This window comes from Canis lupus, chromosome 1, assembly GCF_011100685.1.
Source record: "Canis lupus familiaris isolate Mischka breed German Shepherd chromosome 1, alternate assembly UU_Cfam_GSD_1.0, whole genome shotgun sequence".
NCBI classification, from domain to species: domain Eukaryota; kingdom Metazoa; phylum Chordata; class Mammalia; order Carnivora; family Canidae; genus Canis; species Canis lupus.
In genome coordinates this window covers 10388649-10460737 of record NC_049222.1, presented here as the reverse complement: position 1 = coordinate 10460737, position 72089 = coordinate 10388649, and the positions used below count along the sequence as shown (strand labels likewise).

The window sequence follows — 72089 nt, the reverse complement described above, 5'->3', positions numbered from 1 at the left end:
GCTTCCATAATTCAACTTTTTTTTTTAAAGTTTTCTCACCTAGAACACCCACCAGCATCTCTGTATCATGAATATTTCTCTTTAGTTAATATTAGATCCCTTATGAATACCTAAAGCTTTTCTTCAAGTGACCTCACTTAGTTTCTCAATAGATAAGTCAAATAAAACTACTTTTAATTTAAAATGCATAATTCTGATATAAAAGCAGTATGTGTTTGATTTAAGGGGAGAGAATTGCAGGTCAAGAAACAGAATGATAGAAAACTCCACACTTACAATTTCTACCCAAAGATAACAATGTTTATTATTTTAGTATATCTCACTTTACAAAAAAAATGTATAGTAATTTACATAATGCTGGCAAACTGATTCTTTTGCTCACATCTCATAAAGGTATGTTATAATAAAAATCACAATTAATAATGCTTCCCTTAACATTGTATCGTAACTTTTGGCATCTTCCATCTATTAATAAGTATTTAAGTTTACTCTACATCTTTTCATGGCTTGATAGCTCCTTTTTTTTTAGAACTCAATGCTATTTCATTGTCTGGACATAACACTATTCATTCACTGACTGTAGGACACTTTGGTTGCTTCCAAGTTTGAGCAACTATAAATAAAGCTGCTATAAACATCTGTGTACAGGTTTTTGTGTGGAAATAAGTTTTCAACTCCTTTGGATAAATACCAAGGAGTGACTGTCAGATTGTATGATGAGTATATTTAGTTTTGTAAGAAACCACCAAACTCTCTTTCAAAGTGGCTGTACCATCTTGCATTCATATTAGCAATAAATGAGAATTTCCACATGCATTTGACGTTGGTTTTTGGCCATTCTAATAGGTGTATAGTGGTATCATTTTTATTTAACATTTTTTGAAATTTTCTTATATTTTGCTCTTCTTTTACTTACCACTTTGAGATTAACCTATATATTATTATATTAAATTTTATTAACCAATAAAATATTTTCTCAATTTACTAAAGCCTCATGTTAGGTTTATTTTAGGGATTTCTATATCTGTTTCTAGTATGAATAAAATTTTTGTTTTAATTATTTTCCTATTGAGCTTTAAAGAACTTGGAGGACATTTTTGGTTATTTATTGATTTATTTACTATTTATATCTGACTACTAAACCCTCTCTAGTTCTAACAGTTTTACATCACTTTTCATTATTGTCCGGTAAACAGTTTTATCATCTGATAAAAATAATGCTGTATCTTCTACATTTCAACATTATCCTGGTTTATTGCACTGTCTACATTTACAGAATGATATTGACTCATGGTGGAAATAATGCTACTATCATATTTCTGTTAAGTATTATAAAGTAGTTTTCCTGAAAGCAGTATATAATTGCTTCCATTATTTTTATAAAATATTCTGTAACAGTCTAGGAAAAAAACTCAGTTTGTGTCTTTCCCTATTTATCCCATCAACTCCACTCCCTGTGGATGCCTTCCCTCTCTTGGTCTCTATCATAAGTGCTATGGTATAGCTATTCCAGTATTTTGGGAATATGTGTTGTTCCCTCTCCTACTGTCTCATTTATTCCCTTTATAGCGAACTCCACCTTCTCCTCTGCCCTAATCTGCCACCTAATTTCTAGCCTGGTGACTCTAAAACCAGTTTCAAGTTCCTAAATGCTGAGAATGTATACCCTTCTTGAAATCTAAATAAAACATTTTGTCATTCAATAAGTACTGTTGTCTTGATAAGAAACCATTTTTTAATATAACTATACTGAGAGATAGGTTGGAGATGATTTTTCCACATGCACAAAGACATTAGTTTTCAGAATTGTGCCCTACAGTGAGAGTCAAGGAGTCTGATTGGATTCCTTTCTGGCAATAACTAATTATAATGATCTTGGGCTCATACCTTAATTCTAGACTCTTTCAATTTCTTCACCTCTAAAGTGGGTGATTGAATGACATGACAGTTATAAGGCTATTTCTTGTCTGAAATTATGGTCCAGACACACTTATTTTCACCCAAACATTGGGTCCTGAACATCACCTTTTCCACTCCAGTTCACACTTCCATTGCTGCCTGAAATACATTCTCACTCAAACCTACTACTCCAGTGCCCAAAATGGATATTTCCACTCTGACATGGTGCTTAAAATGTATTTGGTAGATGTGAGTTCAGATTTTAGAATTATGTAATTTTCTTAAAGTGGAGAATTTATTAAGATTTTCTGTTTGATTTTCTAAATTAAAGAATAGTCTGTGAAGGAGACATTTATCAATTCCATTCTCAAGTAACATGCATGATAATAAGATCACATCTCCAGGAGATAAGCAATATTCAGGCTATGATTTTTCTGGCACTTGCCTCATGGCCAGTGGGGAAGTATATCCTCTGAGCATCATGGAGGCATTCAAATATCTGTCACATGTCCAAATATTGTTCAACCATGGAGGCAACATATCTTTTATTATCATAAGTAGAAAATAATATGATATCTGAAGTTTACTTGTAACAATTATTTTAGTAAGTTTTTAAAAATAATTTTCCATATTAAAACTATGAATCTATAGTAAATAATGATGGCATCGATGTATATTAACTGTATGAGCAAGACTGTTTCTGACGTAGGCTTCAATTTTGAGGGAATTATTCATTGTTTGAATTTTCTTTTAGGTAAATGGTAATTTTGCTCCCACGAGAAATGAATAATGACACCAAAGGAGGAAAAGCTGTTGTTACAATAACAGAGAATTCTAAGTTATCAACATTAATATAGAAATTGACAGTTGTGTAGTACTATTTTAGAACACATCTGATTTTAAAAATTTTCCTAACTCTGACCTTTAGCTGGTTAACTTTAATTAAATAAAACATCCAAAAATATTTTCTTTTCTTGATTCTATTAACTTTGAGAGAGTAAGAGGACAGTGTAGTGGGATTTTGTTTCTTTTTGTACTGAAAAAGTCTCTTCCCTCATCAAATGTTTCTCTCCCTTTTCCATCTTCAAAAAAAAGAACCGTTGGTTCTAGGAAACAGTGAGCAACTAAGGAACATGGGACTGTCTCTTTCTCTGTCTGGTAGTCCCACCCTAACAATCACCAAAGTATGCCAGAATGAGGAGTCACATCAGTGGTGCCATGTCGATGATTTCCCAATGTCACCATAACTCTGCTTGTTTTGACTGTCCAGGGTAAAAGAACTTAACTGTCCTCAGTCTTTGAAGAACAGGAAATGGTGAGAAGCTTATTTTTCTCCATGACTTTCATAATCCACTTATATTAAAAAGTATGGATTTTAAACCTCCATCCATAGGAGAGATTCTTCTGTAGCAAACAAGAACTGAAACGTGAATATGCTACACATGCAGTACTTCAATATCAAGATGGGTTGCCAAGCAACTAACGATGATACTTCGTTTTTACAAATCTCCAATGACTGAAGTGAACCTCTGCTTTCCTCCATGATGAACCAACAGGAATGTTTAATTTCATTCTTATTATTTCTTGTGGATTATATGTTTTAGGAAGCAACAGGAGCAGCAGATATTCCACATCAGGGAGTAGAATGTATGCTATTTGGAATGGAATAACAGGTCTTACAGTTGGAAATAAAAATTTAATTAGTAAAATAATTATTTCAAGGCTGAAATGAGCAACAAAAAGTGCGCTTATCTCTGCTTTCATGTGCATCTAGGACCCAAAACTGTCTAAACTCTGAATAAGAATTTAAATTAGCCATGAAATGGAACAAAACTTACAGAGGTGAAAATTATGAGTATGATTAGAATTCTAAAGTTACAAGTCTCTGGTTGAGCATGATAGTATTAGCAATTGTGACAGAGGTCCTCTTAGGAAAAAAAAAGTTTGCTGGGATGCACAAATTAATAATGGCTTTGGGTTGAATTTCAACATCACTCAGTCTTTTGTGGTTTGTGCCAATGAGAGGAGACAGTTTTCTAGATAATTGAAGTAGGAGAATGTAGGACACCAACCCGGAGGGAAGCCATTAAAAGTGGGGAGGTAGAGAATAGATATGGCGGGCAGGGGGATGGTCCCAGGGACATTGTCATGAAAAGTGAATCTTCTTCAAGACCATTAAAAAGTACTTTTTGTAAAGTCTACAAAAATCCCAAAATGCTTGGTGTGAATGACATTTGTAGTTCATACTGAAGTTGATTAAGGACTAAGATTTATGTTGTATCGCTGTAGATATTGACCAAAAAAACAGAACATCTTAGAAATCAAGAAGCAAAGGAAGCCAGAACATCACATAAGAGAGACTTAGTTCTAATAGAATAAACAGGACATGGTAGGGAAAGCTCTAGCTCTTGATGTGGGTTGTGGGAGCTATGGATATGCTTCACTCTGATCTCTTTCAAGGGAACCTGCTTCTGAGAGTAAACTGACTGATGGCCTCCAGCTAAGCCTGGGATTTTTTAGCCATTGATGGATCACAGCAAGAGTGTTATTACTGGCCACCCCATCCCAACAGGAGACTCTTCCAACAGGCAGCCTTCACTCCGATACTCCCCAGACACCTGCCAAAAACTTTCTAGGAAATGTGCTGTGGTCTGAAGCTTTCTAACCAATTCTTCCTTCTCTCTCTCTATCCAAGAATATGTGGTTAGAGGCTTCCCTTGACTTTCTGGCCCCCACACATTACCTTTCACAGGAGTTTCTCTAATAAATCTCTTATATATTTATTCCTACCTTAAGGTCCACTTCTCGGAGGACCAACAGTAATAGAGGTTACCCTTGAATCAAAAAGTTGGCAGCTATTTCTTTAAGGTTTTATTTATTTGAGAGGGAGAGAGAGAGGGCACAGGACCAAGTGGAGGGGCAGAGGGAGAAGCAGGCTCCCCACTGAGCAGGGAGCCCAGTGTGGGCTGGATCTCAGGAGGTAGAAATCATGACCTGAGCTGAAGGCAGACACTTAATTGACTGAGCCATCCAGAAGCCCCAAAAGTTGGCGGCTATTTTAAGTAACTTGCAGTGTTTTGGTTTTGTTTATTTGTTTTTTAACAAACTGTATTCCTCACTAGAACTAGGCAAGTAATAAAAAATTACCCCAGACACTAGTCTCTGTCCAAGAGAATATGCCTGCATGGATGGTTAAGATTTTTCTACAGTAGATTGTAAGGAAGGAGATTAGGGTTAAAGAGTAATGTTCCGGGATCCCTGGGTGGCGCAGCGGTTTGGTGCCTGCCTTTGGCCCAGGGCGCGATCCTGGAGACCCGGGATCGAATCCCACGTCGGGCTCCCGGTGCATGGAGCCTGCTTCTCCCTCTGCCTGTGTCTCTGCCTCTCTTTCTCTCTGTGTGACTATCATAAATAAATTAAAAAAAAAAAAAAGAGTAATGTTCTTTTCTCTTCCTTTCCATCCATTCACCCAAATCAAAGGGACTTTTTTCCTATCTTTTTCATGTCTGGTATTCATTTCTTAAGTCAATTGAAATACATAACTAGCTTAGATAATATTTAAATAAATAATTTTCTTTTGTAATCATTTTTTCCTACAAAGTATTCTGTAACATGGTAACACACATTTCTCTCAGGGGAGAAATCCCACCAGATTCTAGTTTCCTCTTACAGTTCAAATACATCTTTGTCAAATAGTCTCAACATCAATGTTTTTCCCAAGTTCCTCTATTCAGTTTTATTCATTTTTATCTTGTTATAAATGTATAGAACCGATGAGGGGATTTTTTTTTTTTTATTCTACTCAGTACATTGAGTTTACTCCTTTTGAAATACTCCTTGCAAATATTAAAATTTTATTTTTTATTAAAATATGCTAAAACATGAATACTATTTAATATAAACTATACAGTTTTAATTTTTATCAAAATATAAACCACATAAAATATAAACTATATTTAAATATTAACTATAAAATATCAACTATAGTGTTTATAAAAACATATTTATTAAAATATAAACTGATTTCATTAAAAGTTCAAAACTACATATATTTTTATGAATAATGACATAAAGAAAAATTCACCCTCAAAAATTCCTATTTGAGAAAAAACTGTATGGCTTTGGAAGAAATATTGTGACAATATGCTTTGGGTATGTACAACACCATATGACTGATGTAATACTAATGACCTCTCAACTGCCTTCCAAGAAGAATCTAGAAACACCTTTGGCTGAGTACCTAGAACAAATTATACTAAAGTATTGGGATTAATAACCGAGTAAGAACTGAGTATAAGTATCAAAGACAAGAACATGAACTATTAAAGTGAAGAATCTAGGACAGAGCTAAGAATATATATTAAAAAAAAAAAAAAAAAAAAAAAGGCTCCACACTGGAAATAAAACAGGAAGACAAAAAATCATAGATGGCTATGCAAGCATAAGAGACTTTGGAAAAAATAGTGTTTAATTGTTTTTTTTTTTTTTTTTTTTTTTTTACATGTAGCAAGTGTGTGATGTAAACAATTTCACCAATTCTCTTTCAATGCCCGCGGTAACAACTTTAGCTAGACTATCACAAAAAAACAAGGTAACTCCAGGCTGCCCATCATGTTAGGCTCTTTTTTTTTTTTTTTTTCTGTAAGAAATAGTGATTTATTAATTAATATCATATAATAAAAGGTCATTTAAAGAATTTATTATTCTTGTGCAGCCCCGGTGGCTCAGCGATTTAGTGCCACCTGCAGCCCGGGGTTTGATTCTGGGGACCCTGGATGGAGTCCCATGTCCGGCTCCCTGTGTGGAGCCTGCTTCTCCCTCTGCCTGTGCCTCTGCCCCCTCCCCCCCCGTGTCTCTATGAATAAATAAAATCTTAAAAAAAATAATCATTTAAAAAAATAAAGAATTTATTATTCTTAAATAATAAAAATAAACATCTGAGGGAATCCAAGCTCACACCAAATACCTAACTTTACAGAATCCAATATATCTGAAAATCAGGAACCAAAAGGCTCAACACAGTTCTGGATTTTGCTTTATGTGTCCTCCTTACATCAGCAGATTTGCAATCTTTGTCTCTCCTTTCCTCTTCTTTCTTCCCCTTCCCTTCTGTCGTCTTGTTCTCTCTAACACACACACAAACACACACACACACAACACTCACAAATTTTATTGTATGTGTTGTCAAAAACCCACCTCCATGCTTCTGGATCCAGAATGTAATCATGTAACATGAAGACAGAGTTTGGGAAAAAGAGGAACAATGACTTTATTGCTTTGTCAGGCATACAAAGCTGCAGCAGGCTAAGGCCTCCAAAAACTGCAAGCCCTCAGGGGGATGGGAGTGGGGGGGGGGGCTCTCACAGAAAATACAGCATCTAACTGGTTTTGACAGTAATTGAGCCTGTGCCACCAGACTCCTTTATTAGGTCTCTAGGGTGGTACTGGGTTCCTGAAACAAAAGGCTGAGAAAAGAAGAGGTGGGATTTGCAGAAGAGATGACAACAGTTATTTTAAAACCAAGCTTCGATGATGCATGAGTGCAGCCATTTTGATTTCTGTTCAATTTTATGCTTTTATGTGGTTTCACATGCATATTGTTTTGCATTTTCTTCCTTCTTTTTCTACTATTGATTCAAACTTACTCCACGTTCCTCATTTTTCTTTCTTTCTTTCTTTCTTTCTTTCTTTCTTTCTTCTTTCTTTCTTTCTTTCTTTCTTTCTTTCTTTCTTTCTTTCTTTCTTCTTTCTTTCTTTTCTTTCTTTCTTCTTTCTTTCTTTCTTTTTCTTTCTTTTCTTTCTTCTTTCTTTCTTTCTTCTTTTTTTAGAGGATGGAGATCTAATAGTATTTGCTAAAAGTTACCATCATATTGGACGGATATTTTGAAACCAGATCAACTTACAATTTGTTGTCTCAAGAGATGAGGGCCAGTGGTAAAAAATGTGGCCGACCAAAACTCTAATCTCTAAAGAGAATTTAAGGGGTGACAGTTTACCTTAGATGAGGAAAACAGGGATACAGGATACCATTGTTGAGGAGAAACTCAATGCCATGCTGAACTGATAGGAAAGAGTCAATCTTGAAAAGTAAAAGTGTCCTTCTGAAGCTCAGTGTAGGCGTGCTTACTGACCAGTATAATAAATATAACATCTCCTTCTGGAAGAGAAGACAGTCAGGCTGAATGACTGTTACCAAAGATTCAGGGTTCCTTCTCTGTAATACATCTACGGTGTGTGCAGGACTCACCTGGCCTTCTTTAGAACACCCTCTGGGACTGAGCGCACCAAGAACTGGCACAATGACGTGCTAGTACTTTGGATATGGCTGTTCGTCTGAGTAATAAAGTTCTTGGTCTTTGACAGGACTCTCCTGTTTTCTGCCATCATTCATGAAACTATAGCAGCCTGACGTGTCAGCTTATAAATCAAGCAGAATCCTGGTCCTCCACAGTTCTTAGCAATTTTGGTGGTGAGCATGGAATGTGGAAAGGAACACAAATTTCTAGAAGTGAAAGGATGAGGAATTCACGGGCTAGTTGACCTGGAGTGAGGAAAGTCCAAGAGAATTGGTAATAAACATGTTAACCCAAATGTCTGGTCAATCAGGTAATAAGGTATCTTCCTACCTGTGAGAAAGTAGTTTCTGAGACAGTTACCTGCCAGTTGTCCTACTTGTTGTTGGTTCCCTTTCGGGTGAATGAAAACTTCCTCACCAAACTTCCTGGTGGCATTGGGTCTATCTATTTTAATAACAGTAGTAAGATTCATCCTAGTGGGTAGGGACGGAAAGCTTCCAATTCAGGAACAAATGAAATGTTAAATAGATGAGCACTGAGAATGGAGGGAAACTCATAGCCACTCTGGGCAGTAACCAGGTTTGTTATTAGAATTTTGGGTGTTTCCATAGAGAAATGAGACAGTGCAGGGGATTGATGCTTGCTGTGTAGGAATGGCAACAGTGATGCCATCTTGGAGCTCAGCGTCTCCTGCCATCCTACCATGCCAACCTTGGATGTACTCGCCAGTTACAGTAAAATATCTCAGACTTTTTTTTTTTTTTGAAACGAGTCTCTCAGAAGATTTCCCAGAAACACACAGATTTCTTTCTTTCTTTCTTTCTTTCTTTCTTTCTTTCTTTCTTTCTTTCTTTCTTTCTTTCTTTCTTTCTTTCTTTCTTTATTTTTAACACACAGATTTCTATGTACAACCATCTGTGACTAGCCATTGACTGGCATTTGAGCTTCAGTGCGGTGGACTGTGTTTACAAGGCTGACAAAGGTGAGCCACTGGCAATTAAGAAACTAGATTCCAAAAATATAGATAAATTCTTGCTGTTGATTTGATGCCTCTGGGTAATTCCCTCAACTCTTAAATTGAATCCAGGCATATATTTAAGAGGTGTTATCATGCTGATGAGACAGCAGATGCTTCAGATTGTGTGCTAATGGAAGCTCCCCAAAGAACAAGCTGAGAGTCACTCTGAATATCTAGAGGGAAAGAACTCCAAGGTCCTAGAGGGGAAAGTGCTGTGTCTTTGTCTTGTTGAGTCAAGGGGCTCCTAAAGGTAAAAAACACAGGATGTCTGGAATGGCCACGTTACCAACCAACTACTCAATATATGGCTTTGGAAGAAACAAAAGCATTAGAAAGTTACTGGCTAAACTGCAAGCAACCACCATGCTGCTAAGGATTAGAAGTGAGTCAGGGCTGCTCACTGAGCAGACCTGCTCTCTCCTTCTGTCCAGTATACTGTCCTCCCTCTGCACTACCTCAGCTGCTTTCAGGGGGAAAGATAATTGAAGGTGATTCTAAGGTCCCCCGTGTTCCTGAGGGATTGAAGGCTATACACATCCATCCCCTAAACTAGGGTAATTAGATGTGGGGAAGAGCTGAATCTTTTGTGGATTTATTGGAAACAGGTATATGATTCATCATCCTCCCTGATCCTGTTTGAAGTGAGATGACTCACATTTAGTTTACTAGGGTTTGGCAGTTAACACAATGGGGAAGGGAAGCCAACATGACAGTATTGCTTCTACGTATAAAAGTAGAGCAGGAATTGATACATTCTGTGCTTATACTTCCTCATCCCATAAGTTAAATGTAAGACTATGTATTGTGATTTAGTTTATTTGAAAGAGGAATATATATACATATATATGTGTGTGTGCGCGCATATATATACACACAGACAATATCTTCTCCAATAAAACTAAAATTAAAAGGTCTAGTTTATTTGAAAAAAGGAAAAAAAATTGTATATATGCTCTCCAACCCAATAAAATTTCTGTTTTAATATGGAAATTGAATAAATAAAAGATTAACTTAAAGTGTCTTGTCAACTAGATGGCTGACCTTATTTTCTAAATATATTAAAAAACAACAACAACAACAACAACAACAATTCCTCAGATCATTGTAGGACAAAGTTCTTAATATGCTAGTTCATAATACAGACCATTAAATTGTCAAAATATAGCTGATCACTAAACATTCAATAATTACAAAATAATGAAAAAAAAAGGTCTAGGCTTATGGGGGATAATTTATTTAGGTAGCTGCTCTGCTGGCAAAGCTCATGATTACTCTCTAAATCTGGCATTACTGTGGGAAGCTTTCCCTCACACACCATGGAAGTAAATGTCCTTCCTCAGTGCTCACATATGTCCCTGTTTAAGTATTTATTACTCTGTCTTGTGATAACATTTTTCCTTAAGCAAACAGTGTCTTAATGACAGGGACTTCCTCTTATTACATTATTTTTTTTTGCCGCAGATCTGTGCAAAGCTTAGCACATACCAAGTGACTCTTCTCTCTCTCTTTTTTTTTTTTTTTTCTTTTTCTGGAGGAATAAGTGAAACAAAACAAAACAAATATGTTTAGGAAGAATGTGTTCTAAACCACCTTGAAAAAAATTATTTGTCAAAATAGCTGAACTATTGCTCCCTTACAGTCTATTAAATCAGTATTAGATGGGTTCCTCTATTGAGGCAAATATCTCATATATATGTTAATATAGAGTAACAGCTATATCCCAAAAAGATATTAACAGTAAACTTGACTTTTTGAAAATAAATGTAATAAAAATTCAATAGGTTTATTTGGATTTGGCTTTATGAAAACAAAACAAAAGTCTGTTATGCTGTCAGTAAAAATGATGTTCTGCAAATCTTTGTAGGCCACATGGCTGAGCCTTTTCTTGTTACATTTTGGAGTAGGAAGCTTGCTCCTCATCACTGTCAATTTGACATTTTACAGGAGCTAGAACCATAAGTCAGGTAGGGAAACATGTTACATACTGTTTTTTTTTCCCCTCTAGCTGAGGACCAGTAATCTTAAGTCAACAATGTCAAATTTCAATTTTGTTGTTTACTGAATTACCATGCTGTGGATTCAAACACCAACCTCTGCTGCTTTTATTCTTCTAAGTCTTTCCTATGTGATGATTAAAAGAAAAAAGAAAAAAAAAAACTTAACTTGCTTGACAGCTGGCTTTATTTTGCCTCTGTTTAAACGTAACATTTTAAATTCCTTATTGAATTAGGCAGATACAACAATCGCCTGCCTAATACAATATGTATAACCTAAGAAGGAAAGCTACTCTCTTGATTGACACTTATTCAGTGATTCTTTGTTTTTTGTTTTTTGTTTTTTTTTTTGTTGTTGTTGTTGTTTTAGGTGCCTATTAGGTAAAATGTATTGTATGGATTGTAAACTGGTTATAAAAAATGGAAGGCATAAATGTCTGTTCTGAAGAGTTTCAACAGACCCCCAAGTTTGGGAAAATATTAGCCATATTATTGTTCATGGTAAAATAATAAGAATTTCTTTCCCCAAACATGTTAATTTTTACTATGGGAAACTTATTTCTATAGGAAAAAATACAGAATGTCTTTTTTCATGCATTTAATTTGCAAGCATTAGCTTAATTATATGTTCAATTAAATCTTTACTAATACCAATAGCAATGATTTAGTAAATCTCTATAAATGTTCACACGTTATATCCAATTAGCTAAAATGCATAATTAAATCTGGATATGATGTAATGCCTTGTTGATTCATTGAAACAAAGATGGAAAGTTCTCTAGAAAGAGATTATATTATGGCCCAAGCCCCCCACCTCAACTTTTGCTTATAATTCATTGTACAACCACCAGATAACAGAAGATTCTTGAAGGAGAGCTCTCAACAAAAATGCCAAGAAAATAAGTAATATAGTATCATTTATATAAAGAAAACTCTCATATTGAAAATAGTAGTTAATTATAGGAGCAGCTAGATTAACAAAATGTGGGAATCACATGACTAAATTGCTTTATAAAGTAATTGGTGTTAAAATAGAAAAATATTCTGAAAGTATTTCATTCATTTAAGTGTTGAGTAAATATGTATTGAACACCTAACAGGTTTCCAGGCACATCCCTGAGGCCTAGGGAGAATGAAGGACAGAAGAGAGGTGGTTTCTCTTCTCCTAGGGCTTACATTTATTTTTTTAAAGATATTATTTATTTATTTATTATTCATGAGAGACACGAGAGGCAGAGACACAGAGGGAGGGAGGCAGAGGGAGAAGCAGGCTCATGCAGGAGGAGTGGGACTCGATCCCAGGACTCCAGGATCATGCCCTGAGCCAGAGGCAGACCCTCAACTGCTGAGCCACTCAGGTGTCCCTAGGGCTTACATTTCAAAGTGTGTGTGTTGGCGGGGGGTGGAAGTGGGAGCATCAATTTATGATTATTAAAATAATTAATAATTGTAAGTACAATGCTCTGATAGAGCATAACAGTGAGGGGGTCTAATTCACAGGGTGTATTTAAACAAAGACCTAGAAGAAGAGAAAGACACAGCCAGAAAAACGGGATCCCGCCAGAGGACACTCTTTTTTTCATGAACAAAAAGCAACAGGGCTTGTACCCAAAGGCAATTTAATATTTATTAAGAGAGCTGCCTGCCTGGAAAGAATCTGATTTCATTTTCTGTTTTGAGACTACCCTACCAAACCTTAGCCTTTAGACGGTTCCTTTACAAAGGCAACAAAAAGCAGCTTCAAAATAAATAATAGAGGATATTGCTTTAAAACAAAAGTCAACTGAGTAAATTTAAAGATCAAATTGGCTTTCTTCAATGATTCATGAGTTGGGCAGCATCCCATGGGCAAGTAGAAAGGAGCTCTGAAGAGTTGAACAAATGAAAGACTTTTATAGGCATAATGGGGCAGGGAAAGGAAAGATCAGATTCCCTCCTCTTTCTTTGGGGCTTGGCAGGGGTCTGTTGGGTGGATTACCTTCTTGATGCTGACCAGGAATTTCCAGATTTATATTTTAAGATTACATTCCTGGGAGAGGTTGAAACTACAATTAGGTTAGGTCTTGGTTTGCAAGTCTTGGTTTGCTGATATGGGGCTTAGCACAACTGACTCCATTTTAGTCCTGTTCTTTTTTTTTTTTTTTTTTTTCTTCCTTTTTTAAAAGGGTTTCTGCCCTTCGATCAGACTCTTGGCTTAACTGAGAGATATGATCCAAATGTAAGACATTAGCAGCTACCTCTCTGGAGATCTCACAGTTTTTGTTGATCCTCTGTATGGTATTCACCGGTTATAATGATTTTTTCTTAACCTCTGTGATATTCATGGGCCACAGCTTTAGGTTCACAATTTTAAATTGGTCATTCTCTTCCCTCCTTTTATGACATTTCAATCTTAGGGAGATCATTTGCTTGGTATTTAGAGGCTGCAAATGTGCATTGAAAGCTTTTAAGAGAATGAGGCATGCCAGGGAAACTGATATGATTATAAGCAGAATAATTCTTAGTGTTTGGAGTATACTTTGGAACTCTGGTCCCAAGGCCTAAACTAGTCAAAATTAAATAAGTCAGGGGGCACCTGGGTGACTCAGTGGTTGAGCATCTGCCTTTGGATCAGGTTGTGATCCTGGGGTCCTGGGATCAGGTCCCACATCAGGCTCCCAGCAGGGAACCTGGTTCTCCTTCTGCCTGTGTCTCTGCCTCTCTTTCTGTGTCTCTCAAAAATAAATAAATAGGGATCCCTGGGTGGCGCAGTGGTTTGGCGCCTGCCTTTGGCCCAGGGCACGATCCTGGAGACCCGGGATCGAATCCCGCATCGGGCTCCCGGTGCATGGAGCCTGCTTCTCCCTCTGCCTGTGTCTCTGCCTCTCTCTCTCTCTCTGTGACTGTCATAAATAAATAAATAAAAAATTTAAAAATAAATAAATAAATAATTTAGGAAAAATAAATAATAATAGTAATAATAATAATAATAAATATCAAAGGAGTCACCCTTTTCGTCCAAATGGCTTGCTCAGTGATCTTATGGAACTGAGTTTCAACTTCCTCACAAGGGTTAATCCAGGTGCAGCAGGTTGTGCTGGCTATACCACAGACAGCTTCTTGCTCAGCTACAAGATAATTAAAGGCTGTTTTATTATCAAGAACAATTTTGGCCAGAAAGCCTAAGGATTTTTGTTGAACAGCTGTTGTTTTATTAGCAAATTCCACAATGCTTTCAAAAGTTAAGGAGAGGTTTCTGATCATAGCCTCCTTCACATTTATTCCCAGCCAGGGGAGCAGTGATCTAACAAAGGAAACTAATTTTGAATCATAAATGCCTCCTGGTAATTCCTGTTTTGAGTCTTTGACTAGGGACTGGAAAGGTGACAACCATGGAGGTCAGTAAAATTCAAGGGTCTCTAGCTTCGCTCTAGTTACCCTTGCCTATGTTCTTTTCTTTGTACAGAGCCTGGGTACAAATCTCCCCAGGTTTGGAGTTGTTAACAGAGACAGGGAAATGGAACAGGGGGTCTCTAGCATCATGGACAGATTAGCATTTTTGACGAAAAATCCTGCAATATAAAAGTTTGCCCCCACACACCCCACACCCACACCTTAACAATGGTCTTGACATACAGACGATGGTGGTATCTTTCAGGGAAATGCCTGTGTAAAGAAAGACAAGACATAAAAGAACAAATATTTTAAGGTTTAAATTATGGAGTCTTGATTCCATGTCTTGGAGGAAGTGGTCTACATGGATGTCAGCTATTTCTCTTCCTTGTCAATTTGAAGTGAAGGTCTCCTGGGTCTGCATGGGACCAGATGTCAGGCAAAACCTTCTTTCACTGTAAATTCCATGTCTGAGGTTCTAGTCCATGAAATTTGGATGCTATGTGGGTAGAGAGGAAAGCTGGTATCCTCCCTTTTAAGGTTTAAGGGTTGTCTTTGTTTTCAGATTTCAGATCAGAAGAGTGGGAGAAAATTGGAAACAGTTTGGGATTGTAGCTGAATATTTGAGGAAACTGGAAGAATTCAAGATCAAGTTCAGTTTACAGGCATATTACAAAACCTCAAAGACAATTAACAGGATTTGAATCTAGTCTCTATAAAGGTATAAACACAATATTTCTTTCTACGGTTAGCCCCATTTCTTTCCCAAAGATAATCACGGTCGGGATGCCTGAGTGACTTAGTGGCTGAGCATCTCCCTTTGGCTCAGGGTGTGATCCTGGACTCCTGGGATCAAGTCCCACATTGGACTCCCTGCAGGGAGCCTGCTTCTCCCTCTGCCTGTGTCTCTGCCTCTCTCTCTCTGGGTCTCTCATGAATAAATAAATAAAATCTTAATACAATACAATACAAATGTTTAATTCAAATCAATATATAGATTGGTTTGGAGAAAAATATATACCCACCTGCATATATTTCTCCCCCAATGATAATGTCTTCAGCCAAAGCAGAGATAAATGGCAAACCTAAGACATACAACCTATATCTTCACATGTCCTGTGGGAGAGCTCTTAAACCCAATTTATTATACCTAGAACTCTCCAAAGGCTCTGGGGACTGTGTGGTGGCACGTGGTTGTATTTGTATAGATACATAACTGTTCCAGAAACTGTATGAAATTCCTAAAGTCCAATATATTCTAGTATAATGTTATCATCCTAATTCCAGTTATTTTCTAATGTGAACTGTCATGGAAATAACCAAAGTTCTTCTCAAGTCCATTATAATGAACCCTAATTAAATACTGAATGATAGATTTTTAAAAGAGTCTTTTTGTTATTTACAGGCAGTGATATTTTACTCAGATGTTTCTGCAAAAATACTCCCGCAAAGGTGTTTCTTCAAGGAAATTTATGGAAGGGATAACTGGTAAATCCAGGGCCCTTTAAGATCATATAAGTAAACTGGATAAGAATCCCTAGAACTAATGGGCAAAACTTGTTTCAAACAGAATGAAAATTAATAATATGGGTCTGAATGAGCTGAAGCGTAGGATAGAATATTTGCAGCTTCTTGTTTGAAATATTGCTGAATGTGTTGTTTTTCCAAATTTAAGAAAACTTCTCTTAAGCTATGTCTGACTCACAACAATTTAGTAAGTATACCCATGTAAACAAAGAGGGAACATTTACTTTTTCTCCCCACCTGATCTCTCCACAATTCAGCAAATCTTGAGTATTCTTTTTTTTTTCTTTTGAAAAATAGTTATTTACATAGATTCAATGAGAATCTATTCTCCATATAACAGGACACAATTGGAAACTAGTTATACTTCTAAGGCTTTGACTGGAATATTATATTTGAGAGGCATGCCTAAACTCAGATATAACCAGGCAGTTTTAAAAAACTAAGTTTGACTTTATGAAGTCAATAAAGTCTGTTGGAAAAAATAGACCTGGTACATTGCTTACAAAGTTCCAGCAAAAGAGTCTTTTAAAAAAAAAGTTATCTGGTCAATCACTGTTCTTGGGGCACTTGCATAAATAGGCCAAAATTAATGCAAACCAAATTAGTTTTACTGTGATTATCTTTTTTCAAAAGATTTTATTTATTTATTCATGAGAGACACACAGAGAGAGGCAGAGACATAGGCAGAGGGAGAAGCAGCTCCATGCAGGAAGCCTTATGTGGGACTTTATCCCTGGAGTCCAGGATCACACCCTGAGCCAAAGGGAGATGCTCAGCCGCTAAGTCACTCAGGCATCCCGACCATGATTATCTTTGGGAAAGAAATGGGGCTAACCGTAGAAAGAAATATTGTGTTTATACCTTTATAGAGACCCTGGGATTACACCCCAAGCCAAAGGATAATGCTCATCGCTAAGCCACCCAGGCATTCCAAATTGAACATTTTTAATCCCAAGATTTTATAAAGAAAAAGTGTCTTATTATATATATATATATATATATATATATATATATATATATATATATATAAAAGAACAAAGAAGAAAACAGTGGTACCAAATGCCCAAACATTTTTTCCCCTCCATTCTAATTTTAGGTCTTATCCTTTAAGTACTTGATAAAATACTAGCAGCATCTTCAGGATCAAGGTTTTGGTGATTATTTAAAGTGGAAAAGATACATAATGTAGTTGGGTATCAGTCTCATACAAACAAGCAGGGTGTTATAGCAGTAACTGTCACCTTAGTTCCATTCACATGTCATCATCCCCCCTCCTCGACTCCAGTTCTATTTTCTGAAGCACCTGCTGAATCTTGCTGTTACATCTCCAAGTAGTTTTACAATAGAAACAGGTATGTGAATTCTCATTGACTTATTTACTCCTAAATTCCTCATTTTAGAAACATGACACTAATTGGGCTCAAAAGTGTTGTCTACCCTAGGGGGATGAAGTTTAAAAACACTGAGAGCAAAACAATTTGTTATTAGCTTCTAAATAATTAGTACTGGGCTTTAAGTATATCTTTCCTATCATAATTGAAATTCATGTTCAGTTTCTAATTTATTCTTTTTATAATTTATCAGAGTAAGATAACACAAACAGAACTTTGAGAAATTCCCAATGTGTCACTTAAGAATCTTTGGTTAAAAACCATTTAAAATCAATGTGGTCAACTTAAAAAAAAAAAAAAAAAAAGCAGGGGGAAGGGAACAGCTGGTATTTATTGGAATAATAATAGATTTACTTTACTGAAAAGAGAAAGCTGACCAGGCAAGTAACAGAAAGGCCAGGAATTAAGAAATTATTCTATATTTGGCATAAGAAACAATTTCTAAGGAACAATAGGTAATTAATTCTTCAGGATGGCAATATGCAAATGAATTAGCTTAGGGTCTTGAATAATTATGCTGATGCTATAAATTCCAGAAAGATAGTCTGATTAATATTTCTACCAAAATTAAAAGCAATGTGAAAAAAGTATTTTGAAGAAAAACTCAGGTATTAGCCAAAATGAGAATGAAATATCAATGTAACTGTCTGCTGCCATTTTCAATGCCTTAACATTTTATTACATGCATCCTAATTTGATTTTTAAAAAATGCTTTAAAAAAGATTTTAAACTAGTTGTGTTTTCAACACAAATTAAGGATTAAAACTCAATGTTTAACCATACTCCCTTTGTAAATGTTTTAAGCTGAATTTCAGGTGACAAAAAAGAAAGAAATTTGTGCATACTCAATTTATTTCTATTTCAAAAGTGTATAATACAAATTTAATAACAGCAGATGGGATTCAGCAGCCATTATTGACTTCCAGATTCAAGAACAGCAGAATTTAAGGATCTATGCTCTGTTGTCAAAAGCTGTGAAGGGTCAGATATGTGTTGCCGTACTTGCAGGATAACATGTTAGTCTGCCTGAGGTCCCTGGATGTTGGCAGAAGACATGAGATCCCAGAGTCAGAGATGAAAGACAATATGATAGCCACAGCCATTTTCTAATAAAATGAAACAAGTAGGCCTGGAAGACACCTGCATACACAGTGAGCTGGGTTACAGGACAAGATCCCTGAGTTTAGAGAACCCAAATCTTACATACTCAGTAGTAAGCATGCCTGACTTTTAACCTAGTATTTTTATATTTAGACATCAAATAGCCTGCCCTTTACTCCAGAAGGAGACAGTTTCTAATTTACAAGGATGTTTGCTTTGCAAGTAGCCTTGAAAAGGTGATCGAAAACAGAGGCAGTCTTTGCAAGATGTGCAGAAACTTAAGAGGTCCACAGAGAATGTTCAACTCTTTTCTATTCATGTAGCATCCTGCGCATACCCAAGTCGAGTAAACCTTATGCACTGTTTTGCAATTTTCTGTTTCTTTGCCTTTGTCATCTGCAACTACTCCTTATACCTGTCTTCTTTATTTTCAGCTAAAACTGTGACACTGAGTGGCCCTAGTTAATATCTTCTAACAAGTTAATTTAAAAATGAGTGATGGATTGATATTAGGCAGAGGGGAAAAAAAGCAATATATAAATTTGCATTCTCCATGGCATGTCGGGGGGAATACTTTTTAAAAACGGAATCCAGGCGACTAATGAAAAATTTAAACCATAAATTTAGTATATAGTCTCAATAAAGTAATTCTTAGTGGAAAGTCTCCCATGATGAAAGACACCCAACACTTTCAATCTCTTTTGATTACAAATATATTAGCAAGGTCTATGTTCAAAGATGCAAACATCTTCAAAGGCAAAATTTAGCTTCAAAGAAGCATACAATGCATACATAGAGAGTCTTCTTTAAGGGTTTTCAAGTCTTGGATGAGTTTCATAATATGAAATCAGTCTTTTAAAGTTAGTGAATAAAAAGGACAAAACCTTAGAAGAGAATGTGTTCTTTGAAATGCCCCAGAGGGGTACCATAATGCAAAACTAGTAAAGTATAAAATAGGACATTCTCAGAAATTTTCATTAAATGCAAAACATTGAATGATTTGATGAAGGTCAAGAACATCACTTATTTTTTTCTTTATTTATGTATTTTTTAAATTTCTCAGCAGAAATAACAAGGCAATGAACCCCAGACAATTTCCTTGTTAGTAGTAGCCAAGGTACTGTCAAATCCAAGAGTTTTCAGCAAAAGCCCTATAGCATAAAAGCAAGTTATGCCACTTTTTTAGAAGTGAAAATTTCCATTAGCATATTAGTCCAATTTTGAATATTCATTCATTTAATTATTCTACGATAAAACGTTTTCATCCCCTGCATTACTTCATTTCCTTATCAAAGGCACTTGTCTGAATGCCACCTTCTTTATGACCAAAGATAGATCAATGGATTTGGGCTAGTGGGGAGTTATTTTTAAGTGTCAATTGCTGCTGGAATCTATAAAAATTTGGCACAAAACTCATACAATGACCTTCATAAAACTGCATCCTCTAATGTATGGTACAGAAAATGAAGGCAGGCTCATTTCCAAACATGCCTATGCCAACGGGTAAAAGTGGTTAGAGAAGACCTAGCTGACTTGCTCATGACATGCTCATCGTCAGCACAGAGACATGGAGGACACATGTACTTTTCTGATTGGAGAGAGCTAGGGAAGAGGTTTCACTTTTAATTTGTCCTTCGATAAAGAACACAATTCAAAACTCCCCACACCTAATGATCTATGTATATATCTGTATATACATATAGTTCCTTTTGTGTATTCTGGGCCTGATTTTATCACTATTAGGAAGAGCTAAGGGAAATAATATTTGAGCTACATTAAAGGAACAATCATATTGTCCAAAGGGCTCTTAACCAAGTTGAAGTCAATTTGTGGTAAATTTCCGAAGAAGTCAAAAGAATATAACTGCATGAGAAGCCTCTGTCCCCATAGACTTACTTATTCCTATATTTAACCCAGTGGAGAAAAAGATGATGATAAAATCAGCTATCACTGGCTTTATCTTTCCCAAACTTATGGCTGATTACTTTTGAACATCAAACATTATTTTATATATATTTGATTTTTTTTAAAAAGTAAACATACACAAAGTTTATTATGCAAATGGTTATCTACCTCTTTCCAATTTACAGCTCAAGAGATTTTCAAATATTTCCATTAATTTGGAAGTTTCTTCTACTCTGTCAGAGTTGTTTAATTTTTTCTGAGATTATGTCTTACTAAATTAAAAATATAATCACAAAACTGAACAATTTTTTAACCAGAGAATACTACTCCACCCCGGCTCTCTTCAGTGAAATCTCATATATTAAACAGAAAACTATCTCTAGAGCGATAGATCTAAAGGTACCTTTTAATCATTTCAAGCAGCAATAACCAATAATATATTAAATGTTATTTCCAATTCTTAGACCTGAATTTGTACTATTTTAGTACACACACATACACACAGACAATGGAATGGTATTAAGTCCTGGGAGAGAACAAAATTCTACCATTTGCAACAACATAGATGGAGCTTAGGGCATTGTGCTAAGCAGATTAAGTCAGAGAGAGACAAATATTGCATAATATCACTTGCAGATGAAAACTTGAAAAAACTCTAGCTCATTAAAACAGAGAGTGGAAAAGTGGTTCCCAGGGGCTGCTGGGAGGTGGAAATGGGGAGGTGTTGCTCAATGAGTACAAACTTCCAGTTAGATGATGAAAAACTTCTGGGGTAATCTAATGTGCAGCATTGTGATTATAGATAACAACAGCACTTGAAGTTCCTTTTTTTAAAAATATTTTATTTATTTATTTGAGAGAAAGAGCAAGAGCAAGAGTGACCACAAAAGAGAGGGAAGAAGAGGCCCCCCACCAACCAGGGAGCCTCATGTGGGGCTTGATCCCAGGACCCTTGATCCCTGGAACCATGACCGGAGCTGAAGGAAGACACTTAATCGACTGAGCCACCCAGGTGCTCCTACTTGAAGATTTCAAAGAGTGAAAATCCTAAATATTTTTACTACAAGAAAGTAATGGTAGTGATGTGAGGTGAGGAAAATGTTAGCTGATTCTAAAATGGTAATTATATTGTAACCTGTAAGTGTATCAAATCAACATGTTGTACATCTTAAATTGACACTTTGTTGTATGTCATATCTCAATGAAGCTGGAAAAATGATATGCCTTATCTCATTTGTTTTACATGAATGTTTAAGTTTAGATAATCTAAAAAATAATTAATACCGGGGCATTAGAATTTTTTGAGTACAGGATAGCAAAGAAGTTGTATATTTTTTGTTATTTCCATACTTCTCATAAGTTTTTTAATCATTCAGGAATATGATATTATTTTTTAAAATCTAAATATTGTTTGTGTGTTTTCCAGGGATAAAGGGAAATTTCAATATTGAAAGGCATTGAAATAAAAAGGTCTACGGGGAAAGTTTTTTTGCTTTTACAGAGTGCTGGAATCTGTGCTGGAAGCAGGATTCTATTCAAGGATACTTTACCTGACTATGAATATGTGTCAGGAGCTAAACTTGATGTACTCTCAAAGCTGTGAATAATTTCTGATTACCAGATTGCAGATCTTCCAAATTGATATGGGGTGGTGTTTGTGTGTGTGTGTGTGTGTGTGCGTGTGTGTGTGTGCGTGTGTGTGTATTCTTAGCTGTTACAGAATGAAAATTTTAGTGTATAAACTGGGGGTCTCTACCCACGTGATTCACCTTGAGGAATCAAAGTTGGCCAAAAAGTTTTATCATTTTTTGCATTCAAATAGGTTACTGGCTAATATTAAGACAGAGACTCAAAATCTAATGAAGGATTTGTTGGCAGAAATAAACGTTTTTAATGGATATACTGTTTCTATTGAAGAAGTAATAAAAATATTTTATTTTGTTTCATTTTTCTTGGTTCCTGCGGCTTTAAACTAGAATACACACAATATCCCTAACATTTTTTATTGAGAATTAGCTGTTGGAAGATATTTTTGAAAAATCAAAACTTGTGAGGGGCACCTGGAGGGCTCAGTTGATTAAGCATTCATCTCTTGATTTGGGCTCAGATCATGATCTCAGGGTGGTTAGATGGAGCTCTGCATCATGCTCCATGCTGCGTTTGGAGCCTGCTTGATTCCCTCTCCTTTTCTGTGCCTCTCAAGCCATTCTCTCTCTCTCTCTCTCTCTCAAAAAGAAAAAAAAAACAAAAAACTTGTGGTGCCTGGGGATGTCTGGGTAGCTCAGTGGTTAAGCATCTGCCTTTGGCTCAGGTCGTGATCCCAGGGTCCGGGGATCGAGTCCCACATGGGGCTCCTCACAGGGAGCCTGCTTCTCCCTCTGCCTGTGTCTCTGCCTCTCTGTGTCTTTCATGAATAAAAAAAAAAAAGAAAAAAAAAAAACTTGTGGTGCCTGGCTGACTCAGTTGGTAGAGCATGCACCATCTCAGTTGTGAGCTTGAGCCCCATGTTGTGGATAGACTTTACTTAAAAACATTAAAATTTGTGCCTCATTTTCACAAGAGTAATAATGAGTTTTTACAAAGTGAGAAACATACTTATATTTTGAGGGGTTATTAATTGGAAATTGGGACCTCAAATACTATATGTTACGTAGAAATCTGAATTTCTCTTGAAATGCAATCTAAACATAAATAACCAAAAACAATAGATGTTTTAATAAAAAGATACTACAGCCAGCTAATTTGTGAAACTACTATATTTAGTTATTGTTGATTTCATTTAGAGAACCTGTGTTTTCCTAGAATAGAATAATAGAAAATACACAGACATACATACACATGCACATACACACACTTGTATGTGAACTAGCACCTAAAATTATCTTATTGTCTTTCTCTCACATGCACACTTTTAAAATAGTATATGAGTACATACATGCATACATAAAAGAGATAATTTATGAAACAATTGACTTTAATTCATATGGTCCTACAAAAAATATAATATGTAAACACACTCACCAGAGGAACAGATGTATGAACAAAATTAGCAATGGAAAGGTAGATCTATAATTGGGAATCACTTGGAAAAATGGAGGAGCAGAGTGACAGAAACTCGGTTTCATAAGACTTTTTTTTTTTTATTTATTTATTCATGAGAGACACACAGAGAGAGGGATAGACATAGGCAGAGGGAGAAACAGGCTCCCTGCAGGGAGCTTGATGTGGGACTTGATCCCAGGACCCCAGGATCACACCCTGAGCTGAAGGCAAATGCTCAACAACTGAGCCACCCAGGTGCCTCTCAAAAAAAGATTTTATTATAAGGCAAGAAATTGGCCAAAATTAAATAGGATTCAGCAATAAAATTTATGGAACACAGAACAGGCTGATATTTTGACAACCTAGCTACTGCTCTCTGAACGCTGTCCAGCACTGCCACCTCAGAAGTGTGTATGTGTCTTGGGAAGAATAAGTGAAAGCAAATCTAAAAGAATTGTCTCCTAAATTGAGTGACACCGTGTACCCTTTCAATAGGGAGACACAAAAGAAAGACAATTATTAAAAAAAAAGAAAGATAATTATTCTCCTGCTCAATTTGCCATAGCTCTGGTCAGTCTCAGCATTGAAAGTCTTGGTAGGCATAATGACTACCAAGGATCTGAACCTGTATTCTATATTTTTGCTAAGAAATGCAGAATCAAAAAGTAGTCTGGGATCGGGAATTAACGGCAGACTGGTGGCAGAAGGGAACCACGCACTCTGATGCAAAACTCTACTGGTTTCCTGGAAGTCCTAGTAGGGATAAGTTTGAAAATTGCAGTTATCCAATGTAATCTGCTCATTAATTTTAATTGGACTTCATTAGTTCCTAGAGACTAGTAAAGCCTGAGTATTTATGAAGACCTATCTGTAATAGTGTAGAAAACCACAACTTCAGTCCAAAGCTTAACGGTTTCCCCTTAGAAATTAATATCTTAAAGTCGACTTTGTGAAATAAAAAGGCATTACAGCAGCATAAATGTAGAATTCATTAAAGTTTTATGTGTGTCACTTTGGTAAGTTTTAGTAGTTTCATAGCCTATTGTTTTTTTAAAAAGTTATGGGGTCCTTGGGTGGTTCAATCTGTTAAGCTTCCAACTCTTGATCTTATTTAGTTCAGGTCTTGATCTCGGAGTTGTGAGTTCAAGCCCATCGTTGGGCTCCACCCTGGGCATGGAGCCTACTTAAAAAAACAACAAAACAAAATAAAACCGCCCCCCCCCCAAAAAAAAAAAACCAACAAAGTTAGGAAGCTTTGTAGAAATCTATGCAAATGATAGATGGATCTACTACAAAGAGTTTCATTACTGAAGATTCACTGTTAATGGGTATGCAATCTAATAATTCTTCTTATTTTGACAAAAATACTACTTAAATCCTAGAACTTTGAAATGAATAAATTATGGAACTTTATAATGTAGCAAAAAATATGGTCATAGGACTTAGATAGGCATCTAAAAGGTCTCTAAGAAATAGGCTACTTTTAAAGTATATTATTTTTCCTTCTTTTCTAAGACTTCAAAAGTTAAGAATTATAGAAACTCTCTGAAAAAGTGTGCATATCTAAGGAGACTAGCAAAGCCTGTGTGAAGAAAATGTGAACAAAACAAAAGCACAACTTTCATACAAATGTACACACATACACACACCTCACCCCAGACACTCATTCCTTTTTTATCTGTGCATTTTGATCAGGAAATAGGACTACAAAAGAACACTTTGAATAACAAATTTAAATATGGAAAATATTTTAAGTTTTGATAAAATTAATTTCCTTAAAAATATTAAATATGTGGGATGCCTGGGGGGCTCAGTGGTTGAGCATCTGCCTTTGGCTCAGGTCGTGATCCTAGGGTCCTGGATAAAGTTCTACATCGGGCTCCCTGCAGGGAGCCTGCTTCTCTCTCTCTGCCTCTCATGAATAAATAAAATCCTTAAAACATATTAAATATGTAACCAGGAATGTACCAACACTTTGCTCTTTTCTTTTGTGATGCAAGATTGACTTAATGAAAGAGCAGTATACTAACGATGTGCTTGTGATGATTAAAATAAAAGTAACTATATTAATATTCTTCTCCTCAGGTAATCAAAAAGGTGTAGGTGGGACTATTTAGGATTATTTTTAAGAGACTGTCATTCTTTATTTATAGAATAGAAGATGAATTCTTCACTTGAACAGGAAAGCAAGAATTATCGAAAAAGGTGTATAAGAGGTCACAGAGATGGATGTGTCTGGGCAAAGAGAAGGGCAGTTACCTGTCCAGAAAGTGGAAGGAAATGAACACAAGTACTGGAGGTTTTCAATGCCTTTCCAATAAGAAAAAAGTCCAGAAAGCTTTTAAAAACTACTATGAAATTATCTAGAGGTCCTAAAGTGTTCCTTTCTACAAAAGTGACTAATATGCAAAGAATAGTATCCAGGGCACAGGAAGTGTTTAATTTGCATTTGTTAATGAATAAATGAATTTTAAATATATACTAAATATATATATAAATATATAGCATATATGTGTCATATATACAACATATTACATTCTATATAACACATGTAGTGGTTAAAAACTATATAATAGTGTGTATGTGTATATATACACACACATATATAGCATATATATATATATATATATATATATAGTATTTAAAAAGCATACCAAGTGGTTTTATTTAAATCAAATCTATTTAAATTAGATTTATGGCAAAATCCATATAAAAAAGTGCCCCATCTAAAAAAGTACCTTATCACCACTCATTCTAACTTAGTAATGCATAAGAGGAGGGGCTACAGTTTCCATTATATCCTATAAATTTTAAAGAAGTCTTTTTTCTAATTATTACTTACGATAATATTTTCATATTTTATCACAATTGTAGATATGGAACGTAACATTATAAAATGTCAGAACTAGAGGAGTTCAAGAAGATCAATTTGTTCAAATCTGTAATTTACAATTAAGAAACAGTTATCAACCTAAAAGGAAATCACATAACTAAGGTAAGCATCTTATTAATAAGAATGGGGGACAAGGAGCAAGAAGAAAAAGAGAGAAATTATGATTTTCATTTCATTGCATACTGTACATCACAGAGCGAAGTTTGTTAAGTTCTCCTAATTTTTCGACTACTCCAGGACACTGAATGAAGATTTTCAAAATATTCAGACATATCCCATTCATAATCTTAAAAAAAATGATAAAGAAAGACACTTTCTTTAAAAAAGAGCTTCTCATTTCATTAGGGAAAGCAAAGATTCAAAAAAAAAAAAAAAAGGAAAGCAAAGATTCATATCTTCACTTCTGTTTATACTTTGCAACAGTGTTCTCACCCATGGAAAGATGAGCATCACTGAAATATTTCCAGTTGCAGACTCTTTCTATGTATTTTGCTAGGATGGATTTTTCTTCACTCCTTCATGCAATTCCCCCACTAGATATGAAGTAACCTGAGCAATTTCTCTGTTCTTTTCATGTATGCTGCCCAAAGGATGTCTGTTTTGTTGCTGTTGCTGTTTTGTTGTGTTTTAAACTTATTAACCTGCCATTCTTGCTTATATTCACTTTACATTTACTTATAATTATTTTTAAATTTTGTATTGTTAGAATTCAGATTCAATTGCTAGTGAATTGGCCCAATTTTGGTGACTTCAGAAATCACGTTTATTCTATCATGTAAAGGGAGCCCAGAGGTAACTGATCAAAGGCTGGTATTATAGGGAACACTGTGAAGTCATTATCCAAAGACTTTTCTATTTTTCTCCTCTAATATCGTTAGTATTTTGCTTATAAGCCAAAGGTTATTCTCTGATAATAAAATGTCTGCTGGAACTCAGAGCATCAAGTCAAACCAAGGACTGTAATTACAAATTTTCCTAAGCCACAAGAAAAAATACAGAATTTTGCTGCAGAATTCAGGATTTTATTGGAGATGTATTATTTTGCATTATAGATATAAAGCAACTAGTCTAGTTAGTGAGACTCAAAGAAAAGAATGTTAAAAGCAGAATTGTAGAAGTAAGATTTAAATAATCTAATTGTATAAAATTATTTGTTGCCTACAAAGGGAAGCAAATCACTACATAATGTAGTGTTAAGAAGAAGGAAGCATTTTTTTGTTTGTTCGTTTTGCAAAGACCAAACAATGACTCAAAAATAAACTCAATAAAGATTAAAAACTAGACTTCGGGTAGACTCAAAGCTCAGGTAGATTCAGCAGCTTAATTAAAAGGAAACAGGTGCACTCTTTTCACGAATGAACTCAAGTGTGAAAAAAAATTTAGTCAGAAAAATATAAATTGAAATGCAATTTACAATTTGGAAAATAACCAAAACTTTAGAGATCCTTATTAAAAAGTAAACAGCTTTTAACTCTAGGGAACACAATCAGCTTATACATGAAATATAATACCAAATTTCCTCTTCTAAACATTAAGAGCCAAGAGATGAGGATATATGTGAATTTATTGCAATAAAAGGGCTATTAGACGATCCGGTTTATGATATTGATAAGAAACACTTGGATGACCATCAAAAACTATTCAGTTACATCCCTTTGAGGAAAATATTAGTACTCAAAAAACTTCTTGTCATTTTTCTTAACTTCCAAATGGCATTGTCTACAAATATAGACATATGACAATATATTCATGAGTTTAGAGTTCACGCTGTCCACAATTAATATGCATTTTATAGATTAGTGTATGGTTTAAAGACTATGCTGATTGTTTAGAAGAACTAAGAATGAAGACAAATTATAATAAGTATAAAAGGAGAAAAGAGAGTTAAGTTTGTTTTAAAGTAAAATATCTATCTGTACCAGAAAATACAGGAAAAGAGCAAGTGACAAATTTTTGCGTATAGAAAGTGTGGGGAGAAATAAACCTGTAGACGCTAACTTTATTTTCTCTAGTTTACTAGAACCACTCAAGTAATAGAATTTCCTAACAATCCAAAATATTTTCAATTTCTAACATGGATCTTCAATTTGAGGACTATTATCAAAAGAGTATTCCTTTCTTCTTTTTGATATAACCTGTAAAAATTTAATAAGCAGGATTTACTCTGCAAATAGAACTGCCAGATAAAATATATTAGAACTTCCTTTAATTTATCTGCACATAATCAGATTATAGCTGATCTAGGAATTAGAATGCTTACATTATGTATGAGACCAAAAAAAATGAGCAAAAAATTACCCAGGATCCCAGAATCCCGGGGGGGAAAAAGCTAATGGGCATAGATAGAATAAATGGAACAGAACACCATAAGAATCCAGATTGATTCTTCTTAGATTAATGTAAATCTTTATTTTTGTATGAATATAAGGAAGTTTATATTATTCTCTTAGGGCATTAACTCAAGGCCCACATCAAAGACCCAATGTCTATGAAAACTGATCCTTGATCCAATAGCCAAAATTTCCACTTCTTGCTTCAGAGCAATTAGAATCCTCCACTAAATTAGTCAAAGCATTTTCATGTCTACTACTAGGATCATCTTTAATTCCAAATCTTGTATATTTAATGAATTTTGTGGCTATTGAAAAATGCACAACTTTTTTTCTAATTAATTAATTATAAATGATGATTATATTTTTTCTCATATTACCATTCACTTTTTGTAATACTTTTAATCAAGCAACTCTATAAATCTTATACAAAGAAGAATATCATGATCGTGATTTTGTAGAGAAAGATGTGTTTGTCAGCACACCAACATAGGTGTTTCTTCATGGTAATTATCTTAAAAATAAAATGAGTTGATACCAACCTCGCTACACATAGTTAGACTCTTGTAGAATTCAATTCCTAACCAGGAACAAAATGGGTTTGAATGGTCAAAAGTTGGCCCTTTCTACAGTATGTCAATTTGCTATAAATAAAAGAATAAGTATAAACACTGAAAGTAAACATATTTGCAGTAATAATTATGTGATGATGTCTTTTGTCAGTAATGTAAAGGTCAATAACAAAAAAGAGAATGTGGAGTTGAGACACAATATTTGAGCATATTATCATGCTAAATAGGCTACTCTGGCCAAGTAAAACTACTATGCTCACAATGGCTAACCCCCACCCCCACCCCACTGCCTAAAAAAAGATTTTATGTTTCCTAGCTGGGACATTCAAATGTATCTACCTGGTGAGAGAGGTACAGTTTACTGTGACAGTTGTTTATAAACTATGAAAAGATTTATCACTCTCTCAAAAACTTTATTGTCCTATCACTCCCGATACTGCCAAAAAGTGGAAAAAAATAAATGTTTAAACTAAAATTAGCTAACTGATCAGATACTATTGAATTTCCATGGCCTAAATTGCTACCCTTAACTCATGTGACCCTGTGGCCTTGCCTTTTGGGTGTTCATAGATTGATCATCTATTCATAAGTCAGTCAAAAGCAGGCCCCTGCAATAGAAATATTGCCAGTCATATTGGATTCCAATAACTTAAATTTTGATCTTATTAATCATTGTAGAGGGATAATCAAATATAATTGGTCCTAGTATTAACAGGTAGAGGTTGCTTTTCCTCAAAAATCACCGAACCAGCCCCTCACATTACCTAAGACCAGATGAACCAATATCCTGGAGAAACCACCAAAGAGAGATTACCTTCAAACCTGCTGGAAAAGACCTTATCAATGACTCCTGTCTCCAATACAGAAGTTAAATAATGAGAAGTTGTTCCTTGGATACCTATTTCTCAACCACACATCCAACAAGAATTGGAAGTTGCACCTACTCCACATCTTAAACTTGTTTGGAGAAGTTTAGAAGCAATCGGTGTGCATAGAAATGAACTACTAACACAAGATATTTGGAAAATGCATAGGAGTACCACATAGAGGTTCCCCTAAAACCACTGGAAAAGTATTCTCCTCTATGCTGCACTCTCGTTTGCTGTACAGTAAAATATATATATATACATACCTTTAGTCATACATTTCCTCTTTACTGTGTTTTAAGATTATATACCTCTGACTTTGCCTTTTTTTCACATTATTACTAAAAATTCCTTCCTTAGGTGTAAGCCTTACTAGAGAAAATCACTATAGTAATTTCACTTTACTGAGCTATTTGAAGTGCCAGTATTAAAAATAATATAAAGTTTCACTAACTTTGCCAATAATATTTCTGCGTTAACAACCATTCTTGTTCTGCATAAAGGGAATACACTGATTCTTGGGCTGTAGCAATGACCGTTATGATGACATCAAGAAACCATATATTACAGCTCCTAAAGTTAATTGCATCTCTTTTGTAGCTTCTGGATTATCTATGTGGACAATTACATTCTTCAATGCCAACTCAGGATTCAGAAAAGTTGTTTTGTGGACCTAGTAGCTTGACCCCTCCAGCACTCCAACAAGGAACTCAAAGGGATGAAAACTTTTTTAAGTGAAATAAACAATACGTAGTAGAAACGATTTCTAAGAATATCAATTTTATACATAGTAATGACCATGGTATATCAAACATTTAAAAGGAAAAGGAGATATGTGAACGAGTACAAAACTGAGAACCAATTGTTTCTTTGTTTCTTAACTTAAAAGTATTATTTGTGAAGTTAATAAAACTTAACTATGCTATTTTTTAATATTGGTGCCTAGCAATAGCTCAGGAGAGTGAAATTACTAGAATCATCTCTGAGGATGGGAAGAATGAATTTGTTTTTCTTTTTTTTTTTAAGATTTTATTTATTTATTTGACAGAGTGAGAGAGCACAACAGGGGAACTGGCAGGCAGAGGTAGAGGGAGCAGCAAATTCCCCACTGAGTGGAGAGCATGATGCTTGATGCCAGGAACCCAGAATCATGACCTGAGCTGACGACAGATGCTTAATCGACTGAGCCACCCAGGTGCCCAAGAGCTTGTTTTTCTAAATTTTTAAAAATATATTAACACTCATAGATCGAGTGCTCCATAGACCAGATCTGATTCTAGGGACTTAGGATATAGAAATCTTCCATCCATATCAAAGACTATATTTTTAGTAAATGGAAATCCCTTAACTTCTAATTACCTACCAGATCTTTTAACTCATCAGAGCACCTGGCTGTGTCCTGAAGCCTGCGGATCGATGTGAGATTCTTCAAAGTCCATTATTTGCCCTAAAATGGATTTTTCTTATCCTTTTTATAACCCTTATCTAGGTGGACTCCTAAGTTACCAAATAAAACTTTGCCTCTGGCCTTGTGTTAGACTTTTTAAAGTTGTTTTTGTGGGAACAAAATGAAGTCCTCACAAGGAAGAATGTACAAGTTTTACAGAGAACCAAAATGTCACTGGGAAAAGAAAATTGTTTAATTACTTCCTATCAAATTTGATAGTTTAAATACTTAAATGGCAGATGCTATTTTAATGTATGCTAAAGTTTTCTCCTGGTATAGTTTGCTGATCATGATTTTTAAGCGTAGGGAAATAAAAGGCAATTATAATGAAAGAAAGTTTAGTTATCCTTGTGGAAGGATTTCACTGCTACTAGTTTCACATGAAATTTCCTCTAGATAGTGTTAAATTTTTAAAGTAGAAAATGATTGCTAATAAACTATAATATCCTTCTACATGTTTTATAACAAGAAAGAGCTTTGAAGGAGCAGAAGGGTCACCATTTCAATGGTATCAATTATACATTCATGACCATCAATGCATGTTAAAAATTGAATTGTGACATTCACTGTAGGGCTTCATGGAAATATGAGCAGCTCAGATATAAAGGCTCAGAAACCACTGACTGCATCATGATTACCTATAAAATAAAGGTTAAAGAAATGTAAAAGAGATTGTTTCTCTTTTTCTTCTATGGAAAATGCCTTTAAATATCTTTGATATGGTTTGTGATTTATTTTGTCCTTTAATAAAACTCAGTAATATATTTTAAAATTTGAAGTATGCCACATGGCCAAAAATCTTTGATTCTTCCCAGGCCCAGCAACATGGCAAGAACTATTTTTTTTCTTTCAAAAGGTACTCAACTCTATTGTGGATGGCACGTTCTAAATCAAAACTCTCATGATCCATGCTGTGATTTATTCCATTGGGTCTTACTATGTGTGGCATCTTTCCCCATGATTGATAGTGTCAGTAACATGGGGTATATACCATCTGGTCCAAGCTACTGTGTAGCCCTGCCGTGGAGTATATCCGGGTCTTGTTCCGCTGAAAGCCGGCAGCCTTTCACATCACCCATCATGTAGGTCAGGCACACATCTAAATAAATGTGAAACATGAAGTCTCCAGAACTCAAAGAAGCCTATCATATAGTATGCTTCCCTTTTTTTATTGTGGAAAGTTCAAGACACAGTGTCCTGTCTTTGCTCATCTTGGCTCAAATGATCAGGTCAATAAGTTTCACCATCAAATATATTTTTTTATTTATTTTAATTTTTTATTTTTAAAATTTATTTATTTATTCAGAGAGAGCGAGAGAGAGGCAGAGACACAGGCAGAGGGAGAAGCAGGCTCCATGCAGGGAGCCCGACGTGGGACTCGACCCCGGGTCCCCAGGATCACACCCCGGGCTGCAGGCAGCGCTAAACCGCTGCGCCACCGGGGCTGCCCAACATATATTTTTAAATTAACAGAACTCTTGGAACCATAATGCATTTATAGATTTCTTGACATGTTCCTTTCTGAAATTAAAAATAGTAAAATAATAAAAAATATATTTAAACCAAATATATACATTTAAAAAGCTCTAATAGTTTTTCAAATTCTAAATATTCTGTCTTTAGTCAGACTGTTAAGTTTAACCACTTTAACTTTCTTGAGGTCAATAGGTAACTGATAAACTTAATGTGTATTCATTCTTTCATCTACATGATTAAAGAAAATCAGAGAGAATTTAGAGATGATTAAGAAGCTTTATGCAAGAAACTTAGTATAAACTGCAAAACCTAAGGGATATTAAAACTTTGTATTGTGAAATTAGGCAATTAAAAACGAGATACATAATCTATCATTTATAAGGTTCTGCATTAAACTGATGATGATAAATGGTGCAAAATAAACAGAGAGGTATTGCTTCACCTTGTATCCTCTGGTGAGCATGATTGCTTGATGGAGATTCTGAAAGTGATTGCTAAGACACAAAATATTTGGATAATGTGGAATACATTTAATATATTAAATTCATTGATGGTTAATGCAAATACTAATAGTTTTTATTAAGAAAAACACGAAAAAGCAAGACTTTAGTAAGTCCAGTCTACTGGGCTTATGCCATAATTAAGCAGAAATGGTATGAGAGTCATTTCAATTGACAGAATGATTTGTTCTGTATTGCAGTTAAGAAAAATGATTAAAGCTCTTTGATTCAGTTGGCAAAGAGATTTTGAAAGCTTTTCAAATTTATTCTACTGCTTTGTAAAACTCCATAGCTACTTCCTGTAATTGCCCACTAGATTTGCATACCAATATGAGAAAACAGTGAAAACTTTCAAGTTAAATCAACCCAACATCTTTAGTTCTAACCGTGATATATTTCCTACTGAACTTCAACATTGCTATTGATCACTCAATATCAATAACCATGTTGTTGCTGCCCATTTCTTAAGATAAAATTAGTCTTGTGTTTCAACAGACTAGTTTCTTCCTCTTTCTCTTCTTCATCCTTTTCTCCTTCCTTCTTATAAATTACCTTGGATACATATTATTATTGACAATAACAATTCTTGTTTTATGACAAACTGTCATTATTAGTCCTCACATGGCCCTTCCTTCCTTCCTTCCTTCCTTCCTTCCTTCCTTCCTTCCTTCCTTCCTTCCTTCCTTCCTTCCTTCCTTCTTTCCTTTTCTGTCTTTCTCTTCCTCCTTTCACTCCCTTCTTCTCTTTTTTGTTCTTAAAATTAATATGTTGAATATCTGAAGCCATGGCCTTGCCCAGTACTAGAACATTAACATTAAATTATGTCTGGTTTCCTCTTCTCTCTCATTATTTTACTCCTTTACTATTTGAGGATTAACTAAAGAGAAGAGGTGGCAAACATAAAATACTAAATTTGAAAAAGTATCAGAAGAGAGAATATTAAGGGGGTGAAAGATGAGGGTGAGCTGGACAAATGAAGAGGAGGTCCAGTCAAAACAAAGAACAGAATGGACAGAGGAGACATGAGAAGGCAGAGAAGGGTGCATCTCTTTTCTTCACACCCATTTCTCTCTGGGCAAGTACTGGTCAGAGAGTGAGCCTGAGAAGTGAGAGCCAACAAGTGATTTAATTTTCTGGTCTGGGATGGCTCCTTTTAAAGATCTCTTCCAGCTGAGATAATATTACTCGTTACTTTTAAATTTCTACACCTTGTGGGAGGGATTATTTGGTCTTATGTAACTAGCTAATATGAAAATATTAGTGAAAGAGAGGAGTTTAAACCTTCCCTGAATGTCAGTCAGTCTGGCATTTGCTTGGCTCACCTAGAAATGATGATGATGATGTCTTTAAGGCTTTTCCTAACTTGAATTTTCTTTAGAATAGAATTTACTCTCAAAGTAATGGCCTGTAGTACTCAGCCAAGTTTAGAGAGATTTAAATTTAAAACCAATGTTTTTCTTTATTCATGAATATTGAATGAAACCAGGAGAAAAAATGTGTACCTCATTTTCTGCATTTCTCATTGATGATTATTGGTGTATGTTGGAAACAATTCATTGGCCTCTGTCTCTGAATGACATTGGTATGGCATTCATTATTTAAACTTGAAGCAAATCCCATACCTTTGCTTGTAAACACTCTGACCTTGGTTTTCATCATCTATTAACACACGACATAATTTACTTACATGGTCTATTGCTAATTTCCCAATCTTCTAGAGTAAAGGAAGAAATTTTGTCTGATTACTAATATATCCCAGGTATTTACAACTTCTCCCACGTAGTAGGTGTTCTCTTCAAATTTGTAGAATGAGTAAATGAATTCCATATAGAAACTATGTATATTTACACTTTATATAATCTAATATTTTAAAACATAATTTCTTTGGAACTTTTCCCATAAAAGAAATAATGTCCTCAATTATGTTTTAAATAGTAGTTTTCCAACATTTCATTAATCGATTACTCATTAACACCCATTTGAGTAAAAATCAGGCAGCAACTTGTATAATTAAATACAGATGCCTGTAATTGTTTAATTATTCATAAGTTCCAGTGCTTTTGACCACTACATTCCTTGTACTACTTTTATTATCTTAAAACTATATATAGATGTTAACTTTTATAACTGAATTTGCTCTGCAATCCAATATCTAATCATGCATTACTTTCTACTGCACAACAGAATCCTTTGAGACAGATAGGAGGAATGGAGAGATAGAGGGGAGAAAGAAGAGAAAAGAGGAGTAGCAGGCCTCTTTTGTAAGCAACACATAAAGCCATATAAATGAGATTAACAGTAGTATCCTTGCACTAATGACTGATACAGGTTTATAATCCTCATCCAAATACCTTGCAGTCAGATTGACTTCAGAAGTGCAAATGTTTCACCCTTAGTAATATAATCCAAAGCACATATTTTTATTGTGTTATAAGCCCAAGAAGGTTTAAGGTAGTTCCCTGCAATCAAGTGCATCAATGTATCTGCAGCAAAGTATATGATTACTCATTTTAAGTGGGATCAACATTCTATAATATGTAAAAGTACAAATGTAAGCACATCGTGTATGCATGATTTACAAGTACAGAATCTATTACACTTTGTATACACACACACACAAACACACCACACATATATATAAATGATTGTTAATAATTTTTTATTATCTCTATGGATGCATATTGTTTTGTCAAAACATGTGCTATGAATAAACAGTTCAGTGAGGGCAAGAATACTAAATTAAAGGAGTGCCTGGGTGGCTCAGTGGGTTGAGCCTCTGCCTTGGGCTCAGGTCCTCATCCCAGAGTTTTGGGATCCAGCCCCCTCCCCACCCTCACCCAGGGCCATGGGCCATAAGTGGGCTCTCTGCTCAGCAAAGCTGCCTTCTCCCTCTGCTCACTCGCCCTGCTTGTGCTGTCTCTCTCTGTCAAATAAATAAAATATTTTAAAAAAATGTTAAATTAAAAATTACAATGACCTGAATTGTTGAAAGCTACGAACCAGTTATAGACCCTCAAGGATTTATTTTGTTTGTTTTTTTATTTATTTATTTGTACCCTCAAAGATTTTAGAATGTATTTGGAAAAATACAATATGTAACTTAAGGTAACTAAACAAGGAAGCCAGGAGACTGGCCTGGCTCTGATTGGGCCACCTAAGCAAACCGAAACCTAAGCCACCAGAGTCAAAGCTCTCCAAAAAAGAAAATAAACATTAAGAATAACCAATCCCAAACACCCAGCTAGTCTTTCCCAAATAAGGCAAAGGCCTAAGCTATGCCAGTTAGGTAGTGTTCTTACTTTGCTTCAGTTCATTTCTGTGAAAAACCTCCCCTTCTGGCTCTGGTCCCTAGAGCGCCCCTCTTCATTTTCCATTTGGTGCTGCCTATTTCAGTGTTTGCTAAAAAAACTACTCAAAAATTTTGATATGCCTCAGTTTACCTTCTAACATACATATATAAAGATCAGTTTAAAAATAAAATGTATTATGGGATTAAATGCAAATAGTAATGATACAGATTATAAATGGTACTATTTTCTTAGAGGTTAATGTAGTAAATGGTTACAGTAGGATAATAAGGAAAATGTACAAAATGAACTGAATATATTGAGCAACAAAAGGAGAGGTGTTAAGACCAGGGCAAAGGGACCATTTGTTGATAGACTAGGTACACATGCTACATATGGGAGAACACAGACTTGTGCCCCAGGCATGTTTATGTTACTATTTGATACAGTTGGGTCAAAAAGACTCTGCCAAAAGGAGATTATTCGGAGATTTAATGCATAATTGTGTATGAAAAAGACATTTTGATCCTTATTTCACACTAACTTCTCCCATTACAGCAGACTTCTGCTTCCCACAAAATTCATTTAATCTTTTTGCTTTTATGAAGATGTTAATTTTATAATTACAAAAGACCCAGTTATGAAGTTTTTCATTCCTCTTTCACCCAAATTCCATTACTAATCTACCAAATGTATTATTAATTAAAAGAGCATTAGCATAACAGATTGCAACAAAACAGCAAATCAGAAAATATGGATTACTTGAAACATTCATATGCTCAGAGAATGAGGATTTCTTTTCTAGATAATGAGAAGCAGGTAAGTCATGATTATATCTGATTACCTGACAGATCTTACAAAATCCCGTAACACTTCTCAGCCTACCATCTGCATCCCATAGGTAATCCTCTACTAGCTCATACCCAGTGTGTAATATTCAATATGTAAGTCATAGAGGTCTATAGAAATGTCATAAGGTTTTCATATGAATATTTCATATTGAAACATTTATCTTCAATACTAACAATACAGTTTCATATATTATTTTGGTTATTGTCTATTTTGAGCACAGGTGTTAAATAAAAATAAACACAGCTTCTGTTCTTCCATAGATTCAAAAAATTTATCAAAAAATTTATTTTTATGATACTTTAAAGAAATGCTCATAATCTTATCCAAACTTTATTTAGTTTCTTTATTTTGTTCTACTTTTTAATATCTTATTGGATATCTTGAATTTACATATTCATAAGAATGTATAAATTGTATTTACACAAGAATTGCCACATTGTATCAGAAAAACATTTAAATTTCGACAATTTGGAAGTGGGAACAGTGACCTGCCTTGTGAATAGAAAATACACTGACAGTTCCCCTGAAGCAGTGCCCCTAAAGAATGAGCACCAAAGCAATACTTCTCATAGAGTGACCCCACAAACTCTTGTAATGCAGAACAGAACACACACCCTGATACAGATATGACAGAGGACCTTTATGGGATCCCTGTGACACCCACATCTATTGCCACAAAATGTGTGTTCATTTAAGAGTTTATTTCATTCATTTTCCAGCTTACTACAAGTTAATGCTATTGTCTTTTAAAGCACAGGCTTGGAATTATTTCAGCATTTTAACAGTTGAAAGAGCCATGTCAATGGGTACTCACTCTGTTCATCAGTGGTGTCCCTAAAGGAAAGGAGGTAAATTGGTGTGTAAGACTCAGGGTGTATTTGAGTAGAGTGACAATGTGTCTTTTCTCCTGGCAACTCAAAAAGGATAGAAAGGAATATAAATACAGCTATTTAGGGACACCTGAGTGGCTCACCGGTTGAGCATCTGCCTTTGGCTCAGGGTATGATCCTGGGGTCCTGGGATCAAGTCCTACATCAGGCTCCCTGCAGGGAATCTGCTTCTTTCCTCTGCCTGTGTCTCTGCTTCTCTCTCTGTGTCTCTCATGAATAAATAAATAAATAAATAAATAATAAATAATAAAATCTTTATTTTAATTTTAAAAATAATTTATTTTTATCTTTATAATTTCTTTTATTTTATAATTCTTTATAATTTTATAAAATATAAAATTATATTTTATAATATACATATTCATTCCCTGGCAAAACCAAATTTTCTCTTCCTTATAATATATCAGAATGTGCTTGACATTAAAATGGCTGTGTTAGAATATCAAATACCCATAGGAATTGTGAAGGGATAAGGTCTAACAAGTAAGGTAGGTCAGAATCAAATAATATAAGTCCCTAAAGGTCATTGTAATTAATTCTATAGGACAAGAATCATTACTGAGATTTTTGTCAGGGGGATACTATGGTAGAAATGGTGTTTTGGGAAGATTAACTTAATCCACGGTTAAATGGTAAAACAGAGAGTTTAAAAAATCGGAGAGAGTTTAAAGGGTAGTTTAAAAGAGTGTATAAAAAAAGAGTTTGGTTAGTAACTGGTTTTCTTTTTAAAGGATGAAAAATAGAAGTCAAATAGTGGAAATGAGAAAAACTTTTTCAAAGATCAGAAACAGAGGGTTAGGAGAATCATCATGTGTTAGTGATGTAGAATAGCAAGGATTATGAAATATAAAGTTCCAGTTTGTTTTTCCTCAGATAAAAAAATTCAAATATGGTCACCAGGGCTGGTACAGTTAGTTGCACAATATTCTTTCCAGGAACCTTGGTTCACAAGGAGCATGATAGGTGCCATCTAACAACAGAGGAAAATATTTTCTCTTGATATTTCTTTTTTTAAGATTTTATTTATTAATGAGAGACACACAGAGAGAGGGGCAGAGACATAGGTAGAGGGAGAAGCAGGCTCTCCACAAGGGGCCCGATGTGGGACTCAATCCCAGGACCCTGGGATCACGCCCTAAGCCAAAGCAGACGCTCAACCACTGAACCACCCGGGGGTCCCTCTCCTGATATTTCTGCTTCATTCATAAGAACTATCTCACATGACCACAATAACCGTATTGGCCTCTTGGCACCTGTCAGATGGTCAGTGGCAAGTACCAGCAGGAAACTGAGAGACTGGGATACTCATTTCTCCTGGGTGGGCCCCAGTCTGGCAGTGATGAGTTCCTTCCTGCCAAGGCCACCGCTCATGTCAAGTGTCTATCCTGCAGTGTCAGCTCCCACTGAGATCTGTGGCTATCACTACCCCTTCTGGTCCCATCCGTTTCTCTCACCAATTTCCCTTAACTCTTTGTAAGTAGTTCCTTTATTTCTTTAGTTAATCCTTTTGTGACTTATACTTGTTTTCCTGCAGAAACCCAGACCAATGTATAGAAAAAGCAAATAATTTTGAATACAAAATTGTCTCACTAAAATTGGGGAAAAAGAAGTCAAGGGATGTTGAGTAGGAAGTTAGCAAATAAGAAATCAGTTGGTTGATACAAAATTAAGAAAACTCCTGAATTGCATGAAAAATATGACCTAAGAAAAGTTTTAAGCAGCCAATAGATTATTCTTATGTGAAAGTGAATGATGGGTTTTGTGATTTTTAAGGATTTAGACATAAGAGGGATCACAAAACACACCGTTGATGTTTTCATCCTTTAAAAAATACTTAAAAGTATGTTCTTATCAAATGGACATATGGTGGGCTTTGAAATCAATTAAAATAGGTGTGATTGAAAACAGCTCCAGGAAAATAGGATTTCTAAACATCATAAAGTGTCACTTTTTTTCTGTAAAAATACATACTGTTCAAATAATAATTCAAAAACAATAATCAAGATTTCATATTTGAAATTATGGTGACAGGATGGAGAAATGAGAGGAATGTTGCTTTTGAAGAATTTTTTAGAAGTTAAGTACTACACTGTTATCACAGATGGCTGGAATAATCTCACTTTTGAAGCATGATAATTGATAAATAATAAAAAAGAATCACTTTGAAAACGTAAAAGACAACCACAGTAGAATTTGAAACAGAATATATACCCTCTGAAACACTGAGGACACAAAATGTAATGGAAAGAAAGTGTCTACATCAAAGGACAAAACCGTAGGAAACATAAAGAAAGAAACTGTAGGTTACAAACCTGTGACAAATAGTCCAGTTATAACCATGGTTGTAAATAAAATAAACCATCTAATCAAACAACAGGGACAAACAAGAAACTCTGACCCTGATGGGGTCAAACCAAATCCTCATTCATGAGACTCCTTAAACCAAGTGACACTAAGATGCAGAAGGAACATCATAGGCAAATCATATCAGGTAAATGCAAATAAAGTTCAAGGAAGAAATCATTACATGTTAAAAAATAATTAGCCATTCCCAAGAAGTAGATTTCATAATATAATCAAATGGAAATCTGTGAAAAATGAAGCTGAAAGAAATATATGAAAAACTGTCAAAAATGTAAAGTAAGCCTTGACATAAATTCAGAAGTTGTAGGAAATAAATGGACTCTGTCATGTAGATTAACATGTAAAGCACTATACAAGTCTGAATACTAATTTTATGCTATATGGATTGTGTTTGTAATATAGAAGAATATATTTGTGTTAATAAAATATACTTTTGAGCTTTTATAACAGGAGATTGAAAGGAAATGCCTGTACTAAATAATCTGTAGTTTTCTTAGAGTTCCAAAGATTGAATCATTTTTTTTTTTTCTGCTGCATTCCCAAATTGATGCATCACTCGGCAAGTTACTTCCTGGATGCAGGTGAATATTTCTTCTTTTTTCCCTTTCTTTTGAAACTCTATTATGTCTCTCAGGCCACTTAACAACATCTGAAAAGTGATCACTTCAGTGGCTCCTCATAGAATGTACTTTTGTGTCTTATCTCTTGTATTATATTCTGAACAACTGCCAGCAAATTACAAGACTCTTTCCTTGTAGTGTTTTGTCATTTTAGGCATCTAGTCTTGGCTGAAAATCCAAAGAGGTCAAAACTCTTAACATTGAGGAATTTATAAAACTCGAAGTAAAAGTTAATTCCCAAAGCTCTCATGAAAAGCAAGCACAACAGTTATGTCTTGATATACAGGTCATACACAGATCAATGGAATAGAATAGAGAGCACAGAACTAAACCACACTTACATGGTCAATTAAGTTGAGTTTATTTTTAATTAGCTGACCAGGTTTTTATTGACCCAAATTGTCCGCTAAGTAAGATACATTAGAAAAACTATTGAAACCTTAACAAAAATTCTTTTGTGAAAATGTGCATTTTTATTATCTGCAACACTTCCCACCACAATTTCCCACCACACCACCACACCACCACCCACCACAATTTCCTATTTCTTACCTTTGCTTGCAATATTAGGATGAAAATATGCTAGAACAATGTATCTAAGGGTGGCAATTACTGTAAGCCATTAGAATAGTGTATTCTCCTATAAGAAAATCCAATAATAATAATACAAAAGTGTATGTGGTTAAATTATGTATTATTATGACTATTGAAAATATATTACTTATTACATCATATAATTAATTTTCCTCATGTGATTCCCCCTTCTGTTTGTATCTATTTCTAAAATATTAAAAATGCAATAGATTAGTAAAGTACTTTTTTTTATACAAAACATGGAAAGTATAAAAAGGAATGATCAAGTAAACTGTACTGAAATTCAAAATTTTGTGTTTATGAAATATCACCATAAATAGTATGAAAACACTAGACAAAAACTCAGAGAAGTTATTTGTAATCCTTAAACTGACACGAGGTTCATATACAAGATATATAAGGCACTTTCATACCTCAATAGTAATAAGACAACAAAATTGTCCATTGTCTTAAAGAGGTTCTTCACAAAAGACTAAACCCAGACAACCCATGAACACATGAAAGGAAAGATGGTTAAATATCTCATCAGGAAAGTCCAAATTAAACACATAATGAGATTAATTCAATATTCTTCAGTTTGGCAAATACAAAAAAGGTCTAGCAATATCAGGTATTGTGAGGAAATGGAACAAGACATGATCTTTAAGACATACTTTGTTGCTGATGAGAATACAAATTACTACATGTACTTTGGATAAACAGTCTTGTATTTTCTGGTATAGTTGAATATGTTTAATGTCCTACAATCCAGATATTGCATGCCTATATATATGCCCTTGAAAATTCCATACAGTCCACAGGGAAACATGTTAAATAATAGTAATAATAAGATCAACAACGACAAAATTGCAAGTAATTCTTGTATAAGGCTTACAGAAGCTAATTTTAAGGGCATTATAAAAGTCACAGTCCTCAAAGTAATCTTATGAAATAGGAAGTGATATATTCCTCATTATTAATAAAAATGCATATGTGGAAAAATGGAGAAAATAAAATAAGATAAAGTAAAATAAAATAATTAAAGAAAAAAGAGGAAAAATTTAGCACAAATCAAGATAATGTTTATATCTTTAATGGTCAGTATGTGTGTGTTTTAGAGTGGTGGTGTAATGAGGCATCAAACATACTGCAGCATCCTATATTTCATTCTAGGGGGTGGCTACACATATTTGCTATTTTATGGCTTAAAATATATAATGTATGTTTATGTTATACATGTTTTGATATAAAAATATGTAACATATTTCGAAAAGAAAAGATTAACAAGCAAGCACCTGGGAAAACTCAGGTATGAATTCAAGGTAGAAAACGTGTACCATGGAAAAAATTCATCATTGATTAGGATGAATAAAGCTACCCTAAGGAATGAGTTGCCAGAGAGGGGCTCAACTTCTCTTAGGCTTGGACTACCTCCAATGCTAGACTAACTTCTCATTTGACTAACAGAATTTTAATAATACTTACTTTTTGACAGTGTTGTTAACTCTCTACAATTACCTGACACACCAGTATATTATGTCTAGTGTTTCTAAGGAGAGATTTTTTACTTATTTCTATAATTTTAAAAAGAATCTCTCTCATCATTATTTGAGAAGGTTGCCTGCCTACTTGTTGAGTTGTGACCTCCTCAGGAGTCCTTAGAAAGACATTAATTATGTCAGAAGTAGGTAGATTCAATACTCATCACATCAGCAGATATTTCTTCTCTGCCATTTTGCTGATAATAATCACCCGACCACAAGCAATCACCCAGTGGTCTCAACATTCAGAAGAAACTAAACCCAAGAATATGTGTGTGGTACCAAACAGTGTCAGTAACACCAGCTGTTGTGACAAACACTCCTCCAGATCAGTCGTTTCTCTAGCTTGTGCCACAGACGGGTGCAAGTCTGTAGCTCTCCCCAAGGGACAGGGATTTGGTATTTTTTCCATTTTGTGGATCTGCCATTTTGAAGTTCTTCACTTACAGTTACAAGGATAAGAAAAGAGGGAGAGAGAAAACAGGCCATTTTAGGGGTCAGGTAACTATTTCTCTCTATACTTAATAGTCCAAAACCCACCCAGTCACAAGTCACATTGCTCACACTTTATTCTAAAGGAAATTGAGGATGCTGGGATCTGTGGTCTGATTGGAGAAAAGAAATAGAATCGCTGAGCATCTGGCCACCAATTTCATATATATACATGAAAATTAATATATATATGAAAATTAATATATATTTTATATTTAAATATAAATTATTTATATTATTATGTATAAATTTATAAATTTCATTTAAATATATATATATATATATATATATATATATATATATATATAAACTGACCCCAAACTCTTACTAGTAAGTTAAACAACTCTAGAGCAGAGGCAGATGCACAAATATGCATCTCTTCAACTCTAGAAATTTAATTGTCTTAAAGTCTCAAAAAAATAAACCTTTACAAAAGAGTCTAATCCTTAATAAATTATTACTATATGTGATTTTTATTTGATTTGCTCAACCACAAATGTAGAAAAGTTAAGAATCCAGAAAAGTAATAGTTAGATTTCAAGAGAAATACAATTATAATTTTAAGAGTTACCAGATATGAGTTAAGAGAATTATAATGTATTTATTTCATTGTAAAAAGGCTAGCACTTTGACTTGTGGTTATATACTAGATATCTGATGATGTATGTGACTACTCATGCTAAAGAGTATTCCTAAACTTATAAACAAACAAATTCCAATAGCTCAGAAGACTCAACTTCTTCAGAAATGTAATGCAGTACAAACCTTGGCCAAAATTTAATTCACTACAACCAGTACACCAGAGGCACTTACTGAGCTCATGAAAAACAAAACAAAACAAAACAAAACAAAAATAATAAACACAAAAAATAACTTTCAGGAACTATAAATTCAGTGCCTAAGACATAGAATTTTAACATAAGCAAACACTGATTATACTGGTGATTTGAAATCCTCATTACAGATGCCTTCATCAAGCATCAAAATTGCTTAACCTAGTTCAAATTACTACTATGGTTTCCACTTTTCCCTTCAAAATGTCACTCCCAAAGAGCAGAGGAAAGTAGATGTTGACTAGGAGGAGGGAGTATAAGGGAATGCTTTCTGCATGTGCTCTACGAAGTTTGATTTTACTGTTGGGTGCTACCAGATGGTGCTCCTTTCTGGAAAAAAAGTTTGGAGGAGCAATAGAAACCACAACCAATGAGCGGATTAGGTGGGGAAAGTGGACCATAAGTTGCATGTTTACATAAATACAGCTGGCATGAAATAAGTTATTTTCTCTGTCCATCAAAACTGTCCTGCTCCATGATCATTATTATCCTAGAGGAAAATTGCCATGCTTTTACGCACTTGCCTTGAAGAGAGGGAAAAGGAAATAAGCACACATTAAAAAATAAAATACAAATACATTGTATTACCTAAATGCGCATTGACCTACACTAAATTTTTAGATATTCAGAAAGAGAACCAATCAGAAAAAAAAAATATATTTATGGAAAAGAAAGAGAGAATGGGTATGTTGGATGTCCAAAAATGACTTGGTCCTTGAATAAAGACTAAGTCTTGAAAAGATGTAAAGTATTCTGTCCTTAAAATTAATAATATTAAGCTTTAATAGTGACTCTGGGGTGGCTCAGCGGATGAGCATCTGCTTTTGGCTCACGGTGTGATCCCAGAGTTCCAGGATTGAGTCCCACATTGGGCTTCCTGCATGGACCCTGCTTGTCTCTCTATGTCTCTGCCTCTTTCTGTGTGTGTCTCATGAATAAATAAAATCTTTTTAAAAAAATCTTAAGCTTTAACTTGACATTTTATGTTTTTACTTTCTAAGTGACTTAGACTGGCTCTCCTTCATAATTTCCCCAAATACGTGTACACGGAACCTGCCATTTTTTCCTAAAAGAACTAGAACTGGCAAAATTATGTTTAAAAAATAGTATAACAGCAGTTGTTTTATTGAAGTGCACAGGAAAAAAAATAAATGTACATATTGAAAAAGATAATTTGTGGACTTCATTAAATTGTAAAAGTACATATTTTCAAACACATGGAAACTGACACCCACATATTTAAAGTGTCCTTTGTGTGAGTCTTGCTTACAATAAAACTGAGTAGTAGATCCCAGTATTCTAACTTTATAGATGAGGGAAGGATAGCTCAGAGTAGTTACGTAACTTCCCCAAGTCATACTCCAAATAAATAAACCAAATATTGCATTTTAGGAATGCCTAAATCCTAAGATCCAGATCTTTCCTCTACACAGTGCATTTCAAATATTATCCACACTGACACGAATTGCATCATTCTGCTTAACCACAGCCTTTCCGCACTGAGAGCCATTATGGTATTATAGCTCCTCCTGTATCCATGTAGCCTCCCACCAGATGATGAATTTTTTCTGTCTTCCTGAAAATATGGGCCTAAGCCATAGCATCTCAATCAATATTTCAATGATGTGTATTAAAAGAACAAAGCCCCATGTTGTACTGGGGAGGATCTTAATTTTGTACCAGATCAACTTGGCCTTCTATCCCTGCCTAGCATCCATTGGCTTTATGATATGGTATAAGTTAGTTAGGTTTTCGGGGACACTTTCCTAGTTTTCGAAAACAGAATAACAATATATACTTGACTGAACATATGGAGCTTAAGTCATCTAATGTATGCAAAACATCATGCACATAATTATACCATGAGCATAACTTTAGTGCTGTGATCCACAGAGCTGGAAAGAGACCTCAAGTGTGCAAAACTACTTAGATAAGATGAAAATATCAAAGAATTTTTGGGAGTCTGGGTGGCTCAGTTGGTTAAGCAGGAACTGGGACCCTGCATCTGCAGGGTCCTGGGATCGAGACCCACAGTGGGCTCTCTGTTCAGCGGAGAGCCTGCTTCTCCAACTCCCTCTGCCTACTGCTCCCTCTGCTTGTGCTCTTTCTGTTGAGTAAATAATTTTTTTGAGTAAATAATTAAAAAAAAAATATTGTCTGGTTGCACCTAAGTAATACTGCATCCATAAACAATTCAATGCAATTATAATATAGATTATGGCTGAAAATACAATTTAAAGTATCTGAGGGAATATAATTACAATATAAAGGAAATGGATAGAATGAGATATTAAGTTGAATTTAAAGCTAAACTGAAGAATTTTTATGATGTGTCACTCTAATGAAACAATGGTAATCTATAACTCAAATGATTGAGGTTAGTAGTTTTTCATGCATAAATTTTTCTCTTAGAAGAAAAACCACCCTGCTAAAAAATAATGTTTGATAAATATATTAGTTTCTTTTTATCTGTGTCCTATCATACTATGAATATTTGACTGCCTCATATTATTCAGAAACTAGGTAGATGAGTGCTCAATAACTATAAAAATCCTTAAACAGTAAATAGAATATAAATTTCAAAATTTGCTTCTTAGAGGATAGAGACTGTGTGTTTCATGATTATTTTCATAGCGCCAATATCTAAATTAATTAATATAAAATGACATTATAAATTATTTTCTCTGCTGATCCTGATGTGCAGTGTCAGTTCTGAAGTTAGCTGATGTTGCCTTCTGTTTGGCATGCAAAAGAGACTGGAATTTTGAGTTCTCTGGCACCCAGGAAGAAGGAAGATAGAAGAAGTTTTCTGTCAGGAGACAACAGCTGGGGGCCAAAAAAGCATCTCTTATTCATTTTCAACTTATTGCTAAGTACTCTGTACCATGCTAAAATTCTCCTGAAGTAAACCCAAAAAGTCAAGAAAATATTACATTACATTATGATCCTTCATTAACGGTGCACAAGAATATTGAGGGAAGATTCTATCCAAGTTTAGGACAAATCAACCAGAAAAAAAATGTCAAGCTGTGGACGTGCAGATAAGATTATTAACTATTACCAAGAGAAGGCAGAAGAGGTGAGATCTCTCCTCACAAGGATCCTTAAAAGTGGAAAAGGCTGACAGAGGGAGAAGTAGAGAGATGGCAGGGAAAAAAAGACATAACCCAATGTTGATGGCTTTGAAGATGAAGAAGTGGGGATATGAGCCAAAGAATAATATGGGAGGCCTCTAGAAGCCTGGAAATACAAGAAAACAGATTCTCCCCTAGACCTTCCAGAATGACAAAGAGCTACCACCTTTATTTTAGACCAGTGAGACTCATTTCATACTTCTAAATAATTGAAAAAGACAGTAAGTCGGTGTTAAGACACCAAATTTATGGTCACACGTTACGGGAGTGATAATAACCTTCTACATACATGTATGATCAAAATTCTATGAAAGCACAGAAAAGGAAGTACCTAGTTCTGCTTAGATGCTTAATAAATATTGGCCAGAATCAACAGCCATTCATAAGCAGAAATTTTCTATTATTTAAGGCATGATTTTTTAATGATTTATGCAATTATAATCTTCCTATCTTATCACATATTAAAAGATTTAAATTCAAGTGGCAACAATTTATACATGGCTAATTTGTATAATTCATGTAGCCTCTGGTTTTCAGCATGAAATGATTTTATGAATAAACTACATGAAAATAAAAGCAATTTGAGCACATCTTTAAAAAATGTTTAAATAAACATTATGGTTTAACAACTTCTACCAAGCACTGTCAAAAGAAGCAAGAAACATGAACACTTTTTAATACCAGATGTGAAATAGTTCCTCCTAGCGTGAAGTCTAAATACATTAGTGACTCAGCTCTGTGACAGCCAGCACCCTGGAGATTATCTCTTTTAAGTGCAGAAACAGACCGAGAAAATTAATGATATGTTTGTGAGAGATTCAACCTAAATGTCTGCATAGAAATACAAGAATAATTTTTCCTTGCAGATAGTCATATTGTCAATTGGTTAAGATAATATAATAAGGATGCTATTTTACTTTTGAATCCCCTGTTCAATATCGCCAACTGATCAGGGCACCAAACACAGTTTTGCCCTGTACCAGAATTTTTGAATTTTTAAAATCACCTTAATATTTCCATGCCTGGAAGGAAACGCACACACACACACACACACACACACACACAGATACACACACACTTACTTCAATAAATCTTGATTCTGCAAATTTGTGAAAAATGATCACCAAACCCAAATTTAATAGGATATTTTGAATGTTATTTTCACACATTAGAAAAACATAAAATTCATTTCTTTTATTGAATTCTAATTTAAAATATACAAGACTAATATTTGGAACTCACTACTGAAGGATTGAAGATAAATTTTAACAATACATGGGATCCCTGGGTGGCGCAGCGGTTTGGCGCCTGCCTTTGGCCCAGGGCGCGATCCTGGAGACCCGGGATCGAATCCCACGTTGGGCTCCCTGCATGGAGCCTGCTCCTCCCTCAGCCTGTGTCTCTGCCTCTCTCTCTCTCTCTCTCTCTCTGTGACTATCATAAATAAATAAAAAAATAAAAAAAAATTAACAATACAAAATCGCTGGGGTGTCTAGGTGGCTCAGTCGATGAGCATCAGAGATTCTCTCTCTCCCACCCCACTGCCCCTCCCCTTTACCCCCTATACCCATGGGTACTCTCTCTCACTCTTTCAAAAAAATACAAAATCACTTTATGTTACATAAAAACAAATTATGTGAGATTATTGATTTATCTCAAATTCTTTTTTTTTTTTCAGTCCTTTCTGGGTACCTTTCTAAAACTGACTTCTCTCCTTTGAGTGCTATGAAATAAAAAGACAGAGGTTAAGATAGACATTAACTTCTATGAGTGACATTGTCATTTTTCCAATCTAAATTAGATAAAATCAACAAGCAAAATGCAAGTTCTTCTATCACATTAAAAAACATTATTGATATACATGAAACTGATTTAAAATGTGTTCATGGGAGTTTAGTATGGAGAGTGCAACTTCACTCAGAGTCTTTGATCAAGGTTGGAGAACAACAAAAAGATACAACTGTAATATTCCCAATACTAATTGCCTCCATCCATGATTTCAGTGAATGATAGGCATTGTTTTTTGCAATCCTCTTTTTTTCCTATTGCGTGTTTAGTCTAATTATTGGAATGTGCTTTTATATCTGTTAGGTCTAAAAATAAAATTGTTTCATTTCTCTTTTATAGTTCATTTTTCTAGCAACCTTATTTTTTTTTAATTTCGTATCTCATTGCATTTTACAAAAATGTAGATCATGGACCGTTGGAAAATGAAAAGCAAACTGTCCCATACCACAGATGGCTTGAGAAATACTAGTGTAAAAGCCATTCCATATTAAAGATAAGGGAAAAAAAGCCATAGAAAGATTAATAGTTTTTCACAGGGGAAAAAGAAGAAAAGCAACTTGTAGCTAGAAGCCCAAAGAATGTTAATAAATATCAAACTACAAAGTGGAGTAGTCTTTAGAGAAGTCCCACAGTGAGTTGGCAATGAGCCCTGTCTTGTTAAAAATTTAATTAATAACCGGGAGGAAGACAGATAAGGGCATGGCTCTAAGATTTGTAGATGGCAGCAAGCCGGGAGTGATAACTAAAGCATTAGAAATAAAATTAGGAGAAAAAAAATGGTTTTGGCCATCTGGTATACTGTGTAGAAACCCAGACAAAGTTTTATAGTAATGTAATGGAAGTCTGGTACTTTTCAAAACTTGGTGGTGTTATTTCAGAAAAAAAAAGGGAAACCTTAAAAAATAAAACCAACAATAAAGCCCTATATATTTAAATTGGACTTACATGGACATTGTGATTAGCAGCACAGGGTTTGAAAACTTCTAAGAGAAAGACCAGATTTGCAAAATAGAAGGTTAATGGGTATTCTATATCACTACTCTCCTGGCTCAAAGAAAACCTTCAAACTATATTTTTATTTCTGCCTTTGTGGGATATAAAGGATATTCCTTCCCATCCCAATCAGCTCTCAATTTGTTCAAGTCCTGAACCTCCTGGCCTGGGGCCGCAGGTGTGTCCCAGACCTTCAGCGGCCTTCTTCCCATCAAGAAGGGCCATGGGGGTTCCAGGTGCAAGAGGACAGCGGGGCAGCATGTTTGGGGCACAGAGGAGAGCCTGTCTGGGCGAACATGATGCTCGACAGATGACAGGCTGACTCTGGATGTCGGCTGCTCTCCAGGAGGACGGCGAAAGTGACAGCTTGGTGCCCCATCCTCTTCCACACACTGAAGGTGGGTCAGCCTTCAACACACCTGAGCTCGGTTCTCCATTCTTGCCTCTTGGACCCTCCACCTCCTCTCTTCCTTTTCCTTTCCCCTCTCTGTCAGGGAACAAAACAGGAATCCTACTGAGGACACTTGGCACAGGTGCGCAGCCTCGTGAGTGTGCGTTGCAACCGGAGGGGAGTGAAGCCACGCACCTGCTATGTTTCTTGGCTGTTCCATATAACCGATTTTTCTTTTTCAGAGGAATGTCTCGACTATGTTAGTACTACTAATAATTCAAAATCTATTAAACATCTGTTATATTATGAAATGCAGATATATGACATTTACTTCTCTTACAGGGCTTTGAAGAAATTTGTGGGCCACAGTAGGAAACCCCAAGTAATCCTCTCCCATGACTTCATTTCCCCATTTCCCAAATGTGGATATAATAGCTTCACACTGCGTTTTTATATCCATATTTTGTCCTTTATTCAGATGTGGTGGTTCAAATGCCCTAAATTGACCTCCACCTCTGAAAGGTTGCCCCAAATTCAGAAAGTGGGGTAGATGGTGGCTTTGTGCATGTGCAGGGCATGTTATTATACTTCTTAATTTTTGCCATTCTGACAAGTATGCTAGCTTTTGTGTGCAGCTTTTGATTATGAGTGATTTTGAACGTATTTCCACATTTTCTTTTTTTTAATATTTATTCATTTATTCATGATAGACAGAGAGAGAGAAGAGAGAGAGAGAGAGAGGCAGAGACACAGGCAGAGGGAGAAGCAGGCTCCATGCAGGGAGCCCGATGCGGGACTCGTTCCCGGGACTCCAGGATCATGCTCTGGGCCGAAGGCAGGCGCCAAACCGCTGAGCCACCCAGGGATCCCCTATTTCCACATTTTCAAATCCCTTTTAAATGTTTTCAATAAATTATCTAGGTTTTTATCCATTGTTATGGAGGGTAGGGTTTTTTAATAGATTTTCCTCACAATTTTATAAGTTCCCTATTACTGGGGTATTGATCTTTTATAAATGATATAGTGATTTATATTCTCATCTTCCATTTTTCTTTTGTTTAGGCGGTTTTTGCTATGCAATTACTTTTATTTTTAGTTGTATGCAGTTAAATATATCAAATTTTTATTTTATAATATATGAATTCCAGTAGATTAAAAAGGCAAATGCAATTGCAGTTTCTTTTATGTATTTATACTTTTTTAAAAGAAGAAGTCCCAAATCAATACAGCTTTTATTGCATCTTTGAAATATCACAGATAAGTCTAAAAAATCATCTGGCATCTTGTTCTTTTCTGTAGCTGGACAACTTGATCTTATTCATCAGCCAGTGAACTATTCCTTTTTCAGAAACAGCTACCATCTGAAAATTTTCTGATATTCTTGTTTTTTACTGTTGTGACTTTTGAATCAAAGCAGCTGGGTTTGCTACAAGTCCAATGTCATTTCCTTCAAGAATTAACTTATCTTTCTGGGCTTGGGATACTGGACAAGCAACAGCTGGCCTCATCCAAGCCCTGCGGATGTATTTTTCACCCAAGAAATTTCAGATTTCAGTAAGAGAGAGCCATTCTTCTGAATATCAATGTTGATGGGGAAGTGAGCAAACACAGACCTCCTCATGTAACAGGAAACCCAGTGTACCGCCCTTGGCCATGTTCTGCACATGACTACAGGCAGTGTGGACAGTAGCCACTTCTTTTCTATTTCCCACCATTTGTCAACTCAGGAGCATCTTCTTTTTCTTTCCAAGGAGTCTGACGAGTTCATTGCTTATGTGATTAAAGTCCCTCTGGAGTCCTTCACAATAACAGCGTGCCCCTTCAGAGTGATGTTGACATTTTCTGGAATGTCGACAGTCTGATTGCTGAGAATTGTCTTCATTCTTGCAGTAGATGTGGCAAAGGAAACAATATTTTTGATGGTTTTCAAACTTTCTTGGGTATATGTTTCCATCCATTTCATTGATTTTCAACCTAAAGTACAGCCTTTAGCATTTCTTGTAGCTCAAATGGGTTGATGAGAATTTTCTCAGGTTTTGTTTCTGACACAGTATCTTTATTTCTTTTTTCCTGAGACAACTGTGAGACAACTATTCTTTTTTCCTGAGACAACCGTCAGGCTAGAAAGGGTTTATAGACTTCTTGGTTGACAGTTTGGGTTTTTTGTTTTTGTGTGTCTTTTTTTTTTTTTTTTCATTCATCACTATAAAGATATTGGCCCAATATTCTCTAAAATCCATTATTTTTGAAGCCTCATTGAAATATTGTCTCATTGATATGCAGTGGTATTTTCTTCTCACTGATTTTAGATGTTATCTTTCTCTTTTATTTACAGCGTTTTGGCTATAGTAGGTCTAGTCATAGTTTTCTTCCTTATTAACTTGCTTGAGGTTTTCTAAAGTCATTGAATAAAAATTTAACTTACAATAAAGTTGAGAAAATTTCAGTGATGATTTTTCTAATATCTTTTCAGTTCCATTCTTCCTTCTTTTTCCTCTGGAACTCCAAATATGTGTATGTCATTGCCTCTAAATATTACTAATAAAATGTGTAGTTTTTCAATACTTTCTGTGTATCTGTCTTCAGGTTCACATCTCTTGCTATCTTCATTCTACCATAACAACATTAGACAATTTTGTCTTTTTAAATTTCAAATACTACTTTTTGTTAAGTTTTATTTATTGATTGAAATTTTCTATTTTTCAGATATTGCAGAATAATATTCCTTTATGACCCAAAACATGATTGGAAAAAGCTGCTTTAAAATCTGGTCTTGGGGTGGTGCCTGGGTGGCTAGTCAGTCAAGCAGCAGATTCTTGATTTTGGCTCAGGGTCCTTGGTTCAAGCCTCCCATTGGGCTCCATGCTCAGTGAGGAGTCTGCTTGTCTCCTTCCTCTGTACCCCCCTACTCTCATGCATGCACTTGTGCTCTCTCTCTCTTTCTCAAATAAAAAAAAAAAAATCTTTAAAATACTGGTCTCATAATTCCAAAACCTGGATCTTCTCATAGTCTCAAATAATCATCTTTAGTACTGAATATAGCTTCCATCTCCATCTTGTATCATGTACCTCGGGAAAATTATTTCTTGGGAATCTGGGATTCTATTATTTTACCCCTAAGAAACGTTCTGTTTTGTTTGTGCTTATTAAGTAATTAATTTGGTTGTTCTCAGATTGAAAGTCGGACTTCTGAGTAGCAGGTCTACTTTGTTCATCTGTTGTGTCTTCATGTATACTACTAAGACACTGTCCTTAGCATCTGTGTTTAGGGTTGGCCAGATATGTAGGCAGAGTTCATACATAGAAATTGTGCCCCAATCTCTTACAATTCCCTTTCCCAGTTTCTTTGGTCACTTTCCAGTGAAGTTTTCTCTTGGCCTTGTAGTGGCCATGTGCAGTACAGGTGAGGCCTGCCATCTGGCTAGAAGTGGTGAGAACAACCAATTCACCAGGACCATTCTCTTCTACCAATGAGGAATTTCCTTGAAAGTTCTGCCACCTTTGGACCGTCCTCCAGTGTCTTCCAGTGGTTGTGTGCTTATTTACTTACCATTTATTTTAGTTCTCTGGAGTTTATAGCTGCTATCTGTAAACAGGCTGAAAAAAACCAGAGCTTACTTGGCTTGTACAGAAAGTGAACTCAAGCCAGGATAAAGACAAGATTTCAAAGTAATCAGATCATTCTAACTAGTCTCATGAGAGATAACATATTTATTTCCTTGAAGCTTTCATTGCCTTTTTAATAATTTACACATTCTATGTTTATTTTTTGCCCAGGTTTATTGAGGTATGACTGAGAATGGGTAGTATGGACATTTCAGCAATATTAATTCTTCCAATCCATGAACATGATAAATCTTAGCATTTATGTATGTCTCCTTCAATTTCTTTGAATGTTTTATAGTTTTCAGTGTACAGATCTTTCCTTGGTTTAAATTTAGTCCTAAGTATTTTATCATCTTCATTGTTATTGTGAGGGAATCATTTTATTTCTTTTTTCAGAAATTTGTTAGTGTATAGAAATGCAACAGATTTCTGTATGTTAATTTTATATCCTGCAATGTTACTAAATTTATTGATTATCTCCAACAGTTTTTACTGGAGTCTTTAAGGTTTTCTATATGTAAAATCATGTCATCTACAGAGACAACTTTACTCCTTCCTTTTACTTCTTATTTTTGTGTGACTTCTGACTAGTACTATGATGAACAGGAGTGGTCTTGTTCTTACTCTTTGAAGTAAAGCTTTCAATCTCTCACCATTGTGTACAATGTTAGTTGCTGCCTTGTCTATAAAGACTTTCTTTAAAAAAAAAATCTTATTTATTTATTCATGAGAGAGACACCGAGAGAGAGAGACAGAGACAGAGACACAGGCAGAGGGAGAAGCAGGCTCCATGCAGGGAGCCTGACGTGGGACTCGATCCCAGGTCCCCAGGATCAGGCCCTAGGCTGAAGGCAGCACTAAACTGCTGAGCCACCTGGGCTGCCCTATAAAGACTTTCTTATGTTGATGTACATTCTTTCCATACCCAATTTATTCAGAGTTTTTATCAGGAAAGAAATTAAATTTTGTCAAAGACTTTTACTGTATCTATTGAGATAATCATGTGATTTTTATTCATACTATTATTGTGGTATGTCAATTTATTGATATTTTGCATATTTAACCATCCCTGTGTCCCAAGGATGAATCCAATTGATCATGGTGTGTGATCCTTTTAATATGCTATTGAATTAGGTTTACCAGTAATTGTTGAGAATTGTTTTCATCTATATTCAGGGTATAGATTTTCTTTTCTTATAATGTCCTTATCTGACTGTGGTATCAGAGTTACGCTGGTCTGGTCAAATGAGTTTGGGAATGTTCCCTCTTCTGTTTTTTGGAAGAGTTTGAGAAGGACCAGTATTAATTCTTCTTTAAATGTTTAATGGAATTCACCAGTGAAACCATTTGATCTCAGGCTTTTCTTTATCGGGAGCTTTTTGATTATTAATTAAATATTCTTACCTATTATCAGTCTATTCAGATTTTACATTTCTTCATGAAGTAGGTTGTATATTTTTAAAAATATATCTATTTCTTCTAGGTTGACCAATTCATTGGTGTGTCTTTGTTCACAGTAGTGTCTCTTATAATCCTTTGCATTTCTGTGACATCGATTGTGATTTCTTTTCTTTTATATCTGCTTTATTTATTTGAGTCCTGTCTTTTTTCTTGGTAGTTTCAGCTAAAAGTTTGTCAATTTTGCTTACCTTTCAAAGACAGTATTAGTATCAGTATACTAGTAACTTAGCATTGTTAATCTTTTCTATTGTTTCCTATTCTCTCATGTATACAAATATTTATTATTTGCTTCCATCTACTAAATATGGGCTTAATTTGTTCTTCTTTTTCTAGTTCCTTGAGATGTTGCTTACTTGGGATCTTTCTTTTTTCTTAATATAGTCACTTATAGCTATAATCCTTCCTCTTACAATAGTTTTTGATGCCTTTACTAAGTGTTTGTTGTGTTCCATTTCGTTGTCTCAAGATATATTTTATATCCTTCTTAAAATTTCTTCTTTGATCATTTAGTATTTTGGTATTGTGTTGTTTAATTTCCATGTATTTGTGAATTTTCCAGCTTTTTCCTGTTACTGATTTCTACTGAAATCAAGAGGTGGGCAAAGTCACTGGCTGGTACTACTACAAGCAGAAATGTGGTCCACCATGGTCTGAATACTGCTTTCTCTTAAGTCCCACCCTTCCTCTGTGTCTCTCTCTGATTCCCATTTATTGAATCCCACAGATTCTTCAGTGATCTCTATGAGGCAAGACCCGAGTGGGCCTCCGGGGAAGCAGCCCAAATGTGAGGAAGCTGGATATGTACCTTGGGCTCTCTTTTCCTAGAGGACAACCCACAGGCCTAGGGAGCCTCACTTGGTGTGGCAAGGTGCCAGCCTTGGGGATGGTGATGTAATCAGAATGTATGTAGCCTCTCCTCTTACATACTACTAATACTTTCCTTCTCAGTCTCTGGAAGTCCAGAGAGGTGCTTCAGCTTCATCTCCAGGCTCTGATATTTTCATAATGGTATCTTCTTATGGATTGTTGCTAGTTGCTCTTCTTGTGAGAGGGACTGAAGTCAGGAATGGTCTATGTCACCATCTGCCTTGAGGACTGATGTGTAATGCACTGTTGTAGAGGTTCTGGACACAAATCTGTCTGGACACAAATACACAAATCTGTGTATTGGTCATCTTGTCCTAAGTGGCCTGACATCTTAACACTGCCCTGTGTAAGAAGGAGCTGAATTCCCTGAAAGAGAAGCTGGGGGCAGCCCTGTTGGCAGAGTCAAAGCTGGAGCCAGATCCAGAACACCTGTTTTTGGCATTGCAGCTGCTACCAAAAGTTACGATAGTCTTCCATGAACTTTTAGAATAAAACCAATTTAATTCGATTAAAAAGGATATTAATACTTTTATTGCTAGTTGCAGAAGTTCAATCCATCTCCTGTTAATATTTGAAAGTAACAATGCCTTATAAAATAATATTTCAATGACTATGAGAGATATCATAGTTATAATAGCAAGTAACCTAGGTTTGTCTTTACTGAAAAACTTGGGTAAAATAATATTTAGTCAGTAATGATCTGTGCTCAGGAGAGGATGGATACATTATGAATCCTCTAAATTATTTAATTTGGAAGTTACTCTATCTTTTCTATGGAAGATAATAAAGAACTAGGAACAAAAGTGGCAAAGTTAATGATGAAATCTGGGATTTATCCTCTTTTTGCATTAATTGTCCAAGTTCTTTACTGAAAGTGAGAGAATACCAAAGATGTTTGTGTAAGTGGAGTCCGTTTGAATTGGTCTGGGTCTCCATGCTGAATAGTCTCTATAAACTGTGATTACATATTATTAACATACCAAAAATCTTCCAAATTATTTTCTTTTATTGCAGATTTTCTCTGGAAGAAGCTAGTAAGGAGTGTATCTTGTGATATGAGTTTTATTTCAAGGTTATTGAAGAATCACAAGGAGTGCAGTCAAATGGAAAACTGATGAATAATATCCAGAGGGCACTGCTAGCAAGATAACCCCATTGTTTTAAGACACTTGAAAAATGATGGTAAGGAATCATTTCAAATCTAGTTTGGTGTTAGTGAGAATAAAAATATATTTCAAAAGACAACCACTCTTTTATCCTAGTTTAACTATAAATTGTAGATTTGTAACCTTCCAATTCACAATGAATACCTATCATTTTAAAATACATTTAAGACCACTTTGGACATTTGTGTATTTTTGTTTAATAGAAAGTATTTGGGTAATTTTAAGGATGATTTTACATACTAATTTTACACATGACAATGTACCACTTGGAAAGATCACCTATGTTACCTGGGTATTATTTTTTGTATAGCCAGACTAGGTGATCACAGAGATTTCTTCCAATTCTAAAATTATTTCTCCAGTTGAACACTATTATTTACTGTTGTCTAGAAATTAAAAACTCCTAACCTGATAAAGTTAAGCCCTAAGATACACAAATTCATAAATATACACAAAATAATATAAATGAAAATGTGAATAAACATGTACTCATCAATCAACTGAAGAAAACAAACATGTTTTTTTAATAAATTCTTTTTTTTTTAAATTTTTATTTATTTATGATAGTCACAGAGAGAGAGAGAGAGAGAGCGCAGAGACACAGGCAGAGGGAGAAGCAGGCTCCATGCACCGGGAGCCCAACGTGGGATTCCATCCCGGGTCTCCAGGATTGCGCCCTGGGCCAAAGGCAGGCGCCAAACCGCTGCGCCACCCAGGGATCCCACAAACATTTTTATTTTATCTTTGGAAACCCCTATGTAGCTCTAAGAAAGTTAGCCTTACATTCAGTGTCTAAGACTTAGCCAGAAAACTGCATGCTTACTCTTTTGATGAATGAGAAGACAAATATCATGCCTACAACTGAAATGAGAAAGAGAGAGAAGTGCAGAAAAGAAAACTATGGGAGAGCAAGATCAAAATCTGTATATAAACTCTGGCCAAATTTCTGGCAGATCCAGAAACTAGGATGGCACACAACAGCCTTGGGCACACCAGATAAGGCCATGAGAACTGAAGGCATATTTCAACTGCTGTTGACAAAAGGGAGGCAGAATTTGAAGTCTCAGTTTAGCCAAACTAACCTTTTAAAGTAAAGAGTTAAACACCACTGTGATTTTAATCTTAGAATAGGAGGGAAAATATATCTGAAGAATCAGCACACAAAATTTCTCTCAGTTTGATGAAAGGTATATATTTATAGATTTAAAGAATAAATACAAAGCAGAATAAATACAAAGAAAGTAACCCACAGGCAAATCATAAAAAACTGTTTACAAACAAGCTGAAAGAAAAATTTCAAAGTACAGATTAAAAAAAAAAAAACACTTTAAAAGTACATGGGGACAATTGCATGAAGGATTGATATGACCTTTCATCAAAATCAAAAGAAACCAGATGATACATTTCAAAATTTCTTTCAAAATATCTTGTAAAAATTAATGGAAAATGACAATATTTTCCAACGAGAGAGAGAAAGAGAGATAGAATGCTTTCTCGGCAGTTCTGGAATATGGTAAGTTTTCAAGAAGTCCTTCAGGTTGAAGGGAATAGTAAGAATATGCATTATATGAGCAAACTTGACCTAATTGACAATTATAAAATATTTCACCTAACAGTTTCAGCATATTCCTTCCTTCCAAGTTCATAAAATAGTTTTCAAGATAGACCATATTCTAGGCTTGAAATGATACTAAGCATCTCATTTACCCACAATGATAAAAATTATAATGAAAGAAAGGAAATTTCTAAATACTTGAAAACTAAACACACACTTCTAACTATGCTATTAAATAATAATTAATAATGAAAGAATAAAAAATTCTAAGGGCCTACATTTATTCCCAGCCATGTCTGAGTCGGCTGTGGTATACTCCTCTCAAAAGCAGGAGTGACAAAGAATACTCAGAATTAAAAAGTGTCTCTTAAGACAATTTACCACCATCACATTCATTGTCATCACCATCTGGTCTAAGATGAAAGCTAGGACACTAGGTGGTGAATCCTACCCTAAGAACAGAATACCAAACAATAAATCAGGAGTTATGTGGTTTACAACAATATTTTTTATCTCTTATTTTTTCATTCACAATACCTTAAAACAACAGTCAGCAGTTCATTTTCAAAGTTTGGTGCTGACTGCTTACTCTACTTACTATTGACCATTAGAAAGGCTAGAAATTGGGGTGGGTTTTCTCTGGCCATTTTATTTTTTTAGCTGTTTCCTGGAATAATCTGAATCATGCCCTTATGAATCTTTCACTTTACCTAGTCATAGTTGTTATTTCATAAATGGTCATTAAAGGAAAAGAGGAAGAAGAAGGAAAGAAAATCAAAAAAGAAAGAAGAAATTAAGTATATTCTTATTTCCATAAATTATAAAAAGGGAACTTCACACAGAAAAAGAGGACTTCACAAAATAAGTCTAATTAAGCTTTAAATTATGTCCTCTGAATTATGTTTTAAATTAATGAAGTAGATTTATCGGGAACTTAATTTGAGCTGGAAGTGTTGAATGAAAGTCTATTCATATTTTTTAGGCTTTTAATATCTATTGCCTTTCATTATTCATGGAAATTCTGTGAACAGCAGCAGTATGTAAAAGCACTTATTTTATTTAAAAAACAAAGTCATCTATTTTTAAAATAATTTATTGTTTTGGGGCAAAAAGTCCGATTTCAAGTTGTTTTCATAACTTTTGGGAATGAACAATTATTCATTTGCTTAATAGCTATTTTAACTCAGTTTCTAAATTTTACATTTAATCCTCTGAGAATACATTCTGGGGGGGGGATTATTTTGATGTTTTTTTTTTTTCTTTAAGTTCTTAATTAATTTCTTCCATTATTATAAAGCAATTATTCTAATAACAGTGCAGATAAGCATAAAGAAAAATAAAAAAACTCATCTGAAATATCAATACCCAAAGGTAACCAGTGGTAACATAAAACCCATAAAAACCCAGAAGTGTGTGTGTATAAAATGACTGTATAGATAAGTCATACATAAATGGAAATAAACATTAGATTGAATAATTTAAAATTACTTATATTTAATCATTGTTGACCTATTAAAATGATCATTTGACATAGTTCAGTCTAATATATAAATATAAATTTACCCAATATTAAAATAATTTTTTATAGTTGTTCCACAATTAATAAAAAAGTATCACAAGGATTTATCTTATAAGCTACTATATATCTTCATTGATTTTTCTTGCCCCTTTAGGAAGTTTCAATGTCATGATATAATAAAGGGTACTTGTAATGAATATCCTTATATATACATCTTTCATATTTGCTTCTTTTTTGTTTTCCTATGGAATAAGATGCTTGAAATGGGAATTCTGGGCCAAAAGGAAACATGTGGTGGTGAAAGAGATCTTTAAAATATCTGGCAAACAGCCAAGTTGCTTTTATTTATTTTTATTTTTATTTTTTCCAAGTTGCTTTTAATAAAGAATATACACTTATATTACCAAAGCAGTAGCCAATGATTTACTTTTTGCTATATACACCAAAATTTAGTGTTCTTTTTGATGCACTATAAACTATGATATAATATTAATTCCTTCTTAATTTGAATTTATATAATTAATAATGGCATTGATGGTGTCAATATTTCTTGGTCAGCTGTATTTTTTGACTTTCTGAGTTTCTCTTTATCCAGGCAGAAGATGCATTCTATTCCAAGACTGTATATATCAAGAAATAAAAGAAACACAGTTTTAACACAACCATAGTGTTAGCACAAACTGGTGCCTATTTGCCTGAAACAAGGAAACTTCTGTGAGTTGAGAGAAGTAAGTCTCTCACTTGTGGTTTGGGACAGCAAGCTAGTCACTATGATGACTGCTGATTTCTCTATGGAAGGATCCAGGACATTTGTGAAAACGCAGTGACCTATACCAATCCTTCTTTCTCAAAACTTGAAAGTAGAGAGACCTTGATATTTGGTTCAGCATGACCCCCAAAACTACTGTGTGAGCAGAAAAGGACAAGAAAATACCAGAAATGAGATTACCTAGAGAGGGGATTTTAGGCTGGTCAGGCTCCACAGAAGTGCATTTTTTTTTTTTTTTCCGGGGTTGAGAAGGTTTCTGCATAATATGTACCTAATGTAGGCAGCTTTTCAGACCCAACAGCAGTGGTCCAGTAGGTTGTGCTTTTGAAAATATAATTAAGAAAAAAAAAAAAAGAAAGAAAGAAAGAAAGATAACATGAACTGGCTTTTTGTGCATGGGTCAGCAAATATGAACTGCACAGAAACAGTAAGCACATCCCTGTAGACAAGTGTCGTTTGTTGAGCTGAGCAGGACCAGTCATCTACAATGACACTTTATACTGGTGAGAAGCAGGGAAAGTTTTGGCCACATGGGATTATACCTCTTTCTTCATTTTATGCTTGGAAGTAGTCCTGAAACCTTTTGATTAAATCCCAAGGAACTATAAGACTTTTTTTTTCTTGTATTTCTTTTTTCCCCCATTTATTTAGTAGTGGGAGGAGAGGCCCTAAGGGGAAATAATTCAAAGTTTAAGATATGAATGAATGAAAGAAAGAAAGAAAGAAAGAAAGAAAGAAAGAAAGAAAGAAAGAAAAAAAAAGAAAGAAAAGAAAAGAAAAGAAAAAGAAAAAAGAAAAAGAAAAGAAAGAAAAGAAAAGAAAAAGAAAAGAAAAGAAAAAGAAAAGAAGGGATCCCTGGGTGGCGCAGCGGTTTGGCGCCTGCCTTTGGCCCAGGGCGCGATCCTGGAGACCCGGGATCGAATCCCACGTCGGGCTCTCGGTGCATGGAGCCTGCTTCTCCCTCTGCCTGTGTCTCTGCCTCTCTCTCTCTCCTCTCTGTGTATTCTCATGAATAAATAAATAAAATCTTAAAAAAAAAAAAAAGAAAAAGAAAAGAAAGAAAAGAAGAAAAGAAAAGAAAAGAAAGAAAGAAAAGAAAAAAGAAAAGAAAAGAAAAGAAAAGAAAAAGAATTTGTACTCAGAATTGGTGAAACATATTATGTGCTTTATGCAATGTTTTATCATTTTTAACCTCTCTGTCTTTTAAAGTTGCAATCCTCATTTTTTGCCTACAGATAAACAAGTCTTTTTCTACATGAAAGAATTTAAATCTTTACTTGCTTCTAGTGAAATCATGTTTGAGATTTAAAAATATTCCTGCAGATCTCTTGGTCTTTTATCTGCTTTTTGTCTTTGATATCATGATTAGTTAGTCCTGCCCTCTTCGCCCATATTATAGGAACAATTCTTTCCTCTTTGTCATTTGAAATGCCTGTGTTTACACTGCTATCATTAATGCATCTGAAACATATTTTAGGGCACTTGGGTGAAAAATAAGATTGGTTCCTATCATGCACAACATGCTTCACCCTCTAATTACTGAATTGGATGCCCTGACACCAATGACTTTAGAAAGCCCGGGAGAGGGGCACCAGAGTGGTTCCCTGCATGGAGCCTGCTTCTCCCTCTGCCTGTGTCTCTGCCTCTCTCTCTGTGTCTTTCATGAATAAATAAATAAAATCTTAAAAAAAAAGAAGCCATGGGAAACGATAAACTTGAAATATACCTAAAGAAATTAGCAATTAGGTCAATATTGAGAACTAATATTACTGGGCCTACATTTACTTCATTAATTGAAAACTGGATTCAAGTTAGGTACCAGTTCAGAACACTTTATCTTTATAAACCTGAAAGTAAAAGGCCATGGTTAAATGTGAATAACAGCTATTTCTCAGAGGGGGGGCGGGGTTCAGTGTTCTTCAAATTTTTCTACATTTTCAAAATTTTCTTTAAAGAATACATTTAAAAAAAAAAATCAGAACTCCCCTCTCAGTGCCTCCTTAAGAATAAAGAGTACTACTCATAAAAAGAGCTGAAAATGAAGAAAAGGGTAAGATAGAGCCAAACATGTTCCTGAGTTCTAGAAACACAGAGGCAGCCAGAATCTCTGGTCAAGTTCAAGTGAGGCAGGACCACTCAGGTGCACAGATGCGGGGTGGCCACCGAAGCTATTTTTCAAGGCAGAGATCCCTGAAAGATCAGAGAGTCAGATTAGGAGAGAAATGAACTTGACATACAGTCGATCCTTGGCATTTGTAGATTGTCTTGGCAAACTTGCCTCATCCCCAAAACTTCCTTGGTAGCCCCCAAATCAACAATAATGACACGTGTCCTAGGTGGATAAGCACAGAGGGGCCAAGAATCTGAGTCAGCCTGCCTCCCCCCGTGCCCAGCTGAGGCTCAACAGAGTGGAGCCATGCCTTGTCTCAGCTCCCCTCCTGTAAATGAGTGTGCTCTTCAGGGTCGGTTTTGTGCCAGAGTTTTCACATTTGCGGGGCTTTGGGTTGGTGATTTTGCCATTTAGAATTTGGAAGCAGGATGAAAGAAGCGCTGCTTCTCGACACAAGAAGGCTGTGATGTACCTCACAGAGAAAATGAGTTCAGAGCAGCTCTGTCCAGGCATCAGTTTCAGAGCTGTTGGCTATGAGTTCAACGTGATAATGAATTATTGATACATGTTAAATAAGGTGTCTTTAAACAGAAATATACATAAAACAAGGTTATGGGTTGATTGGTTGGTAAAAATGTAGTGACCAGAGGCCCAAAGGAACATAATCCTGTGTTTTCCCTAGGAGTAATGGGGTGGTATCCACTAATTCAGTGTTTGTATTAAGCTTATAAAATATGACTCCCGTGATAAAGAAGAAACAGCTGTAATTATAACTGTAATTATCTGCTTAATTCAGTAGATCTCAATCCTTGGCTACACAGTGGAATCCCCTGGAGGGAGAGAATTTTGTAAAATATAGATACCTCAAATCATTCCAGGCCAAGGGAAAATGAACCTGGGGAGGTTAAAGCCTCTGCGCTGCTATGTTTTTAAATTTTCCCAAGTAATTCCAGAAATTGTTATTTTCTACCAAAATTACAGCTCAGAAAAGTGGAAGCTGTTGGATGCAAGGCTCTTTTTGTAAAGACCTTTTAGGATGAAGACATCAGGGGGGATGTTTATCTTCTTTTCTGAACTGAGCTCTCCTACCCTTCTTGGCTCATGATGCCATCTTGAAAATGCACCTGCTAAAGATGGTGACGTGGCATGCTATGGTGAAAGAAACTGTCCCCGATTACCTCAGGATTACATTCACCAGCTGTTGCATTCTCTACAAATGTCTATTATACAGGAGGAAAAGAAATCTGTATATAGTAAGCCCCTGTTTTCTGGTATCTGCACCAGACTATTTCCCAGCTTCCACCCCTAACCTCACAGGTCCCTTATCATCATCTGCCTTGAGACCATCATAATCAAATTCGTTATGCCCTTAATACCTATTTGCTGCTATTTACTCCAACAATCCCAGGACTATGACATTTTTCCTCTTTGGTTACACTGTAAAACCAAGGGACACTATTCAAAACTATTTCCGACCCTTCTCCAGCTCCTGAAAACTTTGTGCTGTGCACTCAGGAACTCAACCAGTAATAAAATCCTCCTTATTCTCCATGTCTCCTCTGCACATGCCTTTTCCTCTTTTGTCCCCACTATAACTTGACTAACTCCAGAAGGCCTTTGTTCTTTGAACTTCATTAAAGTGCTGGCTATGCTCTCTTTTACTCTCCTCATGCCTGGTTTGAAGGTGCCCTAGATTTTATTATAAGCAGTAATTTCAATGTCTCAATAATCTCAGTACCAAGGATCTCACTCTTAAAGCATTGCTTCCTACCTTACCAGTGACTGTGTCCCTGACAAAAATCTCTGGTGCCACCAGAATCTAGGGTCCTTTTAATTGTGTCCTATATCTCATTTCTTCATAAGTCCCCCTACAATCCATCTCCCCCATACCCCTCACCTCACATTCTTTTATCCTGTTACCTCACAGTGAAGCTGCCATTTTCTGGTCAATGAAGCTTTCTGCCACTTGCATGGGTGAGCTGAAGAAGGCTGGGAGAAACTGAGTCTAAATGCAGAGCCATTCCCGTCAAGGAGGCCCTGAGAGCTTCAGGCAATGGCGCAACACTTTCCCTCCTGCCCTCCTGACACTCTCATCTCCTAGATGACTACTCACCTCCAACCTGCAATACTTCTTCCCCCATTTCATTCTCAGCCATCAATCTTGCTACCTATGTCACAAAGAAAACAGAAGTAGCCAAATAACTAAGTGGGACAATGGATTCAAAGTGCTGTTAACCTAGAACTGTACCCACAACAAACCCATGAGAGTGAGTGACAAAAGAAGACAAATTTTAGGCCAACAAAAATTGAGAAAATATTAAAATATACTTAAATAGAAAAAAAAAAGATACAGATGAAAAACTTTGAAAGATGGAATAGAAAAAAAAAATAAATTATGGATAAGTATAAACAAATACTGGGTATACAAAATAGTAATATTTACTTTTCATTTTTCTATAACCCTCAAAATAACAGAAATGGGATGCATTGCTTCCAAACCAGTAAAAGGGAGGAGAGGAACAATTATTTCAAAATAATTCAAGAAAGAAGAAAATTAAAAAGGAATATAGTAAATAGAGGTATAAAGTACATACTAATTATTATAAGTAAATCCAAGCATATGAATAATCACAATGAAATCAAACACTTCAAATAACAAAAATAATGATTTTAGAAAGAAATAAATACCAATTACATTCTGTTTACAAGATGTATTTTAAAAGTATAATTCTGGTGGGCCTGGGTGGCTTAGTCAGTTAAGCATCTGACTCTTGGTTTCAGCTTAGGTCATGATCTCAGGACCCTGAGATAAGCCCTGCCTGGGGTGTGGGCATGGAGCTCGTCTAAGATTCTCTCTCTTCTTCTCCCTCCACCCTTCCCTCCACGCTCTCTTTCAAAATCTACAAACATAAATACATAAATAAAGGCCAAAAATGTTTTAAAACATCAAGATAAAAACTACATGATAAAGGGTAGCTTTTGTGGCTCAGCGGTTTAGCGCTGCCTTCAGCCCAGGACCGACCCTGGAGACCTGGGATGGAGTCCCACATCAGGCTCCTTGCATGGAGCCTGCTTCTCCCTCTGCCTGTATCTCTGCCTCTCTCTCTCTCTCTCTCTCTCTGTCTCTCATGAATAAATAAATAAAATCTTTTAAAAAAATTACATGATAGGCTAATATAAACAAAGGGGAAGTTTGTAATCTAGTATCATCCAAAAAGCATTGTTTAAGTCAAAAGCAATGCTAGAAAAGAGAGTCTCATTAAGGCTCTATTTACAAAATTTATAATAAATACTAAATATAACATGCATATGCCTTTAATGACATAAAGCTTTAATAGTAGTTGAAAGATTGGGAAAAACTCATATGGATACATGTGTTTGAATAAGAAAATTGTCACATGATAGCCAGCAGATTTTCAGAACACCTTACCCAACAAGTGGAGAATATCCACTAATTTTATATAACCCATATAGCATTTTTATAAAAATTAACCAGAAAAAAAAAATTACCAGATATCAATCCATATCCAGGCAGAGAGCCTTACATTTGACAAAATTGGTGCCATTCAGTTCATACTTTCTGACTGCAATGTACTGAAGATAAAAAGTGACAGTTTTTATAGAGAAACTCTATAAATATAAGAAAACACATGGTCGTATAAGAGATCACAGGGGATTGAGAAAACACTTAGAAAGGATAAGGTTAAAACTACACATTAAAATGTGTGACTACAACCAACATGACTTTCCAGGTAAACTGGTAGCCTTGGATTAACATAATGAAAAGAATAAATATTTTTAAATGAGGATAAAAAAAAAAAAACAGTTCTTAACATCCAGAAGCTGGCCTGTTGCCATCAGTCTGCTGTCCTCCACTGATCATAAATTATTTCAAAGAACAGAGCAACTCTGTGACTGAGATGGATCAAGACACAAACAAGACCACTCCATAACCGTGTTTGGAGACAGAGAAAACATGACTATTTTCCAAACCACAGAATACTCTACACATCCCTCTCTTCTAATAATAGGAGTGACAGCTACTTCTTAACCAATTATAGATTTAGCCTCTAATTTTCCCCCTTTCTAGATAAGATTTATTCAGACACCCAATCATTGAATTACCCCACTTCCCAACAACAGCTAACTTAGGGCAAAGGTGTACTATATCGATCCCTTTTATTGTAATAAACAATAAACCCCCTTTGTTCCCAGTGGTTTTGGGGTGTTGGGCATTGACAAAAAAAGGGAAGGCATATAATTAAACATACAAAGCATAACAAAACAACAAATTAGAGAAAATAACTAAAATAGTTTGAAGGGAATATGTAAGATCAAGAGCCAAAATTATGCAATATCAGATAAATATAAAATAGTAAGAGGAACAAAAACAGCCAAAAGTTAGTCTTTGAAAAGGCTTAAATAAAGGGCAAACCCTGATAAAGGAACAAAAAGAAATAAGGCACACTTACTAGGGATGGAAAAAATTTGTGTGGTTGGATAATTAGAGACAGCAGAATGCATTTTGAGCAAATTTAGGTCAATATATGTGAACATTAAATAGACAAATTCTTTTGTCCAAAATAGGCTTCAAAATAAACACATGACCTCAATAAAACAAGCCTAAAACCATCAATACAATTGTATACACGGTCAAAATGTTTATACAAATAAAACACAATGACCAGGTGGTTTTTACAAATGAGTCCTAATATTCTTCATATTAGATCATTTCAATCTTACACAAACTCTTCCAGAGAATACAAAAATAGAATGTCCTCAATTTATTTTATGTGACAAGTAAGTTGACTTCAAAATTAGATAAGAATAGTATGAGAAAAATCACAATTACAAGTGCTGATGCCAACATCCTAAATTAAATATTAACAAACTCAATCCAGCAACATATAGAAATATAACAAATCATTCCCAAGCTGGGTTTATCCTTGCAAATCAAGTTTGGTTTAATCTCATAAGAAAAAAAAATGTTCACGTATTGTACTACATTAATAGATAAAGGCAAAGAAACATATGGCTATCAAAATAAATGCCAAAATCATTGAATAAATCTCAATCATGCACTGATGATAAAAGGTCAGTTCTCGAAATAGGAACAGAAGGGAATACCACACAGTGATAAGGTGAATCCACGGAACACACACAGCATCCATTTGCTCACTGGTGAAATGCAAAACCACTCCATTCACATTAGGAACAGTACACGAATATTCACTATGACTAACATCCTTTTAGTATTTTATAGGAACCCCAACAAATGCACTAATGACATTAAAAAGTTATCAGATGTTATAATTACACATTATGCAACACTCTATGTAAGAATTTTGAAAGAATTTACAGATAAATTATTAAATTAGTAATAAGATTTAATAATGTCCCTGATACAATAGAAATACATAAAAATCAACTGCATTTTCTACGTACTAATATCAGTTATAATTGATAATTACAAACAAATATCATCCACTGCAGTAACAATATATAAAGTGCTCAGACTGAAATCTATCAAAAGATTAACAAATGTAGTATTACATAAAGGAGAAATATCTGCTCCTGGATAGGGACTAATTAAGAGGTGAATTCTCCAAAACTGATGTAATGCATTTACAATTAACATGTATTGTTCTTGTTTGTTTTGAGGAACTGTGCAAATTAATTCTAAAATGCATGTGGAGGGAAGAGAAAATAAAAAGACTTGTCTTGCCAGATTTCAGGCTAACAAAAAGACAATAGTAATTAAGACAGTGTGGTATTATCATTGGCATAATCAAATTTGCCGCAGAATGAAGTAGAGAACTCAGAAATAGACTCACACAAAACATAAGGACCTGATATGTGGTAGGGATGGTATGGAAAGATGGTGTGGGAAAAAAAAAAAAAAAAGTGTTTCAATCTTTTCAGTCTAGGACAGCAGTTTACTCATACAGGGTGGAAAAAACCCCTCAGAATAAACACAACGATTAATGGAAGCAGATTAAATATTTAAATATAAAAGACAAAATCTGTGGCAAATGGATTCTAAAATGTCTCCCAATTATTACAGCTCCTGGTATCCATGCCCTTTTCCTTGGCTGTGGGTGGGACCTGTGATTTGGTTTCTAACCAAACTTGATTAGGTGTTGCTTCCACGAATATGCTACATGGTTAGCACATTTTCTACTGATTCTCTCTCATCCTGTCTTTTGTGAAGGAAACTGACATATGGATAACCCCATATGGTAAATGACTGAGGATGATCTCCAGCCAACAGCCAGAAAAGCACTGAGGCTTTTAGTCCAACAACCCACAAGAAACTGATTCCTGCCAAGACCAGTGTGGGCTCAGACGCCAGCTTCTCAGGGTGAGTTTCGAGTGAGAGCCCCGTCCTAGACAGCACCTTGCTTACAGTTCTGTGAGGGGCCCTGAGGGAAGAGCCAGGTAAGCCATGCCTGGATCCCTGACCCACAGCACAGAAACTGAGATAGTAAATGTATTGTTTTAAGCCATTATATTTGTGGTAATATTGTTTTGCAGCAATAGACAATGATTAAACATTAAAAATCCTCAGAATAAAACTGGGGAGAACATTTTCTTTGCTAAGACCCTAGAGAAGATTCTTTAATACAATGCAAAAAGGGTATAAATAATAAAGGAAAAAACACTGACATATTCACTTACATTCATACGAAGAACATCTGTGTATCAAAACACATCCCAAAAGTTATAGAACAAGGATCATGAGACTATAAACAGAAAAGCTATTCACAATACATACAACCAAAAAAGGATTAGTATTATTAATATATGGTAAACTCCAATGAATCAGTAAGAAAAAAGAATGAACTCGATAGAAAAATGGATGGAAGACATGAGCATGGATTTCATTTCACAAGAGAAGAAACATAAATGGAAATAGAAAGGAGTACTATATATGTGTGTACCCACACACACACCAGGGTGCATGTGCTATATGTCATTAATAATCAAAGGACTGCAAACAAAACAAAAATGTGACACCTTTCAATCCCAGCTTCATCTTTCCACATCCAGAAAAGAAAAATGTGACTCCTTTTCATTGTATCAGACAGGAAAATATTTAAAAGGTGTGAAAATGTCAAATATAGGAGAAAATATAAAGCAATGGAAACTTTCTTATAATGGCTAGAGTGTCAGTTTGTAAGGATCATCTAGAAAAATACTAACTTGGCATCATCTAAAATAGTTGAGGATGTTCTTTCAGTCCTAAACACACACACACACAACACCAGGAAGAAGGTTGGAGTGGCAGTGGGGTACAAACAAAACACAGTAACAATATTTTTACACAGGTGCATTACAGAACATACACAATTTTTACACGCAATGTGTGGATATTTCCGAGGTCGAGCAAGATAGAAGATAAAGTATGGCATGTTTAGATAATGGCATATTCAGATAATGGGACACCACCATGTTGGAAATAAGTGGTCTTCACCTACGAACATCAAAATGCAGTAGACACACTAGATTTTGAGGAAAGAAAAGCAAGTTGCATAAAAATATATGTAGTATGTTCCTGTGTACATAATGTTTGAAACCATGCAAAAGTATACACTATGTTGACAAGGACAGACACATATGTGGAGCTATAAAGAAAGCAAGGAAATAGT

At 35.1% G+C, this 72089-nt stretch overlaps 1 long non-coding RNA gene and 1 pseudogene across 1 annotated transcript; one reads left to right on the top strand and one right to left on the bottom strand.

Moving 5' to 3' along the window:
* The first annotated feature begins 21404 nt into the window (after positions 1-21404).
* Positions 21405-30420, top strand: LOC111090594. The gene is made up of 3 exons (XR_005353014.1): positions 21405-21592; positions 26420-26540; positions 30047-30420. It is a non-coding gene; the product is annotated as an uncharacterized LOC111090594 (long non-coding RNA).
* Positions 30421-52731: 22311 nt separating this feature from the next.
* On the bottom strand, positions 52732-53269 carry LOC100686719 (annotated as a pseudogene).
* Between the last annotated feature and the right edge of the window lie 18820 nt (positions 53270-72089).